This window comes from Euprymna scolopes, chromosome 20, assembly GCF_053919585.1.
Source record: "Euprymna scolopes isolate OS-2025 chromosome 20, ASM5391958v1, whole genome shotgun sequence".
Taxonomy (NCBI): Eukaryota; Metazoa; Mollusca; class Cephalopoda; order Sepiida; family Sepiolidae; genus Euprymna; species Euprymna scolopes.
The window spans coordinates 40,278,798-40,350,886 of record NC_136501.1 but is presented as its reverse complement, the minus strand read 5'-3'; positions in this window follow the sequence as shown (position 1 = coordinate 40,350,886).

Here is a 72,089-nt window from a genome sequence, read left to right as displayed (position 1 = left end):
GTTGCGGAATTCGCAACCTACGACTAACGGTAATCAAATAATCATTGTACTGATAAATCTGCGAGGATAAAACACTAGTGTAATTAAGTATTAAAAATAATTATCGATAATTGTCTACGTGTACTTTTATTACAGAGGATTAATATGCCGTAAAAATTCAGTAGAATATTAACTTAAATCTAATCTATTTTAATCGCCGCGCTAATACAATAGAATCCTAGTTACATGTTCAGGTAAATTGAAGTTATCATCGTTTGTTCTAGTTTGTAATGAATTGTAATAAAATGTTTACTAGAGTATAATTTCATCGGCGTATTTTCAAGCTATTTAATGTTATTCATTAAATTCCAGTAAATATCAGTCGAAAGTTAGATACATATTATAAACTTCTTAATTCTCTTCGTCGCTTAATTTTTGTTGTCTATCTGTCTGTCACGCTTATTATTCATATTTTTACAAATGTTTTTTTGTTATGTGCTATAAATTAGATCAAAAGCAATGGAACAGAATGTTCTGCAAATTCACTAAAAAATCTGTTGGTTTTGTTTTGTTTTTTTGTTTTTTGCAGCATAGAATTTTTTCTTCGTACCACATATACAATGATCGAAAATATATTAGAGATATTTATCGGAACTTCTTAGTGGTCCTAAGAAGTAATTGCAAATGAATATGTTGGTATTATTAGAAAGTAATGTCCAAAGAATAAATTCAAAACCATTATGTTCTCATTTTCGCAATTCTCATTATCAATATCAAGCTCACATCTGACAGAACTCCCTTCTGCCAAAGATTCCAAATAATTAATTCCCAACTGGTACCCCCAGCGCAGAACACTTCTGCCAAAGAGATACCTTCTCTCTCTCTCTCTCTCTCTCTCTCTCGCTCTCTCTCTCACTCTCTCTCTTTCTCTCTCTCCCTATTTCTCTCTCTCCCTATTTCTCTCTCTCTCTGATACATAGGCTATTTATCTTAAAAATCGACTGCATCCCATTTGCATATTTCTTTCAAACCTCGTTACCTCACGTGACCACCAGTCGATAAAGGGCAGGAGCGGACATTTTTTCTTTTTTTTTATCTGTTTACTGAAACGGGCAGCTCGTTATACAAGGTCAGATTTGTACTGCTTTTTAAGCACGGTAAGTAACCTTCCAGTCAGGAGAAATTGTATTACATTCTACATTAATGTTATATTGTTAACTAATTCTTCATTATATGAATAATCTTTTACGATGAGGTGCTTATTAACACCTGATACTCTTGAATACTTGGGGCTAAGCACAAAGTAATTGCACACACTCTTGACTATTGATTGGTTATGTTCTGTTACATACAGTCAAATCTATAGCACATGTATAAACTAACATTCAATTCTGATATTATTGACCCTTTTAGTATTTAATATATCACCCTTTGTTGTTACTTGATCATTCAAACTCTGCCGTGTTTGAATATAGAGTTAAGTGGCAGTTTTAGTCATTTAGAACTGTTTTAAAGCGTCACTGCTCACTCATTTTTTTTACCAAATTTCAAACTATTATATACAGTTTATAGATCACCTTCTCAGCTATGTTGTGAAAAAAGCTTCAATTTTCGTCCAGTAAAACAAAAGTTATGATTATTTAACTGGTGTCAAAAATCGTAAAAATTCGTAAGGAGGTGATCGACGTTTATTACTGGTTTTCATCGCAACCATGTCGCTTCAGCGACTATTTTTGCTACTAATTCACTGCTCTCGCAAAAAGAGAAGTAACAAGTGAAAGACCGAATGAAAACAACGGAAAACAGATAATTGGGGGAGTTTATTGCAAGCCGACTAGTTACGTACATTGTTATTACATATTTGTATGTAATGTGTATGGGGGAAAATAAGACTGAAATTAAACAAAGAATAAGTGAATCATGGATTACAATAGAAAAATTCGAGAATGAAAATTAATATGGTTAAGCTTAAACATGGAAAGGTAAAGGACTTGTTGTTAAAACTGGAAAAGAAAAGGGCAAGATATTCTAGTAACAAATCTAATAAATTTATAACTTAAAATATTGCAGCATTAAGAATGTTTTTTAAAATTCAATTTAACATTATATAGTCAATTCTTAATGCTGCAATATTTTAAGCTGTAAATGTGTTATATTTTTTACGACAATATTTTGTCCTTTTCTTTTCCAGTTTTAACAACTAGTCCTTTTCTTTTCCATGTTTAAGCTTAACCCTATTACATTTCATGGTCGCATTTTTCTATTGTCAATCAGTGTTCAAAATATGAGAACAGTCCTGAGTGTTTTACTTTAATATGAAGTTGAACTTACTGAAAAGAGGTGATGTCATACTTTTAATCATTTTCACCTCAAACTATGCATATTGCCACTTGAAACGTATTGGGCTACTGCTCGGGATTGTGTCTAACAGAGGACTGTGGTGATTGAACATGGCGATATCTGTTTACGTTTTATTTAAACTTCTGCAGATTATAACAGTCAGGAAAGCAGGCAACAGGGATGCATTTCTGAAGTCTAACATAACTAGAAAAGAAACTATTAGATTAAAAGGCTTTTTTAATATTTAGGGATGTCAACAGTGACATGGTGGAATTTTGTTGCTTGTTGGTATTATATATTTAAAGACGCGCAAATATAATTGGTGGGAATGATTATTATCATTCTAAGATGCACTAGATAAATCTGTGCCCGTTTATAATAATCGTTTGCTTATATTATGCGTCTGCAGATTCACTATTCGATGCTATTCAAATCATGTTTGCGTCTTCTTTTTCCTATCTTTTAATGAATGTTGTTCAAGATGAAATATTATTTTAGAATTTGACAGATGATGCAGAAATGTATGTCTTCGCCATAAATTGTCAAATACTAGAATTTTTGCGTATGGAAATTTTTCTCAGAATTTGAGTTTTTATTTTTAAAAAAAACAGACATCGCTATTATTTTGAAATTATTCAGGAAATGACTTTGAATCAATTATTTGTATTATTTTTTTCGTATTTTATATTAGGAATGGAAATGAAGATTATTATATTGTGTCTTGTAAAAAAAGTAATGGATGGTGAATACTAAAAATTATATTATATAAAATTATTTTATACGAATAACTCATACTTTATCAGGACAAAAAGCCACTCGAGCTTTTATGAGTGTTCATTAGATATCGAACAATACTATATTGGAATTAGAAACTGGCGAAAATTGCAAGATTTGATTATTTCTGAGTATAGCAGAATATGCATTGTTGAAAATGAATTTCAAGACTGTTATGTCGTAGTCAGCAAGAAAGTATTTTGTGTTGTTTTGTTCAACAAATTGTAAGTTTTTAACAATTATCACTGGTAATGTACTTTCTGTTTTTTATATACATAGAGAAAAAAAACAAAATTCGTATAGCTGTGGTAGCGAGACACTTGATTTCACCCAAGCGCACAACATAAAAACAAGGATAGAATAGAGAAAAACCAGCACCGTCTCTTCCATGAAACAGAGAATGTATGACAAAAAATTATTTTGCAAAAGTCTAATAATTTGTATTAAACCCTGCTTTTCTCTGGATTGTTTGAAATAAATTGTTATTTTCATTGCGTTTCCTTTAAACTATATAAAATATTTCATGAATTGTAGCTAAGATCCACGGACGACGTTTTATGCATACTTTTCAATACACATATTACACAGCCTGGGCCTTGCTTATTTTTTAGTTTCTAAGCAAATTTCTATTTTCATAGTTAAACCGCTTAGTATAATCACACATTCTCGCAACAGCTTCCGTATTTAGTCGTAGTTTACCAACTTAAAATGACCCGAACAGTGACTATGAAGCGATCAAATAATAGAATATGTTGTTGTTGTTGTTGTTGTTGTTGTTGTTGTTTGAAATAAACAGCTTACTTGTATATAATAGTGTTTATTGGCTGATTTAAATTGAGGAGTAGTAAATATTGGCTTCTAGATAATGTCGGGTAGTCAGTAACGAATAAGCACCTTTCGAAACATTCTTTTTTTCTTGACTGGTGTTTTAGTTGGTCCTTTTTTCACCATACAGCATAATACAAAACTCACCTCTATACTAATATTCAAGCAACACTTAACTGCAGCTTAGATTTCCAAATGTATTATTCAACGTAAGCACACATCCATTGCACTTAGCCAGTATTAATTATGTCACATAATCCTGATAATAAGAATGATTTAAAAGGACCCACTTCGTCTAGAAGTTTCTATATTCATAAATATGTTTTCTTTCTTTAGGATTATGCAATTTTTTTTACTTGCTGCAGATCTAAGCCATTTAAAATGGCAACAACTATAGTAAATTAGTGTTACCTTTCACAGCTGTATTTCGTACCTAACTCCTTTGTGTAATAATTCTTCAATGATATTAGAATATATACATATAAAATGAAGACAAGAAACCAAATAATAATTTACGTTTTACACAGACTTTCAAGGTCATGCATTTGATTGATGATATAATTAATATGTTTCAGCTGAGGATTAAGAAAGCCTGACACAAACTAGAAACTATGAATAGGCTCAAGATTAAGACAAATTAATTCAATCAATATTTCATTACGAAGACAATATTTATAAGGAAACTTAATTTGGATCGAGAAAAAGCAAAATATTGTTTTCTTTAAACCAATGCAATGCCTTCATATAATTCAACTAATACCGACATTTACGATTAGAGCCAATGCGATAATAATAATAATAATAATAATAATAATAATAATAATAATAATAATAATAATAATAATGACGATGCAAACAACTGCATCTTGAACATCGAATCAAATGGCGCAAGCAGAAACCGATCGCAGAACTTGGAAACGGAAATCACAAAATCCTCTGGGACATGACCGTGCAAACATATAAACCAATCAAAACCAGAAGACCGGATGTCATAATAGTTAGCAAGTAGAGAATCGTGACACATCGTAGATTTCGCTGTTCCAACAGACCACAGGGTGAATATCAGAGAGAGAGAGAGAAGCGAAGCAAATACACAGAACTGGCCAAGGAGCTGAAAGGGATATAAAAGATACAGAAAGTCAAGTTAATACCAAAAATAATTATAGCATTAACATCTCAATCAATCAATACCGACAAACTTCGAAAAAAGAATGATGTTTGGAATCAGATAGATTTCTGAGAAGATACAACGATGAAAATAATTTTTTATAAAGCAAAATCATTGAAAGCAGAGACTAATGTGCGTAAGTTACAAACGCTAACCGCTCATATAGAATCTGCAAAAGATGTAAAACAGTGAAAGAGAAGCAACATATGGAATAAAGAAACCTGAAAGTGTGTAATTATATATAACGCCTCTACTATAAATTTTAGTGTCAAAATGAACTAGTAGCAAAACAAGTACTTATGACGGGTCAAGGATTATAGAAAAATCGATGATAGAATCAACTAACCAGGCTTCCACTGGGCAAATGTGAAGAAGACAAGGAACTCAGGGAGGCTTATTGCCACCCAAATATCAATGGATACCATGGTTGCTGTTAGTGGTAAATCAATGGTAAACGTCTTTGCAATAACGAAAATTGATTTGAAAATCTTGTCAAAAGAGGCGGAGAGAACTAATGATCTAGGGAACCGTGTTGTTATAATACTCGAAGGAAAATCATCTGTGATTATGCTGTTTGTGCAAACTCCTATCGAGTATAATAAACAGTAAAAAATGAAAAGAATATGACTATTATTATTATTATTATTATTATTATTATTATTATTATTATTATTATTATTTAAATTATTATTATTATTATTATTTAAATTATTATTATTATTATTATTATTATTTAAATTGTTATTATTATTAATTATTATTATTATTTAAATTATTATTATTATTATTTAAATTATTATTATTAATTATTATTATTATAATTATTATTTAAATTATTATTATTAATATTATTTAAATTATTATTATTAATTATTATTATTATTATTAATATTATTTAAATTATTATTATTAATTATTAATATTATTATTATTATTTAAATTATTATTATTAATTATTATTATTATTATTATTTAAATTATTATTATTATTATTTAAATTATTATTATTAATTATTATTATTATCATTATTATTATTATTATTTAAATTATTATTATAAAATAGTAGAAATCTACTCCTAAAAAGAACAATGAAGCTACTTAAAACTAAATTAGTAAAAACAAAATGGCCGTGAACAACACACTACACACAAGTTTTGATCCTACGTATACGACCTTATGTAAAATAAAAACATATCAAGGAAAATACTTTTGTAAGTATTACAGATTGTGCTATTGCTTAAATAAACTATAAAAACATATATTAAATTACGAAAAGCTGATGATTATGTTGAGAAGTACATTCAAGATGAAAATATAACAATTTTACTAACGAGTAATAAAGAATTGAAAAAAAGAAAATATATACTAATACAAAAGATTAATAAGACTGACAAAAGAACATTATGATGAATAGTGCACAGTACAAATCGGAACGATTATTTTAAAATAAAAAAATATAAAATAATTTGAGGCATGGAAACACTAACTGACAACTTATGTTGGTAGCAATACCGGCCGTCATAATAATTAAGTTAATGGAAAAAGGAAAAAGAAACTGTCAGTATATTTCACAGGCTTAGTCGATCACATGATGAAGATGATATTAAAAAGTTAAATGGAATTTGAAAGATAGTAGAGAAGAATATGGAACATAAATAAAACAACCGTAATTCCAATAATTCTAGAATCACAAGGTACCGTTCTTAAAATGCAAGAAAATAAAGAAGTTCGAATCAAAGGGAAAATTGATATCATACAAAACATGACATTCATATAACCAACTGAAATATTACGAAAAAAATTTATAAGGTCGGAAGTCAACTCGCATATCCGTTTCAAAATAGGTAAGTCTAAATAGAATACAACAGAGTGAACATATAGAAATAATAGAACACAAATCCAAAAGAAACTGAAGCAGCAAAGGTAGATATTTATAGAATTTTTCATAAACTGACATCGTTTCTAAACGTGATGAGACTAAAACATTTTATATAGAGCAGGTAATGGTAAGTAAGATTATAAGTGGATTGAAACATCATGTAGATGAAGCACCAACAAGACATCCCCACAAGCGTATTAGAAATACTGAAATCGCGGACTTGCTTAATGTCACTTAACTTTAAGAGCAATCAATCAGCAGTTAGTAACGATAACAATAGGGAACAGATGTTGCGAGAACGCAACATTATTTGCAGCGTGAGAACTAGGAGTTGCTATAAAATAAACAAATACAACAGAATAACCGCGAATACATGAGATAAAGATGACTGAAACTCATCATCAAACTGTGTCCACCTTCTTCTCCTCAAAAAAAAAATTACGCCGCGGTTAAAGTTACACCAAAATAATCGTAAGAAGTCGAGGAGAATAAAACAAAAACTTAGAAAAATTATAGCTATTACCAGCGCTTTACTAAAAGCGCGCAGAAAAAAAAAACTGTGACCTCAGAGAAACATTTTGCCCCCCAAAACCAAGGAAATACCAATAGCCGTGGTCAACCATACATCAATGGAAAGCGGCTGTAATAATTACGTAAAATCATTTGCAATAGTTATTGGAAGTGCACCAGCACTGGAAATCTGAGGAGACTTCTTCTACTCAGGACTTCAGGAACATCACACGCGATCGCTGGTAATAGCCTGTGTAAGAATTCCGAGTCAGTATTATTATTAGTATATTATTAGTATTATTATTATTTCTATTATTATTATTAGTAGTAGTAGTAGTAGTAGTAGTAGTTTAATTATACTATGCACATAACTGTCATAGATAGATATGGAGATAACAGATAGCGAGATAAATAACCAAAGAAAAAAGAGAAACCATACAATTACACTGTTTTATTATATATCTATATCTATCTATATATATATATATATATATATATATATATATATATATATATATATATATATATATCGTTACTATAAAAGCGTGTGTAGCCAAAATGTTGGTGTGTAAAATCTTACGTCTCATTTGAGTATAAAAAGACAAATACAAAGTCGTATTCTATATTGATTATCATTTAAGCAACAACTCGAAGATTTAAATATCTCTATATTTGTGGTCATCCGTAAGGCAAATCAGTTCGATACTGGCAGACAATAGACCAAACGAGAAACACTCCATCCATTGTTACCCATCTCAAGATCACGGAAGCCCCGAGAGAACAGAGCGGAACAAAACGCGGAAATCTATTTGTGAGTTTCAAGATGTGTTTGTGTGTGTCTAGCTAGTAGAATCTGTAACTCGCAGCTTTATAATTGTATTGTTATTAATGTTATTGGCGCATCCTCGTCTCACTAAAAGCGATTTTGTCCTTCGATCTGACAGTACGACTATGACTTGCGTTAAGAGGCTTTGGTTACTGAACCGGGTTAGTATGCTGAGGTAACAGTGGTTAGTTAATACTAAGCAGATGAAAATGCTAAAATATAACATGTGTAGCTTGATTTTCCAAATTTGATCTTAATAAATACTGGAACCCCCCGGGATACGGTATTAAAAATTAGTAACAAAATACAGTACATTATATAATACACGTGAATATGATAAAATAACATAACAGCATAAGTCGGTGCAAGTACTCTAACCATGGATAAAAAAAGATCGTATTCCTCATTATAACCTGAAAAAAATCCTACGATAACCTTATCTCGGGGTTCTACTGCGTGTATTTTAAATTGTTAAGATTCAACGATTAAACAAAAAACGCAGTTTATGTCTTTAAAATCTATGAAACAACGTGATTTTATTTACTCTAATGCAGGGAACAACCCAAAACCTTAAATATAATTTTTAATTATTTTTTTTCGTATTAAAAATAATATTGGATAGCGTCCAGTCCCAGTAAAAACTGTTAACTGATATGTTTCTTTGATTTTGTCTCTCAGTTTTAATGTCCATGCCGCATAATAACGTTAATGTTTATATCACATAATAACGTCAATGTTTATTGCTACGTTGTGTGTATTAATACGTACTATAACAACATACATGTTGAATAGCTGGGTTTTATATTTTATTTGTATATTCGTGTACGTGTAAATGCGTGTATGTATATACGTCTTATCATTTAGTTGATCGTCTAGTGTGTATATTTTTACATTTATGCACTAGTTCTAACAGGAAACGATTAACGTGGAAGTATCGAAACAGTTGTAGACAGACAGTTATTTTTAACAGATGTAAATAACACAACACATACCTGAATTATTTACGAACATTTATTTTCATGATCTGGTGGCATCTTCAGAGATTACACGTTTTTACATCTTGGCTGCCTGAGATGACGCCGCTCCCTGCCTCATTTTGAGTCGACCGTTCTCTCTGATGTTAAGCCAACGACTGCTTAGAATCTCCCCAAATGTACATATCATTACGTCACGTGTCTCAGACCAACAGCTGATGTAACCCCAATCTAGTTATGTGTTTATGCACACCAAAAATAATGTTTACATCTATTTTCCATTTTCACGTTCTTTTTGCGTTATTATTCTATATGTCAATCATTTTTCCCAATTTCATTGTTTATTTTTCTAATCATAATAATTGATCCAGCGACCGGCCATCGCTCGAATCAATTATTAATAATAACAATAATAATAATAATAATGTTTTGACCCTTGGCCTTGCTTGCCACAGTTAACACAGACACTACACTATGATCACAGCCCGAAGGGTCACAACATTACAGAATATCGAATAATAACGTTAATGTTTACACCCCATAATAACGTAAATTTTTATATCACATAATAACGTTCATGTTTATACCACATAATAACGTAAATTTTTATATCACATAATAACGTTAATGTTTATACCACATAATAACGTAAATTTTTATATCACATAATAACGTTAATGTTTATACCACATAATAACGTAAATTTTTATATCACATAATAACGTTAATGTTTATACCACATAATAACGTAAATTTTTATATCACATAATAACGTTAATGTTTATACCACATAATAACGTTAATGTTTATATCGCATAATAACGTTAATGTTTATACCACATAATAAGATCACTGAACTTAAGGAACGTTGAGTCTGTTAAGTACTAAAATAGGAATTCTGTGTGCTGTATGTTTTCTCTGCTTATCTCGGCATTGTTCCAGTCGTCCTGGACTTTTCTTTTCCATTGTACTCGAGCACTACTGATTCAATTCAGAGTTGTAACGGGGGGAGGGGAGGTGCAACCCTTGATTCATAATTACGTACACAGCTGCCCTTACGGGTGATATCCATTATCTTTCGAGACTAAACGGAGGCAAAATATGTCTCCCTAACGTTTTTGAGATATCATTCATTATTGAGAGTTTGTGTTCTCAGCGTGTCTCTTTGCCCAAAGTGCATTACATCATTTTTGCCCGAAGAAGACCATCTTAATGAACGGCGTGGTTTGTCACGCTTCAGTTTAAAATAGCATTCTTATCGACAAGTATGAATATTTTACAGACCCATTAATTTTAGACACACCAAAGCTTCTAAATAAAACACTTTATTCCACACCTAGTTTTTCACGCTTGCAGTAGGAACAAAATATCCACCGAAAAATTTAGTTTGAAAAGCTTAATTCTTTGTTTGTCACGTATAGCTCAGTAAGGTATCAATTACTGCTTAAAACCCCGAATGAACAATTGTTTAGAAAGAAAAAAATGCTTGAAGAACGATAGCAAGACTTTCGTCCAGTCTCCGAAGTGTACCATTCTCTTATTTTACTGTCACGTACCACCATTTTACCCTTCTGTCTCACTGGCTTTGAATCTCGTCTTCTAAACACGGCTAGTGTCTTCACAAACGTTATTAACATTTACAGACACTCATAAAAGTAAACCTGTGTTGTTTTCGGCTTTCAAATGGCATCTCTAACAGTAAGACATTAGTTTGTCACGATTAAGTTTGGAATACTGCATTCCCCGGATTGAATGTACGTATTTTAATTCAACTGCGTCCAAGCATCTCTGTATTATGCTCTATATTCCATGGTCAGGCTATTATGATTATTTGAAGTAGCATTTTCGCTCGTCTGTCATTATTATGTTTCGATAAAGATAAAAGTTCTTTGTCATACGTAAGTTCAAACGGGTATTACTGTCGTGTAAAACACTTTAGTTGAATAAGAATTTTATGCGCTAAATACGTGGATTTCATGTCCATATTTTATTTCGGATGAATTTAGCAGATCTACGGCATCTACGACAATGGCCGTCGGTTGTTATCTTACGCTTTAGTTTAAAATATAACTTTTTGTCTATTTATACAAAATATTAGTGTACCATATGATCATTTCAGTTTTGCCACGCTTAAGTATGAAATTGGATTTTCGGTTTTCTGTTATACTATAGCAAGGATAGGATTCATGTCGTTTGTCTGTCTTTCATGCTAAAGTTTACTATCTTAATAGACCTGTAACGTTTGTAAAATAACAATTTTACTCACTATTCCACGCCAGATTGAAGTTTAAATATTTTACTATGCGTGTAAAGCATAAGTTTGGAGTACCAGTTCTGCCTCTCTTTCACGTTTGGTTAAATGATTATTTTTCATTCCTATGCCACGGTGAATTAAATCACGATTCCAATCATAGGTTCACTTAGGATTTAGTTTGTCGCTTAAGTGTAAAGTACTTTTTAAATACGACTATGACACATAAGTATTTGAGCCATTTTAGTCTCAATTCCCCGCTAGGTAAAAGTGTCGTTTTGTTCTGGCTCTCGTTCAAATTTAAAGTACATTTTATTATGTATATGATGCATAATGTTGGGGTATGACTTCTGTCTCTCTGCAATGGTTACTTGAAGTACCATTATAGCCTGCTGCTCATGTTTTCACTCGGCTCAAGGAAACATCAGTTATTGCCAATAAGTAGCCACTGCTAATAACTCTAATCTTTGTCTCATCATTGAAATGATGCATCTCTGACCTCTTTTACAATAAATTGACAGAATATATATGCGACTTTGGAACTCCCCCTTTGTTCCTTGTATCTCTTACTGTACTTACTTGCAGAAGTTTTAACGTCATGGGAAGAAACATGACGCTGCTAAACCACAGACGATGCCAGGCAATTCCTTATTTACTTTAGAAAATAAATAAAACATAATAAGAATGAAAATACATAAATTTATTATGCTGCTATAAAATATAAACAGGATACATGCACATTGTAATTAATTCAATAATTCTATATAAAAGTCAAGTACGTCCAAGGATAGAATACTGCTGCCATATCTGGGCAGGAGCTGCTAAAAACAGCCTATCCTGCCTTGACAGAGTATAAAATAGACTTCGTGGCTTAGTAGGGGATGCCCTTTTCTCTATCCTGCAACCTCTCTCCCACAGAAGAGACGTTGCGAGCCTATCCTTGTTTTATCGTTATTTCCATGGCAGTTGCTCGTCTGAACTCATATCTCTGCCCCCTCCTCGCCAATCTTTCACGAAAAACACCCGTCTAGCTGAATCCACTGTGAAAAATTTTCCCCACTCTTTATTTGTGCCTAAATCAAAACGTAGATTCCATGAACAAAGCTTCTTTCTTAGAACTGCACGCCTGTGGAACTCTGTTCCGTCTGCCTGCTTCCCACCTGACTACAACCTGGATGTCTACAAGTCCAACGTTAACAAATTCCTAATGAACCGCCTCCTTAAGTAAACACTTCATTAAATCTCCACACTAACGTACTGTACTTGCAATAACCCTTATCCCTGAGTGGCTTCCGGGCTTGATAAGTGGTGACCACCTTGTATAAAAAAGTTATATATAAGCTAATGCTATTTCTATACTAAGCAGATCTGGAACCCAAAACAGAAAAAAATGGTATTTTTATAGTATAGTCTATGTATTTGCTTGTTAGGTTTGTTCAATCGATTCCATATGTGCTGTTTTCTTATTTTAGAAGAGTAAAATTTTCAAAATCTTTATTTTCTATAGTTTGGTTTAGGTATTTTGTATTAAGATATATTCAATCAATTCCATTCTTTTTTTAAATTTAGAACAGTAAAATAAAAAAAGCATATTTTTTATAGTGGGTCAATATATTTTGTAAGATATGGTCTATCGGTTCCAAATGCGTCTCGTTATATTTTGGAATGGTAAATACACCACATCCTATTTCTTATAGCTTTGGCAGGAATTTACGAAATAAGATTTATTCTATTGATTTCGAATGTTTTGTTATATTTTAGAAGGGTTGAAGCCATTTTGATTATTCAAGTTTAATGAAAGATATGAGTTTCTTCTGAGAATAAATGGACTAAATGATACAAATAGTTTTTTTTTATTTGTTCTTCTGTGTTTACGTTGGTATGCTGAAATATCAACAATTTCGTTCTTTCTTTCACTTCTCTTCATTATTATACTTCAAATGTCTCATTTATATTTTTTACATATTCTTTTTTCATTTAAAGAATTAAAAATCGTAAATCAAACTTTGCCCATTTTTAAACATCATTTAATCATTAAAGTGACCAGAAGAAATTCGCTCCAGACTGTTTTATGGAATATGTTTTTATATTAAACTTACAGGCCGCCCGGCGTTGCCCGGTCGTAAAATACACTTAAATATGATATCTTTATTTATAAAGATTTCATATTTAATATTATAGAGAAAATGCTCTGTAGAGTGTTATATTCTACTCAATATATAGCAGTGAATGCAATCTAAAAAAGAATGTGACTTCCCATCAGCTTGACGTGAAAACAAAATTATTTCTTATCCTTTCAGCCACGTCTATATGCATATATAAAATTTGAAAAAAAACGCAGTTTAACATATAAATGTATATTTGCGCATGCGTACGGCACTTTAAGTCGACTTACGCCTTCTAAATTATATTTTTCAATTTTGACCTCCTGGCCAACTAATTTTATCGAGTAAGGATTTAATCGAACTTGGTCTACAGGTCAGCATCTCTTATATATCAATTTTCAAGTCTGTAAACGCACAATTGACAGGAATTTGGTTGAGACCATTCTCAAACAAAATAGATTTGTTCACTTTTATATATATATATATATATATATATATATATATATATATATATATATATATATATATATACTAGCATGGGTGCCCGGCGTTGCCCGAGTGTTTGGAGGTGTATGCTGAGCAAAAAAAAGAGTATTTTTATTTTTAATTTGACGCCTATTATAATCCCTTAACATTTATTGTTTTGGGCTCATAATCAAGTTAAGTTAGATCCATGATCAAGGATTATATTTCTTCCCCGGACAAAAGCTGTCAATTTTTTTAAAATTCGACCCCTATTATGGTTCCTTAACATTTATAGTTTTGGGCTCAAATCAAGGTATTAAGTTAGATCCATGTCCAAGGAACCTATATCTAAAATTTCAAATGTTCAGACCCAAAATTGTCGGAGGAGTTTCGTAGAGTTCTCAAAGGTCAAATCGTTGAACTTGGACCCCATAACAGCCAAATTTCTGACTGAAAATCAATCACATCGATTTTCCTAAATCTCAGTACTCTGTATATCAAATTTAGGGTCTGTCGACTAAAAATTGACAGAGTTATTGCGTAGAGAAATGTAAACAGACAGATATACAGACACACAGACACGTTCACTTTCATAGATATATAAATATAATAAATTTTCGATTCACTGATTTTATCCTTTAAACATATTTTTTATATTTACTTGTGTTCGTTTATTTAGCTTCGGTTTTCTGTATCCAAGAAACAGGTGTAGGTAGACTTTCTCTACTCCGTCTATATTGTTATGGCAGGTGTTAAAATCTTTATTTCCCTAGCTTTTTCGTGTTTTTGCTTTTTTCCTCTAATGATAATTCGATGAAGAACCGAAAAAGACCCTGGTACATGTGTATTTGCTTTAACATAATATATATCATTCAAAAATCGAAACACTAAACACATAATTAAGTAGTCCCTTTCTGCTTTTTTATTAATGTTAGCTTTAATCAAAATATATGGTTTCAATACACTATACTATCTCTCTCTCTCTCTCTCTCTCTCTATATATATATATATATATATATATATTATGTTTATTATACAAACATTATTGGTTACATATGTTCATACATGTTTCAGTGAGTTCTCAATTGAAAGGGTCTGTCTAGGGCTTTAATATTGCTAGTTTTTTCGGTCTGATGAGGTGACTTCTCTAAATTGAGGTTCCACTGAAACATGTATGCACGTTTGTAACCAACAATTTTTTAGTAATAAATATACTATATACTGGGTATGTCCTTCATCAAGCATCTTATAACCAACACGGGCATTTAAGTGGCTCTAAACATGAGAAATCAAAGTATTCAACCATTGCTTATATATATATATATATATATATATATATATATATATATATATATATATATATATATATATATATGAGGTGTAGTCTTAATGATGTATATTAGCTAATACCCGACAGGTTTATATATTAAGAATATATATTATAGTATATATATATATATATATATATATATATATATATATATATGCTCCAACATTCTTTAGTCGAACACGAATGTAAGAGTTATTTTTATATCTTATGTGTATTTAGAGAAGGTGAATATTTTTTTTTCAAAAAGCAGTGATAAAATATTGGTCGAATAAAAAAGTCAAGACGGGTGTATGCGTTTGTTTTGTTTTTAGATTTTTTGGCAAGGTGTTTCTTGTTAGTTTTGTGTGTATATATTGTTACATACAGTGAGCTGTAAAGCAAGAGAAGCGAATGAAAAGAGATGCAACACTAGAATTATCGGGTGGCGCCTTTATATCAAAGCAAATGATTTTATCCGAATTGGATTTTCTATAGATGTTCAACATTTCTTCTTACACAATGCATATAGGGCTCATGTGAAATAAGTGTAAGTATTTCTGCGTTATTCATGGTGTTGTAAGCAAATAGATTGATAGAAAAATTCAAAGGAAACCAACATGTTTCTTCGATAAGGGGATAGCAGTATGAACATCTGATTGGGGAATTTGTAAAAAGGTCCCAGCATATAGTTTTAAAATTATAAGGGAAACTTGTTTTTCTAGAAGGCGATATTTTATTAGAGATAAGCAAAGTCCTGGCCTTAACATTTGACCTTTACCTTGAAAAATAGTGTGCTCCATCGGTAGATCGGAGACAATCACATTATGTGTGGGCATGATCGATTCAGTGGTGTGGGTTGTAGAAGAGTATATATGCGCATAGGCTATGACTTTAACCTTAACCTTGAAAATGGTGGACACTATTCCTAGGTGGAGGTCCATTGTCATTCTTAGTTTGGAGTTAGGAAAGTGTATATACATTGGCTACGACCTTGACTTTGAAAAAATGTGTGCACTACCCCTTGATGTGGAACCATCATCATGACAGGTTTGGTCATGATCGGTCCAGTAGTTTTGGCTGTAAGATTGTTGTACACACAAACGCACAGATACACGCTACTAATTTATATATATATATACATATATATATATATATATATATATATATATATATATATATATAGAGAGAGAGAGAGAGAGAGAGAGAGAGAGAGATAGGGAGATGTTTTCTCTTTGTAGTTTTGTTTGATTTTTTTTCATGTTAGATAGGCTGAGATACCGAGTCATGCTTTAAAGGAAATTAAATGATTAACATACAATGGAACATATACGTGTTTGCTACATGTTATATTTTTGTTATAACTTTATTTTTTTTTCACATATTTGTCTGATATTTTTTAAATGAATAGCCCCCTTCTTGGAAGCACTATGACTTTATAAGATTCTGGAAGTACCCTTCTCTCCTATTTTGAAATGGAACACCTACATCAAATATGTTGCTAATATCGCTGAAAAAAATACTGGATCATTATATCGCTCTAGTATGTATCTCACTTCAGATACAATACTCTATATGCATAAGAGCCAAGTATGTCCTAAAATGGAACACTGTTGCAACATCTGGGCCAGAACTGTTCGGCATACCCTATCCTTCCTTGATAGATTTGAAAACCGATTTCGAAACCTAATAGATGATTGCTCTTTCTTATCCCTACAACCTATTTCCAATAGAACAGATGTTGTGAGCTTGTCTGCTCTAGAATTATTTGTATGACAAGTTCTTCTGTTTGCTTCAATAACTTGTCCCTCTGGTCACTTTTCACAAAAGCATTCGTCTAGCTGCAACCACTATAAACAATATCACACACTTTTTTATCTGTGCCTAAATCTAAACGCACAACTTCTTTTATAGAACTTCCCGCCTGTAGTACAGTCTGACTTTAGTATGGTAGCCATCAAGTCCAATATAAACAAGTTCTGGTTAAGCTGTCCCCTTGAATAATCAAATTCTAATCAATTTACACCATTAACGACTACAGTACTGCCATTTTATATTCAGTAACTCTTATCCTCGAGTTGCCGTCGGGCCTTTATAAGAGGTAACTCACAAGTAAAAAAGAATAACATTTCGTAAGGTTATTTTAGTTGTATCTGAAAAAAAATTTAAACTATTTTAATCAATGTTCAAAATTACTTTAATTCAGAATTGAATACGTGACACTTGTTTAAAATTTCCATACGAAATTGTGTCTTTTAAAATTTTTGATATCATCGAATTTGAGATAGTATGTGAATGTTATCTCTGACCAGGCGGAGAAACACACACGTGTGTAGAAAATAATGCTACTCATCATCTTGCTCTTTACTGTACATTCTGCAATTCAATGATTAAAAATGGCAAATGCTAAAGTATTATCAAGAGTTATGCGTGATGGAATCCTTGAGCGTCACAAGGAGGACAAGGTTACCGAAAAGTAGAAGTGAATAAATCTACCATTACCAGGAAATATCATCAGACAGTACAAGAAGTTTTATTGCTGAATGCCATCTACCAATGGAATTTAATTTTTGTGGCAAGGATGTTAGAATTTTGGAGAGGTGTTGAATTGCATGGGTAGTTATTAATTTCATTATTCTCGAGAAGTGATTCGAATTTTATTTTTTTTATCGTGATTTCTATTGATTTCGAGTAGAATCAACATGGAGCAACTTTGAGTACTTCATGTGTGGAAATCCGATGTTTTCCGTGAAGCTATGTGTCTTCAAGGCATGTTGCGCTTACCGACTTTGGAAAAAAAAAAGTTTTTTCTGACAGAGCAGTAAACGGAATGTATTCTGTCCAGCGTGAGCGGATCTAGTTGTAATCAACTTCAGGGAGCAAATGAAATGCCCTCTGACATGGCGCAAGGGGCAGAGGGGGCGCTGAAGAGAAGATGAATGAAATATGCATGCAAGTACTTAGGAAAATAGAAGGATACCCACCATAAGGAATGTTAAGAAGTTTTTTTGTTTCCCACAAAATACTAGTAATAAGAGTAGGCTTATGATGAATAGGATAAGGCTTGGGATGGGAAAAAAAAATGTGTGTGCTACCTATCGGAAGAAAAGCTGATCTGTAAAGCCAAGGACGATGATAGTCTGTTTTGAAGAGGCAGATGGACCTCGATTTTATTATTCGGTTGATTGCCGAGAATTTATCGATCACGCGTAGTGTCGACGGGAGGAAAGGATGCTCCTGAAATTCTGATTTAAATTATGAAGAGACCATGGGGTCACAGGGAGTTGTTGACCTTCGAGGGCGCAAGGATTAGCGCCACATGGTATTATTTGTTGATATTATTTTACTTAGTATATGTTATTAATTATTGAATAAAGGTATGACAGTTTTCTTTGCCAGTGGGGTGAGCATATATATCCCATTCTTAGTAAATGTGGGAAGTAGAAAATGTATGCCTTCGCCATAAATTTTGATAAAAAGGGGGGGGGGATGTTACACAATGGATTGAGAGAGAGAGAGAGAGAGAGGTGAGTAAACGTGGAGTGTAGACACGTTTACCAGAACCGATGGTCAGCTGACCAGATTACGTATGAGTTACGTGGTCAGGTTGGCTAGATCTGGAGACTGGATTTGGGCTTTGAAGAAGACGGACGGCTTCCCGTTGTCTCCCCTTCTTCACTGGGGAGGGGGGAGACTAACGCTGACGTGTGTAGAATAAGAACCCACACAGGCCGATTTCACTTCCACCTTCTGTGTCGACATCTGGAATGTGAATAAAAAACTATAAAACCCATTCATCGTCGAGGAGTGATAAATCTTCGTCTAACAGGTACCAGTCTCCCGCTCCAAGAAGAGATGAATTCCAGATGGATCACATCGACGACACATTGAATAAGGTATGTCGAAGAAAATGCACGTAACACACACACACACACACAAAAGCATATGAACAATTAGAGATGAACACACACAACCGCATATGAAACTAGACGATGACACGCATAATCTCCTTTTATGTTATACACCAAACGGCAATTTGGTGCCACTCTATGATAACCCTAGTGATAACTTCAATGAGAACGCTATGTAACATAAAGCCGCTTTCTGGACTACCAGAAACCACTGTAAAAAAAGTAATAAAAATGCAAGAGAGTTGTACGCTCAGTCCGTTAAGTTCAAAGTAGCTGAGCAGTTGCTTGGTTCCGACCAGTTTTGGCAAATACAAACTGGATCCTGAACAGAAGCGTGTGTTCTATTCTAACTATCATAAATGGACCAGGGGTAATCTCGTCAGCATCAGACAAAGCCAAACTCTTTGCCAAGAACTTTACAGCTAATTCTACCCTTTGCGACCAAGGCTGCCAACCTTCAATATTTCCTCGTGTATCAGAAAACACGCTATCTTATATATAAATATATGTGCGTGATGTTGCCAAGCTAATCAAAAACCTTGATTCCAGTAAAGAAACCGGCCCTAGCGGTATTCCAATTATAGTACTCAAAAGACTTCAACCAGAACTAGCGCCCATCCTTACAAAACTGTTTAAGCGTTGTCTTAAGAAGAATTGATTCCCATCACTCTGGAAAATCTCAGAAATATGTCCTTCATTTAAGAATTCAGGCGATCGCTCATCTCCCTCTCAGTACAAGCCAATACATCTCCTGTGCGTCATGAGTAAGTTGCTGCGATCTGTGTTAAATAGAAAAGTAGTCAACCATCTCAGCAGAAATAACCCTCTTAGTGACACGCAATATGGTTTCCGTTCTGCTAGATCTACAGCAGATGTGCTTACAATTATATCTCATAGAATTAGCGAAATCTCTCCACAAAAGCTTCCTTTCTAGGGCAATTGCTCTTGACATATCAAAGGCCTTTGATAGAGTATGGCATAAAGGTTTACTTCACAAGATCTCCAGCTACGGTATAGCTGGAAATGTCTTCTCAATTATTAAATCAATTATCTTGGATAGGTTCATAAGAGTAGTGGTTGATGGGCAGAAATCAAAAGCTCACAGTATTAATGCTGGAGTCCCTCAGGGGTCCATTCTGGGCCCAACTCTCTTCCTGATCTACATTAATGATCTTCCAAATCACATCCTTACATCATTCATAGACATTTATGCTGATGACACTACTATCGATGGTAGCACATCTAAGACCGTAAACTACCAAGTTCTCTCTGATTCTCTCTCTTCTGATCTTGAGCAAGTGGTACAATGGGGAAAGAGGTGGCTTGTTACTTTTAAATCATCTAAAACCAAGCTTTTATCTTTACAGCATCAACGCTCTGATCCCCATTTGGCAGCAATTGGAATGAATGGCTCTCATCTTGGCTTGGCCTTTACTCCTGATCTTAAATGGAACACATACATTAAATCCCTTGCCAAGGCCGCTGGAAAATAGTGGGATCCTTACATCGATCCAGTAGATATCTCACTGCTGATGCAATTCTCTACCTATATAAGAGCCAGGTACGGCCAAAGATGGAATAGTGTTTCCACATTTGGGCAGGAGCTGCTAGAAAGGACTTATCCTGACTTGATGGCGTTCAAAATATACTTCGTAGCCTCGTAGGGGATGTCCTTTTCTCTTCTCTGCAACCTCTTTCTCACAGAAGAGATGTTACGAGTTTGTCTCTGCTTTATCGTTATTTTCATGCAAGTGCTCGGCTGAGCTCCATTCTATAGTCTCCCCCTCCCCAAACTTTTACAAGAAAATCCCGTCTAGCAGAAAACACTATCAATAATTTCCCCCATTCTTTAGCTGTGCCTAAACCTAAACGTAGATTCCATGAGCAAAGCTTCTTTCTTAGAACTGTACGCCTATGGAATTGTCTTCCGTTTTCCTGCTTTCCAGCTGACTACAATATAGTTGTCTTCAAGTCTAACGTAAACAAGTTTGTGGTAGGCCGTTACATATAATTAACAAATTTACCGAATTTCGATCACTAACGATTAGTATATTGTCCAATTTCTACTGTACACTATTTAACACTTATCCTCGAGTTGCCTCTTGGCCTTGATAAGTGGTGATGCCCATGTAAAAGAATAGTAACTTCCTAATTAATCCCTTTCATTTTTACTATTTTACGCATATTTTTGTAACGGAAATTATGTATCTATTTTATTTATATATATATATATATATATATATATATACATATATATGTGTGTGTATGTGTGTATGAGAATTTTCACACCATTCTCTTAAAATGGAACACCAAACTTTTAAGCAAAATTGCGAAAATATAAAAAGATATTAATAATTGCAAACTCCCAAAACAACAGGAGAACGTTTTGATTAAGTGAATACAAGAAAAAACTATACCCAAAAGTCCATTTAAACATTTGAAATATTCACTCACACACACACACACACAATATATATATATATATATATATATATATATATATATATATATATATATATTACGCTTTATTTTTATTGAAAATGGGTATATTATAAGCGCACATAAACGTACGAACGCACATCCGCAGATATACATGTATACATGCGTGCACATATATATGTTCATGCCAAACCTTTGATGCCAGCTTATTTATTAGACATACCTATGTTTTTCGAAACATGTTCCATCAGCTCTTTAAATACTTGCCAGCATACTCAGACAAACCTGTGAAAAAACTGTGTAAACGATATATATATATATATATATATATATATATATATATATATATATATATATATATAGTGGAAATGGTAATTAATAAAAACTGAAGAAAGTGCCCAATACTGTTGTAGAGCAAATATGCGTTTTATTTTTTATTACCGTATCTTTCTGTTAAGTTACATTATTGTTTCAGCTACCCGGCCGTTTTTTTTGGCTGTCTGTAGCTTCCTCAGACTTTTACAGAAATGTTCGTTATTATGGGATGAAACAGTGAAAGAGTGAATGAGGTCATTTACTCTTTCACTCTTTCATCCCATAATAACGAACATTTCTGTAAAAGTCTGAGGAAGCTACAGATAGCAAAAAAAAAACAAAAAAAACGGCCGGGTAGCTGAAACGATAATGTAACTTAACAGAAAGATACGGTAATAAAACAGAAAGATACGATATATATATATCATATCATGTCATATCATATATATATATGTATGTATGTATGTATGCGTATGTATATATATATTAAGTTGGATGTATTAATATATACACCATGATATTTTATACGCATACACATTTACACACAAATATATATAAGTGCACATATGTATAATGTATGTATATATTTATTAGCCGACTCTCGCTGAGCCAAATATTACTATTCTCATCAATCAAAGTTAAAGTAAATCGCAATCCTTTGTTAGAAAAGTCCACGCGTATTGTGTTTCTTTTCATGTAAGTGGCGCACACAAATAACGACTAAATTACAATATTTGCAATCATCTTCATAAAATTCGTCGAAGATTTACATTTTCTCTGTTGGGTATTGCATTGTGCTATTTTTTTGATTCTGTTATTTGCCTACTTCCGGATTCCGTGTCGTTATTACTCTGCCTAATAAGAGAACATATAATATCGACTCCGCTCATCAAGGAAAGCATGTTAGGTAAAATATCAGCTAAAAGTATACGTGCATTCCTTGTTATAGCCACCTGGAGTGTAGAATAAACAATTTATGAGAGTTCATGACGCTATACACCAGCCGGAAATCATTATTAAATTGAATTAGTAAGTTAATATTTAAAATAGTCATTTTTTTTCATGATTAATGTCCCCTTATTGCTGATGTCAGCCATAAACACGTGCAATTCTGGATGTGGATTAGGGTCAAAATAACATGAATACAATTATTTCTACTAATAATGCATGTAATACTAATAATGACCTGATCTCAGACTCACGGAAAATGCAGTGATGCCAATAAATATTAGTTTCACGATTTTAGTCGTCGAAGGTATGAGAATGTACGAAGACAGAAGAGCTCGACTAGAAATATTCGGAGCGCACTGACATTCTTTTGCTAACCTACATTCCGGCTGAATACAACATCGTCGTATTCAAGTCCACTGTAACAAACTTGTTATTAAGCTAGACCCTTAAATAGTCAACTTCTCCTCAATTTCAATCACCGTACACGCGGAAAGACCTTAATTAGTAGTAACTCCTTTTATATAAAAAATCTTCAGAGTTTGCTGGCTGCTATTAACGGGAAATCATAAGTATGTTGCAGTTTTGATTAAATTATTTCAGACGACTTGAAATCAAACGAGATTTGCTATCGCTTAAATTTATAGTAAGAGAAACTGGTTTTTCATCCGCATTGAATCAATTATAACAACTGGTTTTAGAAATCTGAATGAGTAAGACACCATAACATGCGGACGACATCAAATAAAAAAGTGTTGAAATAAAAGATTCGTCAAAGTATCCCGAAAGAGCAATAAAATTTATTAAAAATAAACTATATCTATATATCTATAAAAGTGAAAATGTGTGTGTGGGGGGGGTATCTGTGTACATTTCCCTACCAAATAACTTTGTAACTTTTTGGTATACAGACTCGTGATTTGACATAAGGGGGAGTGAGATTTGGGGACATCTTTTCAATCGGTTTCGGCAAGAATTTTCGCTGTTAAGGGGTCAAAGTTCAACGATTTGACCTTTGAAAACTCTACCAAACTCCTCCGCCAATGTTGGGTCTACACACTTGAAATTTTAGAAATAGGTTACTTGGACATTGATCTAACTTTATAATTTGATTTGACCCCCAAACAATAAATGTTAAGGGGGTCATAATTGGGATCCAAGTTTAAAAAAATTGACCTCTGAGGTCTCTACCTAATTACTCAGTGAATTTTTTTATCTAAACATTTGAAATTTTTTTAAAAGTGTATTCAGATATAGGCCACGCTTTTTAAACGTATTTTTTGCTGAAGATTTGTCTTCTAATGGGTCAAAGTTTAAAAGATTTGATCTTTGCGGTCCCTAGCAAACTATTAAGCCAACTTTGCGTCGAAACGTTTGAAAATTTACATAAAAGGTATTCAGACATGCAGCAGCCTATTGAATCAGTTTGGGGGGCGAGAATTTAGTTTAAAGACAGTTTGTAGACTCTACAAAACTTTATAATTTGATTTGATCCCAAAACTATGAATATTAATGGGTTATAATTTGAGTTAAAGTTTTTAAAAAATTGACCCCTGCGGTTTCTATGAAATTGCACAGCAATTTTTTTATCTAAACATTTGAAATTTTACATAAAGTGTATTCAGACATAGGGCAAGCTTTTTAAACGGTTTTTTTCTGAAAATTTAGCTTCCAAGGGGTCAAAGTTCAAAAGACTTAACCTTTGCGGTCTCTAGCAAACTATTAAGCCAATTTTCGGTCTAAACATTTGAAATTTTATATAATTGGTATTCAGATATGCAGCAAGCATACAAAAGACCCGGGCAAAGCCGGGCTGAACTGTTAGTGCTAAAATATAATAAAATGATTAAATAATTAGGCAGTATCGCTATTGATATTCTCTGGAAAATTCAAAAACCGGACATGGAAAACATCATGTACCGGAACCTGAAAATAGGAGAATTAGTGCCATACATTCGAGTGATCATATTGACGGATTCTTTGTAAATAGAAAAGAAGGGGGAAATGCCGAGTAAGAAAAATGCACTTTCGACGCACACACAAATGGTACAAACAGAAGCAGTATTAGAAGAAATAACAGAGGACAAAACCCAAAATGTACAAACTCATTCGAGAAATTAATTAAATAATAGCACTTTGAAGGAAATACTCTGCCCAATAAAAGAATTCGCCATCGCACAAGAAATACGTGTAATATTATTAATTAAAAGTAGTCCTAGAATACGGAAGTGCATTGATATATCCAAATGCCACCAGCCAATCACTAGTAAAGTGAAATAGAATAATGCTGCGTTAATAAAAATATAAATCTAGATAGAACATTACACGAAATTAAAGTTACTGAAATTGCCAGCGTTATATAAATAAAAAACAAGAATTAGACACGGATTGGTATCAGTATCTGTTAGCGTCACAGAAAATGGCTAGGCACTGTGAGGGAGGATAAAAAATCGAGGATATAAGAACGATCTGGACCCCAAATGGAGAACATATGGAGTTCTAACTTCATTTATTTTCAGTCAAATACAGAGAAAACTAACGTGCCTTAAAAAGGTTGCAGTGATTGAGATGAAGAAGGAACTCGGTTAGACAGCAAAGAGCATAGAACGGCCAAACTGAGAGGAGATGTGGGTGACGACACTTATAAATATTGGAGTCAAAATCAAATCAATAGAAATGAGAGAAAAGATTAGAAAAAGTACTTTAAAAGAACAAGGAAAACAAATAACTGGTAGATGTCTTTGGGAAGATACATTGTCTGAACTAAAGTATTTAAACCAATCACCTGGATCAGAAAACTAACTAATAATTATGCACAATGTACTAAAACTGAAGTGTTACAAACTATAATATAAATCTCGTCTGCCTGTTTAAATAGATGTGTGTATGTGTGCATGTATGTATGTTTGTATGTCTGCCTAAAACTTTCGACAGAGCTGACGGATTCTCAGGAGATCGGAATTGTTTGGAAGCTCGACCCTTCAGACGATAAATATCGAAAAATTGGCTAATACATTAATTTCTTCACCCTCAACTGGGCACGTTTCTACAGGAAGGGGTCGTTTTTTCGAAAGTCATCCCCTCTATTCGATTTACTAGCATTTATTAAAAGATTTGTCACTTTCGGTGTGGTGATAGACGTGCCAGCAAAGACGTTACGTTTCTTTTTTCGCGTTCTTTGCCTCCTTCCCGGTAGGGGACCGAGCCTGCCTGTTTTAAATATTTTTTCTTCTCACCACACATTTTAAAACACCCGGACGACGCCGGGCATTCAGGCTAGTGATTATATAAAATGGAAAAAAGTTAAGTATGGAAAAGGTATATGATATGATAACAAACGTAGACTAGTAAATAACTAAAAAAAGAGAAGGACCAATAATCACTACACAAGAGCTAAATGAACAATATAAAGAGCAATATTACAGGAACCAACTAGTAAAAAAATATGGAAATAGAAACTTTTACTTGGACAATTTATATAAATAGGACATACTTTACGACAAAAACGCTTAAAATGTGTAACGAGATCTCTACAGACAATTGTCCTGAACAACACAACCAGAACAAATAATAATAAATTAAGATTGAAAAACCAAGTCAAACAGAAAATAAAATTCTGTGGACAAAGAAGGCTAACACTAAATGACGTAATAAATTACCAGTTTTAAAAAGATTTCAAAAGAAAATAGACACAGCTGTATGGGAAAGCAACCCAACTTTGAACTATGAAAACGTCTTCAGTTTGGATATACTGACAAATAGTACACACAAATTAGTGCATGGATATAAAGCAAACATGCGTTAGAAGACTGTAGAAAATATAAAACATGTAAGAAGTTACTATGAAATCAATAATTGTAAAAAGTACAGATCCTGGAAAATATTATTAACGATCAAAACAGATTAAATGTTGAGGAATATAGTCAAGTGCGGAAACTGATCCACATACACTACGAATGCAACGAAGTACGATTTAACAACAAATAGAACAAAACAAAAAATATGACACGAGGTCAAAGAAATTGGAACAGTCACAGAGCCAACAATCTTTCGCGATCTGCAAGAAACAAACACTTATCCGATAGTACTTCAAATCTCGACTTGCTGCCTTTACTTATAACGAAACACGGAATCGACAGAGCAAAAACTGGCAAAAACGTTTGTAAAAGAAATACCGTACTTTTGTGGTAATTGCGCCAAGTCCGAGGGTAATTGCATCAACTGAAAAAAGTGGTCTTTATATGTGTGGTTGCCAACAGAGTACTTTTAGTTAGTTGGCGCAATTACCTCGGACTTTGCACGATTACCCCAAAGTACGTTACATATAGGATATTCATCACACAAAAAGTTATTATAAGAATGGAAAAGATATATATATATATATATATATATATATATATATATATATATATATATATATATATATATATATATATATGTACATTAGCTAATATGAATTTTCAATGCAGGTCGTGGTAACATAAAATTTAAAAAACACAGCGGTTTCTAACCCAATCATAAAACTGGTTCCTCGGCCAACTCATAAAACTTGTTTTCTTGTGATGTTAAAACCATGAAAGACGATGTAAAATACATTAGACACAAAGAGATATGAGATCGCAGGAAATGATGACGTCACTGGTGTCGAATTGACAAAGAAACAAGAGTTTAAAATCAGGCAGAAACGAAATGCATTTTTCCCATAATTAAATTTTGGGGGTAAATCCAGCATGTTAGGTTACAGCGTGCTAATTTACTTTTAAAAAATCGATGAGATTTTCTATCAATTCCTGAGTTTAAAATCTTGATTTTTTATCTCTGCTTGACTATGATTGAAGCGTTGTCTTTTCGCTATAGTAACCTGTGTTGTTACCGGCTGATCGATTGCAACATCATTGCAACAACAATAAACAAGGAAAATTAATATTTTTTCATCTTGAAATGTAGAACTAATTCATATAATGACCTATTTTTTTGTATAAAATAGATCTCAATATATTTATACGTCCAGGATAATTTGTATTTCTAGTAAAATCACTTTGTTCTTTCAAGTATGAACAGACGTGAAAAAATCAACCTCTTTATTTGCTATTTCGCATTGTCTACGTATTACACAATATTATAAAGTGATCTGTTTTCATGGACTTCTGACTGATTTTAAATTCTTACTTCCTTTGATAAAACATTATTGATTAATTTCCAATCGAAACTTCGGTTTTTGAAAGGACTGCAAATATATATTATTTGTTTTGTGATATTGAGATTGTTTTTTAAGTTGGGAGTAAAGATTTAGTTTTTATTTTTATCACATCCGTTTCATATAACATCAGCTTTCAGTAGATCACGGAAATCTTGCTGGTCTTTTATTTTCTGTTGGAAGTTTTAATACATTTTCATAAAATGAATTCTAGTTCTACTTTTGTTTTTGTAGTCGAACCGATTGAAAGGGTAGCAATATTTTTCCGAGATTTAGGGTTTAATTTTGATGTTCTGTAGGATAGTTTAATGTAATAATAATATGAAAATACATGAATTCTAATAATAATAATAATAATAATAATAATAATAATAATAATAATAATAATAATAATAATCTGATGTGAGTCTCCGAAGATGCTGATGATATCAATAAGTCGTTCTTTAATTTCCGTATATTGTTCTTCGGTAATTTGGTCTTTCAACTTCTGTTGTAATCCGTCTAGTTCCCTGTTGTGTTTCAGAATGGCTTTTTGGGGCGATAATAATTTGCCTTTTGATTAAATAAATTTGGAATCCATGTATTTTCCTATCATATTGCGCCGCAGGGTAATATAATTTGTAATTGTGTGTATTTACACATTTTCTTTCTAAACAAACATTACAAGAGACAGAAAGCGTCTTACAGTTCTAAATATTTTAGACTCTTGTTTATAATACTTTATATTGATCGGACTATTGTTATTCGTGCAATGTTTCGGTCAATGTAGCCTTCGATCCTCGTCAGACATGCCGATCGTTATCTTGAAAAACAATTCGAATGCAAATGAGTTATTTCTTCGCTGTGGTTTCGTATGTGTGAAAAAGAAAATGATCACAGATCAACACTGAAAACTTACATACTATACATAAAACGCCTATCCGAAAAAGTTAAAAACATAAGCAGTTTATATGACATCACAACAGCTTTCAAGAATGATTCGATTCTCAAAAAACACTTAGTACGAGTAAATCACCCAATCGATCGTCTCATGGCAAAAAAACTGCGTATACGAGATTTCCTGAAAACGTGAAAGACTATACAAAAGTGGAACCAGTCGCCTCCTAAGGGTAAGGCTAAAAGAATACCGTAAAACCGTGACACGGGGTAGGTTGAAAATCAGGACTAATTCATCACATATTGAAAGAAAAAGGAATACACTTCCCTTGGTGGACCAAGGTGAAAATAATTGACAAGGAGCCAAAATGTAGAGTAAGACGAAACGAGGAAGCAGCACATATGCTACGTAAAATGACTCAGCAGACCACGCAAAAGTATTAGTAAAATATGAGAACCTCTAATTGTAGTTGATTAATTCTTGGAAATTATGAAGTAATATTCTTATTTATTTCAATGTTATATTCATTTTGTTTCTTTAAGTGAAATTGCTCGTCCCTAATCTGGCCTTTGTTCACTGGGTACATTCGCCATGTTGTACTGTTCTCTTGTAGTTTGTAGGTCCGTTTTGGTCCTATAATTACTGGGATGGTTGAAATCTTTATAAAATTCCAGGTTCTTATTATTTTTCATTTATCGCTGCTTAGCCAATTCAGTTTTTTCCCGGTTAATGGATATAGAGCAATGAACAAATTCGTGTGGATGTAGACTTAAGCGTTATTATTGTTCTTCTTTAAAGGAATAGTTTCTTTGTACATCATAATCAAACCTTGCAATTACATTTTATGATTTATTTGCATTTTACCTGAGAATATACTTCTCTTTTGTATGTGTATATTTTATTAGTGTTTGATTCTCTGTGTTGAGTATACGGTTTTTAGTGGATGAGAGCCTATTTTTACCTGTTTTTTTTTTATATTAAATCCTATGCATGGTGATGTTTGATAGAAATGCGTGTATGTCTAAAAAAAAGTCGATGTGTATGTTAATTGATAAGATAGCGGATAAAACTAGACTTATTTGTGGCCTTTATTTCTAGGTTTATTCAAAGTTCTAATCTTAATAGTAAACCCCAACAAAAAAAGTATGTTTGGAGTCCTGATAGGCGGATCGTGAAACACTCCAATACTTCCCGGCAACTCCTGCAGCTGCGCTGGTTTCGAACGTATTGGTTTGCCTTTCCGTCGGACTTTGTCTTCAACGCCGAGAGGGGGACCCTGATTACTGAGCAAACCTAGGTCTTCTTATCATCCGCCCAGGCCTGCATCCAGAGAGTTAATTCCAGCTTCGAACTGTATAGCGACAACAAGTGCTGCGGTGCACTAGCTGACGTCGATTGGCATTGTTTTATTAGACAAAGATTTGACATCATAGTGCTTCCTACATTTCAAAATTTTTGTTTAACAATTACTAAATAATGATTTTTACATATATGTGTTTATTGGGGTCAAAGATTAGCTTGTTACTGTAGTAAGGTTGTGTCATTTATTTGTGTGTTGTTAAGTGCGCACGTCAACGGTTGTTATAGAGTACGGATTTAAATTTGTTAAGGCACATTCACAGGAAACATGAGTTGGAAAAATTACATTGCGAGCATTGCCAGGACCGCTGCGAAAAAGGTAGGTTATCTCTACCGTGCTAGAAAGCTACTAACGCCCGAAAGTATCCTGTACCTCTATAAGGTCACCATTCGCCCATGTATGGAGTATTGTTGTCATATTTGGGCTAGTGCATCTGCTACTAGTCTCTCACTCGTAGACAAGGTTCAAAAGAGAGTCGCCAACCTAATAAGTCCTGAACTGTAATCTAAGCTTCAGCCTCTGCCTCATTGACGAAATGTTGCATCCCTCTGCCTGTTTTATAAGTACTTTAACGGTGAATGCTCCGATGAACTGCAAGCACTTGTACCCCCTCTATGTAAATACCCCCGACAAACCCGACAAGCAGTAAAATTCCACGCCTTCACAGTAAAGATCCCTAGATGTAACAGAGCCTTCTACGCCAGTAGTTTCTTCCCCAGAACCGCTAGACTTTGGAATTCCCTTTAGGGTTCGTGCTTCCCCAACTGTACTGACATGTAGAAGTTCAAGTGTAACGTGAACCGACATATTGCTGCCCAACTCCCTACATAGTACCCCTGTAGTTTATGTCCCTGATAGTAGCCCCTACATCAAAGTGGCAATGTGCCTTGTTTGGGGTGAAAATGTAATAAAAAAAGGCGGAATATGAAACGGCCTATCACATCTTGATGAACATGACACGACGATCTCTCAAATGTGTGTCAAATATGAACTCTAAAGGAGAGATCACTGTGAATACTGTTATAACGTGAAGTTATGAGTGGACGCGCTCTTACTACAACGTTGAATTCACGAAGGGATTAGGCATATAATTAGTCATCTAGTTATAGAACTTTTTCTGCATATCACTGCTCCTCGTTGTAGCTAAACAGACACGTGCTTAAGGCTGAGACTGAAACCTGGGCATTGTTTTTCCATTAGATATTACAGTAGCATCTTCAAAATAATTTGTGTGGGAATTTATGTTACTCGTCCAGTATTTATGCGGCCATTCTCATCGTCAGTTATGGGCACTGTATTCCAGTATAAAACAGATTTTTTTACAAAAAGCTTATCACTTAAAAAAAAAACAGATTACACTCGAGGATAAGGTTAATGTGTCTACACCTATCATTTGAAACAGTAGCATGGTAATCGTAAGTTGTGGAAATTTTGTATAATAATATTATTAGGTTATTGCAAAACAATATCGTTTTCTCACATATGTCAATTTCATATATATGATTTCTGAATGAATTCATTGATATATATAGCCATGTTATATATCATTTTAGTGCGCGTTTTTTGCTCTACCGAAACGTGTGATTTGTTACCGTGCTCGATCTCTTCATTCATTTTTGCAGGCTTTTTGACAGCACGGAGAAAATTAAAATATGCACGATTTTCTTGTTCCAGTTGAAACTAGACCGAAAAGCTGCCGAGACAGCTTGTGATATCAATTCCCCTCTATGACAACGCTCGCCCGCATGTTGCTCAACTAACCCTGCAGAAGCTGAAGGAATTGGACTACGAAACTCTGCCTCATCCGCTATATTCACCGGAGCCTTTGTCCACAGATTATTACTTTTTTAAGCATCTCGACAACTTTCTGTGCTAAAAATGCTTCAAAAGCCCAGCTGATGCCGAATCGACCTTCAATAACTTCATTGCTTTTAGAATTCCGGATTCTTAGGCTAATGGAATAAATAAAGTTGTTTCTTGTTGGCAAAAATGTGTCGATTCTTATGGTTCTTATTTCGATTAATAAAGTTTATTATGAAATAAGTTAAGATCTTTTGAAATTGAACGCCAAAAACAAAAAGACATAATTTTTGCACCAACCTAATATCCAAGAGGACGGTTCAATAACTTGTTTATGTTGTTTTTTTATTGTTTTTTTTTGTATGTTAGTTTTGCTTTCGTTTTCCCTAAAATGATTGTTCGAATCATAATGAAGTGGAGAATTAAGTGTACTCATACGAAACCTATCCAGAGCAGTCAACGTTTGATATGTTATGGACTAAACGCATAGGACGAAGCTATAGGGTATGTGGAAAAAAAACGATAGCATACTGAGTGCATTGAAAATTTTAGCGAGTAAACGATCTGGAGGTTTCCTCTCACTTTTGTGATATCGTATTGTGTGGCGCAATATCACCACAGCATTCGTTCTCTCATTCTGCGTACATAAGCCGTTAGCTGTTTTAAAAAGAAACAGCAAAAAGCAACTTACTCAGCAAGCTTTTTCTCTCCCGATTTCATACACTATTACGTTTGTTTATTTCTCAAAGCACGTAGATACGAAAGATTTGTGACTCGCGAGCAGAAAATATATGAAAAGCGACATGAAGCTGTATAATATTTTGTGCAAACATTTCAGAGGTGTCACCAGCAGTTGCAGAAACGCTGCGAGAAATGTGTGATGTCCCAGTGTGACTACATGCCACAGGGTTAGATACATTTAGAACACACCTCATATATTCCTGGAATGTGTGTTTTATTTCGGTTTTTCTTCCACTCGAAGATGAATATCTTGCCGTCTCATTTTTTGTGAACGTCTATATGATTTATTTTCAGCAAATCTTTCGAGTAAATGTAAACTCAAACACTTGTACGTACATGGGAAAACCGTCTGATATCGCTGCGATGTGGATAACATATACTACACTTTAATCGTAGATAAACATCTGGGAGCATGAAAGATAATATTTTACTAAGTATACATTTTTAATGAATGAAAAACAAATGCCGATTTTATTGTAATAATAGCAGGGACTTTGATGTTGCTCAGAATTGAATAATAATCTACGAAGTTTTCACACTCAAATGTTACTTTTTTTTGTTATTGAAATTCGTGAAATCGTCCATTTTTTTATCAAATCCGTTGGTTGCCTACTTTAGTTGGGGACACGTCTCACATGCCTTCCCGCAGTAACTTAGTTCACAATACATTGTAGTATACGTTGCACTGTAAAGAACCTGTTACTTTTATTAAAAAAAAATATGTTTCATATATAATGACTTAAATTAAAGTTTAAAATGTAAAAGTCAAGTCTCATGCTTCAGTGGTGCTCTAAACAGAAACATTCATTTGGAGCGTGCCCCTGTCATATCAAAGAATCTAGCGTTGAATGTTTTATATGTTATTTTGTGGCTTTGGTGGGAATAAAACTTCTCAGATGAACTTGTGATGCAAGGCTGTGTTAGGTGTTCACTTCGTCAAAATGGTTCGTTCCTTCTTTCCTCAGATTGTTTAGATTATCCATTAGCCAGACTTATCGAAGATATTCCAATACAAAACCTCTCTAAGAACATTGCCTGGCATATAAAGTACTTTTGTGAGAAATTACATAAAAATCGGACCAGCCGTTTCGGAATCCATATGGAACGAACTCATACACAGATAAAAACAGACAGTGTCCATTTCATATAGTAGTGATCATTTAATAAATGGAGAATCATGGTATGTCGTCTAAGAATTACTTCATGCGTTTAAATACGTTGGTTGGATCCTAATAGATACTTCTTAGTTATATAATCGTTTTATTGCAAATGCGTAGAATACTATACATTCTTTAATCATAACACTGCGACGACTAGAATGATGTAGCGTCACGAAGGAAGAGACACATAACTAACTCAAAAAATAATGTTATTGCACGCGGTACTACGGCTGCCACAACCAGTTAGAAATAAATGCATCCCTTCAATACAATTTGCAAAGTAAAACAACATTTTCGCATATAAATAGATAAAATAACAAAACGCTTGATCGTTTTTAATTTTTACGAATAATTTCTATTGGCTGAAATTAAAAGTTGTCGTTTGTGTTTGTATTAATCAGCAGCCACGTTTTAGTCAATGAAAATATTCGCTTAACAAGAAAACTCAACAAAACTTTTCTAAAAAAAGAACAATGTTTTAAAAAGGTTTTGCTATTATCAACATTTTATAAAATAAAGAAATTACTTCGATAACCGTATCATTCCTAAGAAAAAAATAAGAGAAGACCAAAACTAAGTGCTGATTTAATTGTACTTTATTTGAGTATATATATATATATATATATATGTGTGTGTGTGTGTGTGTGTGCGCGCGCGCGTGTGTTTGTTATTCATATGGTTTTGTTTAGAGATAAGTTTTGAATAAATTCAGTTATTTACACGACAGTGCATTTTTACCTAAATGCGATTTGGAAATAATTTTCTCTTTTACTAATTTGGTACCCCCAAATTGGGAGCGGCATATATATATATATATATATATATATATATATATATATATATTAAAATATAGTTAACCACTTACGCGTGTTTCGTTGTCTACGACTCATCAGAGTGACTAGAGTCAACCACTGTGATGAGTCGTAGACGACGACACCCGAATCAGAGCATAATTATATTTTAAACAATATATATATATATATATATATATATATATATATATATATATATATATAATTGATTATGCGCAAGGATTTGACTTGGCTAAGAGTTTCTTTTTCTTTCGATGGCATTAAAATGTAAGTGCTATAGTTGGAGCTATTATTTAAAATCATTTTTACGAATCATTAAGTCAATCAAAGAACAAACGTAAATCTCAGGCTTCCGTCTTTAAGACAAAATGAAGAATATCGTCGATACAACCCGTAACGGTACTAAACACTTCAGTAGACATGACCCTGTACGATCCTGAACAATTCTGTCGAGACGATCTCGAACGGTCCCAAACAATTCTGTCGACACGATACACGATCCCGAACAATTGCATTCGCCAGGAGTCGATATCAAACAATCAAACAATTCTGTCGACACAACCTGATACGATACGAACAATTGCGTCAGTACACGATCTCTACACGATTTCGAAAAACTCCGTCGACACGACCCGACATAATGAAAACAATTTTCGCAATTTGACCTAATACTATTAGGTAAATCTCGGCTGTTACATTCTGAACGACTCTGGCGCTGTCTAATTCTAGCCGTTAGACGATCTAATTGTCGCCATATGCTTGCCCGATATAAACATTAACACAATTATTGAGCGCTTCAGCGAATGCCTATCACATTCTTCCATTATCTCGAGATCACACTGTTATGGGGAGGCAAAGTACGAATGAACTCAAAATCCGGGCCGACAAAAACGTAACCCGGGAATTGTGATGACCTGGTACTATGACGCAAATTGTTTTAGGGATTACCAGGTCGAAAGTCCATAAAAGTGAGATGGTAAAGAAAAACAAGGCAAAGAGACGAGGAGTCAAGAATGAGACACAGATGACGAGGAACTGCGTGTCACGTTCACAGCAACACCTCTTCCACCACCTCCACCGCCATATTGTGTATATATGAATGTTTGTTAAATAAACCAAGTTTGTTTATAACAAATTGTCTCGTTATTCATTGATAAATGAACAGCGGTCATTCCAATCACTAGACGATTTACAACAAACATATATGTATAAATGTCAAACACACTATCTCAGTCTATCTATCGAGATATTCAAAAATCTCTTATAGTTAAATTACAGGTGGTGCTAATGTAGTAGAATGTACTCAGTCTCTAGATGAAACACTAAGACTCTTCCCTAAATGAACAACAACAACAATACAGACTATACATCTTCATACAACCCAGTATATAACAACGCAAATAGCCATGTAGGGCAGGTTGCTAGAGCCTGGTACTTCGTTCTAAGCCAACGGTCTCAGGAACTTTCGCAGTAAAGTTTTCGTCTGTCGTATCATTGAACTTCTGCTGCCCTACATATTTACGTGGATCACTCTCTAAGGAGCTTTCTGCATGTGATAGTTCGTATGGGAGCAACAAGTTCGTCATTTGACGAGGCAATCATTTCGGCATACTGAACGCGCATATTTTATATAGCGTGATATTCCACTAAATGAGGGTGTGTGTGAACTATTGATTTTTGTCACTAAACTCCACGCAAAACTGCGTCGTACATGTTCCCGAACAATTCTTCATCCAAACAGCATCTACTTTATTATACAGACAAACAACTTCATTTTGGGGCACCAACACTTGATCGATAACCTTAACAAGGATCCTATAGGTCCACAGATACAGTCGTAGCTGTCTCGTCCTCCGTGGGCGTAACGTTGGGCCAGTACACTGACCCTAAGATCGTGCACCGTGTTTGTGCATCAATGCACCTAATCATAACACAATTTCCAACTACTTAATGATACTAGTAGAGACTTACCATTGTAACCGCTTCCAGATGGCAAAACGGCTCGGGCAACGGTCTATCTACTCAAGAATAGCCAAGTGCCGAAATGTGTTATATCCATCGCAACTCGCCTCCAAATTAACGTGACATCAAGCTTCTGTGTATTAGGGATATATATGGCATTGCATTCTTGCAATTCTTAAGTACTGTCTCCACCTAAGCTTCAGTCATTCCTAGATTTATTATCTTTACAAACTGCAGCGCCCTCTTCACACTAGGATATCCGGTACTCGTGTAAGTTGATGAACTCGGTTATTGTGAGACTTAACGAGCCTCGCCTCAATTATCGATGAATATTCCGAAGCCAACGTGAGGAGGTTAAAGCTAATTAATATTTCTGAAGCTAATTTGATGCGCATCATCGTCTGGACAAGGCGCCAATTAACCAGTTATATACACATGCAAAGTTTGTTCGTAAATGAATTGCTTTAGCTTTCCATTTATTATTTAAGGTTGACACCTCACTGCACAAAATCAAACTCAGCTAAGTTTATATGCTTGTCTTTATGCACCGCTCGGAGCTAGCTTGCGTCCTCCGCCATGGAAATATTGCTTATTCACAACGACACCGGTCACTAAGGAACAAACATCTACCCATTCTGTAACTTTTTGTCCATAGATACACAACAGATTTTACGAGATCATCATGGGCCTCTGTCGAACAAATGTCTAATTATCCGTGCTAGAAGAGGGTATTGAACTTGATCACACTATCCAGTTGTCAAAGTGCTCCTCTGTCGTTTCACAAACGCCGTTGCGATACGTAACCAGCCAGACACCAGTAAATAAATTGGGCATTTCCTTGACACTGAAATTACAATTTAATGAGTATCGGGTATTACTGGAAGTTAACTTCCACGCCGCCATAGCCGTTTCCCTTGCCCTTTCTTGGACACATAATCCCAACTCATGTGATCGTAGTCTCAGCTGTTCTGGGAGTTTGACAGCTACACATCTGTCTCACGATTCGGTAGACAATCACTTGCCTTATGATTGAGCCCATCACATTTACAACACCGAGGTGGGGTATATCTCCGTAGATGTGTATTGGGCTCAAAAAGACAATGAAAAAGTAGATTGGTAGAATCATTATTGAGTGAGGGAGTTGGGGAAATTAATAAATAGCTACAATGGTCGTGTATACATGGTATTATATAGGTAGATTCGTATATATATCGAGTGAGAAGGAAAATAGAACCCTCCCCGAATATTTTTGTGCCTAATAATTTACTGATTTCGATATTTATATTAATTTACTAGTATTTATTTGATAGATATATATATGTTACGATATTTGGTGTTTTGAAGTTTTAACCCATTTATAGAAATATGCATGTGCAGGTACTTGTAGATGAATAGTCACATTTATTCGCTTTAAAGATATTAAGATTTTACTTGTGGTCTGAATACTCTGCTAGGTCAATCGAAAGTCTCTCTGTGCAAATTCTTCAAAGCTGTGTCTGGGTCCTTATTATTCACGCTAATAAGTAAACACAAAGATACCTTTATGTAGCTCTTTATGAATTTCATTATGCATGCTTCATGTGGAAATAAAAATAGAAAGAAATCGAGAGATAAGTAAAATTTTTACTTTTGCTTGCTTTTGAAACATCATAAATTAGAAACATCATAAATTAGAAACATCATAAATTAGAAACATCATAAATTAGAAATAGAAACACCATAAATTAGAAAAATCATAAATTAAATTTAAACATCATCAATTATATCTGCATTCTATTAAACCCTTTTCCGAAGTAACTTATTCAAAACTTCATTTCCAAAACCTCCAAGCAAGCTATGAGATAACGTGTTTTTGCTTTTATTTAGGAAACACATATCCAGGTTCACATTTTAAGCTCTTGATATCTGAGCCGGATTGGCTGTCTGAAGTCCTCAGTAATGTAAGATGTGTCTAATGACTCAATTGAAATAACGTGTTCACACTATAATGCACATGTATTTTATACAAGTAATAACACATCTGCTACTGCCAGTTTTTACATGTTTTCTTATTCACCAATTTTGCACCTTTTTAATTCATTCTTAAATTAGATAATATCACTAGACATATCATACACTAAAGTGGCTCCAAATATTTGAAACAGTTTTACTGATTTTTTTTTTAGATGATGTTAATCATTTATACTAATTGTATTATTTTAACTATTCTTCCTATCTTCATTATTCTTACAATGTTTCGGACAAATGGCGTAACGGATATGGTACTATATAAAATCCAGGTCTAAGTGATACTTTATTAACATTCAGTGTGGGCGATATTCAGGATATGATTAGGGATTACTTAAGACTTTTGGTACTCTTGCATAATTTGACCCGAATTCTCGTGAATTCTCGTCAAGCATGGATCGGGCGAGACCGGCAATCATCGGTGTCAGCCGAGCGTTGTTCAAATGTTGAAACGCTTACTCTACGTTTTATTTTATTTATTTAATTTTTTTCTGTTATGTTTTTAGTAATTTTTAAGGTGATATTAAGGGGGCGAGGATGTTTTTTTTTATTTTCTGATTAGTTACTTATTTATTATTATTATTTTTTTTTTAATTTAATTTTGATTAGCCAAAGAAAAAGCGCTATCTAAATGGAAGCAGATGAAATTAGAATTGGAAGAAAGCGACTAAGCCAATAAAAAAAAAAAGAAAAGCTGACAAACGAATATATTTTCAAACTTGCGAAACAGAAAAATGATAGGTAAGAAAATAAATCTATACATTGTAGAAAAAGAAATGAAAACATCGATGCAGACCATGAGGTGCAACATTGCAACAATTGTAAACACAAATCGTGCGTACAGGGTGGTTTCTCCTGGAGATGTGCAAATGGGCAGTGCCACCAAAAGAACTTGACTGCACAACAAGTCTTGAAAATAAAAAACAAGAAAAAAATACGGTTACAAAAAACAAAAGAAAGCAAAACAAACAAAAAAAGACTTTTGCTTACACCTAACAATTATATGGTTAAAAAAAATTTTCTTGGAGAAAAAAAACAAACTTTATGTTGATAAATATTTTGAAAAAAAAATAAATTAAATAAATCTATAAATATAAAAGCGAAAATGTATGTATGTATGTATGTATGTATGTATGTATGTATGTGTGTTCGCTTTTTCTGTGTGTCTACAAAAGGCTTCTTTCAGAGAAGCGGTCGGTCGGTTCACAACTTTTTAAAACTTTTTATATCACATATAAATCGTAATAACTCACAGTTAAAAACGAAGCTCGCCTGTCTATTTAATTTGCTCGAATTCGGGAAGATAAATATTCAACATTTGTCGCTCGCCGCATGTGGGTTAGTCTTTTTCCTATAACATCTTGGGGGGGAGAGCATCAGCAGTAAATACTATCCCGCAGTCAAGCTTGACTTCATTAACTCATTAAAACGGGCACCTGCTAAATCCAAGTAATTAAATAAATTCAAACGTGTTTCCGTTAGCATGTCGCGGTGGGGCAATGGTTAACGTCGCAGGGTTTTTTTTTTTGGGGGGGGGGGGTTCACGCTTTAATTTACGACTTTGCCTCAACGGTTCGGGTTCGATCCTCATACTTACTTTTTATAACCCCCACCCCCAGAGTTTCCACACACACCTCCAAACACCCGGGCAACGCCGGGTACCCCTCGCTAGTAAAATACTAAAATGAAATAAACATATTTTCATTTTTCAAGGTACGTTTTTTTTGTTATTTTTTATTATTTGCATTTGTATTTTTCCGGGTTTTTTTTCATTAGTCTGTGCCTGTTAGGACGCTCGGCTGACACCGATAATTTCGGGTCTCGCCCGATTCATGCTTGACGGGAATTCACAAGAATTCGGGTCAAATTATGCAAGAGTACCAGACTTTTACCTGTTAGTGGCTGACGTTGATTAAATAACAGGGTCCCGTTCGAGATTCTCGGCAGGATTCCAAATTGGACAAACACATTAACGAGTACAGCAGGCTACGGCCGAAGAACTTCGAATGTTATATCGGCCGAACGAGTTGAGTATAATATTTAAGATAAGAAATCTAGTCGAAATAATGTTCATAATACAAATATGACAATTTAAATATTTTATACTTTTATTTCCTTATAATAATATTATTAATAACAGTATTAGACACACGCGCGTGCGCATATATATGTTTGTGTGTGTGTTACAGAAGATCAGAAAAACATTCGTATTCTCGGTTTCAAATCAAACACAAAATCTCTGGTCATTTATGCTGGACTATCGTCAGCCTGTGTTCTCATGCTTGTCTCAATAGAAATGGTGTCCTGCACACTTATATATATATATATATATATATATATATATATATATTCTACTAAACTAGTACATTGTTTTAACATATCTTTAGCAGAAGTACGTTGAACTTAGGTAGAGGGCTAGTGTATAAGGCACAGTTTGTACTCCGGCTTTCTTACAGTTTTCTGAGAAGTATTTATGCAGGGAAATGCAGGGAATGCGGAATACTTGCTTCACCACGAACTTCTCGTCTTGCAGATACCCTATCAGGGCTAGAATTAGTAGGAGGCTAGATAAATTCTAGAAACGTATACATTGAACGTATACAAAATATGTGCATGTATAAAACTAAGTGAAAAGTTTTCTGGTCTTATCGAACGTGGCGCCCCTATTTCCGTGTGCGTGCCATAAGATGTAGAACTATGCATTTGCGCTTGTATGGAGGAAATGGAAAACACGGAAAAAAGATGGGCGCGGTGTTCTGGGCTAAGTTAAACTTCAGCAACACGAAATGTCTAGGGTCATTCAGTTTGCACAATCTCCTAAGAAATACGATACTGACTGAAGTGGCAGCACTGATTCTCATGATTCATATTTCCTCAACAAAAACTTCACACAAAATTATTGTTATAAAGCGTGTGTTTGCAATTAAATTATACACGCGCGAATTAGTTCATGTAATTGTTATTTGGCCCTATTTGTTAGGCTCGGTTTGTGTATATATTTCATAATTCATATATACCTATACAGTTGAGTTTTTTCTCGCTCTGACATTGATATTAAAAGCTTAATTTTGTATATTATAATTATTAAAACGAATTAAATATACTCAGTCATAGATATGCGAGCGACTACATGAAGGTTTACTAATTTGCATATTCTTTTGAAAAACTAGTAGTTTAGTTTCTTATTAGATATTTGATTTCATATAACTATTACGCTGAATTCTATTCATACATGTATATTTATATTTTGCATAATAGCGTAGGATTTAAGACGGAAATGTTCTAGTACATAATACACATACATATATATATATATATATATATATATATATATATATATATATATATATATATAAACCTAACTTTGTCGCTGTGTGTGCAAAAAGTCTATACCAATCTCCTCTCTGAATATTTGATGTTTCCAGATATGTAATATGATATATAAACACTTTCTGTTTGATTTTAGCCGGTAAAAATTACTGCTAATGGGTAAAATTGTATACAAAACAGTTGACCTTGACAATGTGAATCTGAAAAAAGAATATACATCTTTCGGTAGTTCAGACGATAACAAGCCTGAAAGGATATATAACGACTAAGACTAGAGCGTTAAACATTCTGGTTTCGATTTTAGTCGTGTTTTATAACTTTTAAATCCATTAATAATTATTGGATAATTGGCCTTTTAATAAGAAATCTTCATGAATTAAAATATATATGCGCGTCTTTTACGACTGGGCAACACCGGGCGGTCTTGGTCCTGGGTATGACCTTAAACTATATCCGATGGTAAGGCCCCAGCTTGCATGCTTTGGGAATGGGAAGCCATCCCTTAATCGCCATTGCTCCCAGGTCCACTCTGACCCAGAGTGGTAGTACCTGTTAGGATCCAATCTATGGGTTAAATAGAAACCGACTTGAAAAAAAAAACAAATATATTCCATTAAAAAAATATCTTCAAAATCACTGAATTCGGTATTAAATAACCTGAAAATGTTGATATGCCATAAAACAAAAACAACCAACTAACCGGACGATCTGCTAGTATGTATATATGTATATATATATATATATATATATATATATATATATATATATATGTGTGTGTGTGTGTGTGTGTATGTGTATATATATATATGTGTGTGTGTGTGCGCGCGTGTGTGTGTGTGTGTGTGTAATGTCGCTGAAAATACATTTTAAATGGTAAGGTAAATTTATCTAAATTGTGCGAGATGTCCGTTTCCTAAATCACATATTTTGGTTCACATCAGACTGTAATTATTTCCTGAATTGTACCATATCTTATTATCTCATACTCTATGTTATTCTGTGATTTAAAATTGAAAAGGTTTCTTAAAAATTTTTGAAACACCCAAGATCTGCCAGTGGCGATCTAATTACACATGATTATGTTTTTAAAATATTCTTATAAACTTTTATTTTTGAATATATTGGTTTGCATATCGTTTTAGCTTTTATGGCTTTTCTCCAACACTTCTCTCTTTTATGCCCATAATATCGTCCCCGTGTAAAATATTGTTCCAATGCTAAACTGAAGATTATGAGTTAAATGAATTTCTATTAAACTAAAAAAAAAATACTTATATATTATTAATTGCTGCTAAAGGCAGAGGTATATGTACAGAATAGGTGAATCTAGCGAGATTATATATATATATATATATATATATATATATATATATATATATATATAGAGAGAGAGAGAGAGAGAGAGAGAGAGAGACGGAGAGAGAGAAAGAGAGAGAAATAAGGAACAAACTAGGTTGTGGGAGTTGGCAACTATAAATATCTTTTAGTATTTTCACATTATTTACTTAAAAGTTTTCTGTTGAATTTTTACACACACACATACACACACACACACACACACACATATATATATATATATATATATATATATATATATATATGTATATATATATATGTACATATATATATATATACAAGGGATAGGACGATACTAATGATAATGTTAATGATTTCGATACAATTATCGATACCGATACCATTCTAAATTCCCAATAAAAATTTATATTATTTAATTATTTTTTAATATTTAATTATTTTTGTGTATGCGGGGATGGGGGGGGGAGGGCATTAACGCAAAACCCATTAACGCAAAAAATATATAGATATATTTTCGCCAATTTTTTATTACATTTTTGGGTGTATCCTATAGATTTGAGTTTTACTGATAATTTAAAATCATATACTATTATATCATTATATATTACGGTTCTGTTGAAAATTATATTTTTAACAAAAAAAAAGTAAAATGAAAACAAATTTTAAATATATCGTTATGGACATCGGAAATAGGTTTGGATCTGCTGAAAGGTTGTATTCAACTCAAATCTGAATAAGTTGTCACGCGATCAGTGTGTATTTACATTTGAATTGGAGCAAACACATCGTTGCTTTTGTAAATTATATATGAAAACATTGAACATCCGAATAATGCTGTATTTATTTTATTAAATGGAAAATAAAAATTAGTTTTATTTAATTTTCCGAGACTTTGTATGGGATTTGCTCTGATCAAAGAAGATTTTATAATATGTGTTTTGTTTACTCGTGAAATTAATAGCACTATCAAAATGAGGAAAGAAGCACATATTATAAAAATGTTATTATTGGGGAGGAATTCCACCGAATGTCTAAGAAAATTTAATAAAAAATTTTTTTTTATTTTGATTTAAAAAGAAAAAATTAGAACTCCTCGGTTTTCTAATGTATTTATATAATACTTTCTAATAATAATAATAAAAATAATAATAATAATAATAATAATAATAATAATAATAATAATAATAATAATAATAATAATAATAATCATAATAATAGTAATAGTTATAATAATAATAATAATAATAATAATAATAATAATAATATCGAGCCGACTAAACGTTACATTAAATAAAAACGTGTGTATTACTAAACACAGATACGAAAAACTTGTCGAAAATTAAATATATAACAAATAAATGTTATCACAGGCAAGATAAGTTACTTTTCTACCTAACTGGATAAGATTTTAGTGTTTTTATTTAATGTAAAATGTTTAACCTGTTCGAAAACATGCTGTGTTTATCGGTATATTTTCAAAATACAAATGGTGGCAGACTGTGTTGAAGACGTTAAGTTTGGGAAAATGAGTTAAAATAAAAAATATACAAAATACTGTTAGGAGCTCACTTATATATGTTATCGTGACATAGGCTGACATATATTCGGTGTTTATTAACAGTATTTTGTATAGTATTTTTTAGTTTTAAGTCATTTTACCAAACTTAACACGTTTAACTCCGAGTCTACCGCCATTTGTCATTTGCAAATATAGCGGAAAACGCTGTGTTTTTCGAGCCGAATAAACATTTTGCATTAAATAAAAACACTAAAAAAACATCCAGTTTTGTAGAAAAGTAATTTACCTTGCCTTTGATAATATTTGTTACACATTTGTTTTTTGACAACTTTTACGAATCTATGTGTACAGTAATATATATATATATATATATATATATATATATATATATATATATATATATATATATATATATATATATATATACCCAATAAAAACACTACAAATTATCCAGTTAGGTAGGAAACTAACTTATCTTGCCTTTGAAAACATTTACTTGTTATATATTTGTTTTTGTTGACAACTTTTTCAAATCTTTGTGCAAGTACAAACCCGAAGGGGGTATTTTTTCTGTCTATTTTTATATTATAAAAAATATATAAAACATTTTATATTTTCGTATCACGCTATTTAAAAATTGTTTTTCCAAGTTAAATTTAAATTTAATTTTTTTTTGTATTTTTTTACGTTAGGCCCAGCTCCACAATTTTCTTTAAAATGTCTACTTTTAAAAGTGTTCGACCATTCTGAATAAGACAATTACATTTAAATTTTGCAGAGGTAAGTAGTTTTAAATGAATATGCAGAATTCTGCAGAGGTAAGTAGTTTTAAATGAATATGCACTATAATTGACTGGCGGTCATGAATAACGCCCTAACTTCTCCATATTAAGAACGGCTTTCGAAATAAACACCCCTAACCTCCCCATGTAAAAAACGGCTTTTAGAATAAATACCGCCATTCTCCCCATATAAAGAACGGCTTTCGGAATAAATACACCCAACCTACCTATGTTCAAATTTGTGGCGGTGGATCTAATGTGAACATTTACCTTTTGTTTTTTTTTTAATAAATTGTTAATTAAAAGCACAGAATAGTTACAAAACACCATCTCCCCCCATGGTAAGAATGGCTGAAAAAATAACGACTTTCTTGGTAAAAACTTTTCTGTATTTCCTCTGACAATTTCTTTAATAAAGAAAAGCATTCATATTTTCTCATATAAAAACAACTTCTGTAAAAAAAAAATAAAGTGTACTTTCAATTTTTTTAAATAAGTTTTCTTGAAAAAAAAATTAACCTACCAATTTATGGTAAAAAAAATGCGCGGTAACACTGCTTCCTTGTTCCTGCATCTCCACAAGAATTCTATATTTAACTTCATTTTTCATTATTTCTTTTCGAGAAGAAAACCAACATTTTATTTATATTGTTTAACGTTTTTATTTTTAAATTATAAAATAAAACACATTTAAAGATTTTAAAACTTCATCTTGCAGTATTTCCCTTTTTTTATTTGTAAACAACGTGGTGAATCTTAATTAAATTTTAATCACAGGATCACATTTTCAATAATCACGTAAAATATAAACAAGTTTCTATTTACACCGGTGTTGACCCGACGTGTCCTTTTTTTTTTTAAACAGGATTCGAGGCTATTCGTGCAACTAAAGGGCAAACTATCGGAAGTAAAAACCGAGCAGTCACGCAGAATCGACTTAAGAAAAATATTTTTATTTTAATTAAGTTTATAATTTTCAATATTAATTCAATTTAATAACATAAAAACATTCCTCAACTCTAAGGATAGATTGTCTGAAAATTTCAATTAAATTGGTAATGTAGAAATATCGTTTTATTGAAAACTAACGAACCAAGAAAGATTTATATATATATATACATATATATATATATTATTATTATTATTATTATTATTATTATTATTATTATTATTATTATTATTATTATTATAAATATATTATTTATTTTATGTTATATACATTAAAGTCTAAATTATTCCCTCAATCTAAGAGATTCTGATTTTACCAAGAACTTACACTATTTATCTCATCAAGGATTGAGAGTGTAACCAATTCCTACAGCCGCACTAATTCTCAGCTTCCTGATTCTTACGCGCCACTTCCATTTCGCTGTTTCCGCGAACAGGATTCTTTAGGTCTTATCGATTTGTCTCATTGTCTTAAAATATTCACCAATTCCAATCGACAATGCTCGTATTACCGTGCTGTATTGATGAGAATCGATTTTCTACTTGGAAAGGTTAAAATAGAAAAAGAAAATCCTAAGAAGATTGACTCGCATTTGCCGGCGATGAAAAAAGAGGATTAACAATAAAAAAAATATTAATGAAAATTTAAACGCCATTTTTTTCTTCTTTCAGATTAGTTTCGTTGACTTCCAAGAAAAATTTGAGCTTTCCCGGCGAACAAGGCTGTCAGAAGAAACTTTCAACTCGTCAAAATAGGTCATACAATTTTTCAAATGACGATTAACGGTTTATGATCGAATGATATTTTACTCGCGCAGAAAATAAAAAAAACTGAAATGAATTTTCATAACTAACATCATAGAAAAATTGTTTTAACAATCGAAGAATTTTTTTCTTCTTTTAAGCTACACTGGCGCATTACCTCGTCTACGCAGGGTAAAATTAGTGCAACAGGAATATCACACGTATTTAATTGATATGTATTACGTTGTCTAGAAAGTGTATGCCGAATTTTAAAGGAAATAAAAAGTAAAAATGTAGTTAAGTATAAATCAACAATAATAGAAACCATTTTGCTGCACAACTTTTCTCCATCAATCCCCCACGCATTTATTACTGTTATCTCCGTATTAGAAAAGGTTCACAGAAAGACGCCAATATAATAGGTCCCGAACAAGCTTCAACCCATATCCCAATTTTAACATTGCTGTTGTATTTTTGTGCTTGTTTTATAAGAAATGTAAATAGAACGTTCTTTATAGCGTCATTTTATAACCGGAGCCCTCTCTACTTACCCGACATGCAGCAAAATCTAATTCCTTTCATTGTAGGTCCCTAAAGACCAGAAAGCCTTTTACTTAATAGCCTCTGCCTTCGTACTGCAAGACTTTAAATTTTCTGTCCTGTTTCCCTATACGCTCATTGTCTTAATGTGCATACGTTAAAGCTCTCTCAATCGTTCTCCAAAGACATAGTCCAAAATAATAGACTCCTCACGTCCAAGTGACAATATGTGTTGGTTGGGAGTGAATCAAAGTAAACGCAAATCTTGACTTCAACTTGAAAATTCTATTTTCCCGGAATAGTGGTTTTATCAAAAACTGATGGAATAGTGGGTTTATCAAAAACTGATGGAATAGTGGTTTTATCGAAAACTGATGATTTTAAGTGTTTTCATGTGATGCAAACTATTTAAGTAAAGAAAACACAAATGCTAATCTGAAGTTGACAGATATGATGAATAAAGAGGATGGCAAACCCATACGTCAGCAATTTCAGTCTATCCCGAAAGTAAAATGGTGTCATGTATTATTTGTTTATGCCTATAGTGGGTGATATTTTTATTGTTTTCTTTAATTCCATCACTTGAAACAGTATTTTTTCTTCGTCCATGGTGGTATTACTCGGCAGAAGGTCATAATACACAATTCCTTTTGAATCCCAATAAACACAAAGCATAATATTCTTAGATGTATGTTTAGGATAACTAAGAGTAGTTCATCACGCTTTATCCAGGATCGTTTGCTCGCATTGCAGTAATTTATATTTTCTTAGTTGCTACTAACAGTAAAAAAATCCTAATTTATATTTATTATGCATTTATTAAAAATGTCTTCTAAAATGAGAAAAAAAATTATTTAATAATTTATTTGAAATTAACTTTTTAAATATATTTTTCAAATATTTTGATCAATATATACTGTAAATTATTTTTTTGGATAATTAACTTCTATGAAAATGGAAATTTCAATGAATTAATGTTTATTTCTATTTTTATTACAAAAAAATGGTAGCATTTTCTAGTAATTTTAGAAATGTCCATTCAAAAACTGAAATTCAATTTCATACACGGACGTGTTTTTGATGCTCTACTTAAAAATATAATTTTGAGCCTTTATTTGTTAAATTTTAACTCCTTAACTAACGAAAATAAATTACCAGAAAGTAACGCGAGCCTCTATACTTAATTTACAAGAAAATTAACAGTAGATAGATTTGATTTTTTTTTTCAAATATTTTTAATATAATAATTGTTTAAGGACATACCCAATAACGTCTATTTGGAAAAAATAACGTTTCTGAAGGAGAGATAAATCATGACAGTAATCCACAAGCTTCGAAAAGATCACATAAAAAATGTATGGTATCTCCAAAATTATAAAAAATCATTTGAAATCAAAAAATATAAATTAGAATAAAGAGAGAAATGTTTCATCCGATGCAAGTAGGCGCAAATGAAACGTGAACCGATTCCGCGGAATCTTTCACATTTTTTATCGTGGCTTGCAATACTTGATGCTTCACTAAGGCTGTCAAGGGTATTTTTATCGTGACGCCATCACTAAAGGAGTTGCCTACCATGGCTTAAGAGAGGTACATCTACCCTCGAGAAAAGGATAGATCGCGCCAGTTTCCCAACCTGGTATTTTTACCTAGCGGTACATACAGTGCATCGGTTTACCAAAAGGTCACCCATCTGGTACTTGCCAGGATCAACGTTGCTTAATTCCAGTGATCTGGCATGAACCGGTGTGTTAACGTTATTGTGTCGGATGTTAGAACAAGGTCACTTTTAATTATTATTGTAACTTTTTTTTAATTTACAAAACCGAAAACATTGAACAATATAGAAAATGTTAAACTTGATTTTTAACAGAGCCAAATTATAAGAATATTTCAACTTAAAAAAAATAAAACTCTCACACAATAATGAACCCGCTTAACAACTTTAGTTTTTTTATATAAAATTAAAAAAATTGTTTCATTAATTAAGATTTAAAGAACGTTTTCTTCTCAATTTAAATATTTTCATGGAAATTTGTTTTATTAATTAAATAAATATTTATTTTCCAGATATATCTTAACCTTTTTAATTATTATTTTTTATGGTATGGTTTTAATTTATGAAAAATATTTTCCTACATCAGGAAATAATTAATATAATATTATCTCTCATTAGTTAAGTCTGATTAAATTCTTTATATTAAAAGTGAAATAGGGATGTGTTTTCTTTTCCCAATCACGTGGAAATGTGCCATAGACCATCCTCTATGACTACGCAGTTTCTATAACTACTGTTGTGTTTAATAGTGGATTTTATCCTGCGTAAGTCTTTCTTCGAATTCCCGTCGCCACTGTTGTGTCTGCACAAATAATTAACAAGAACACGGAAAGTAAAGGTATAACAATAATATATTAGGCAGAAAAGTTATATACATATTTACATGTCTTCAGATATACTTCAGTTGGAGATATTCCGGCAAGTGGCGTGTTGCATGTCTTACTGGAAGCAACAAAGGTGGCTTGCCTATTTGGCGGTCGTTGTAGAACTCTCCCGGTATTGGTGATTGATACCTTTACATATCTCACTCACCCACCTATGTTAATTAGTGGGCGTCTCCACAACAACTACATACTTAGAAAATCGAGCTATCATAGCATGAAATAGTGATATGGAAAAAAAGAACCTTAGTAGAAAGTGTCCCAATGCTGAAAGGGAAATGATAACAAAATAATAAGATCTTATATTCAACATAAAAATAAACTGGAATCTTAAGAAAAACTCCATTGTTCCAATTATTATTCCAGTAATTATGGGAGCAACTTGTCTAACGAAAAGTATTTTTTAAAACTGCGTGGCAAATATATTCTGTGAACGAGGTTCAAGGGAGATAAAAGAATTGCTCTTAAAGACATGCTAAGAATCATAAAAAGATCTTTGTTAGAATGTTTAAGATAATAACTGAAGGTCTTGCATCTCCAGCTAAAACAAAGAAAAAATTGAATAAAATTATATGCAGAATTGAAGGAAAAAATACAGACTACATACATACAAATACAGATTAAAGTATCGCTCCATTAGCCCCCCCTTTCTTCGCCAAAATATTTTAGTCCACATTAAACCAAGCTCTTGTCCATCATCTTACAGATCCGAAACTTCTGAGCTACCCACAATATGGATTTAGGCAAGTCCGTTCCACAGCAGATATCCTAACTGTAATCTCTGAACGTATATACCATACACTGGAGAAAGCAGGGAAGGTTAGAGCAGTAGTCATGGATATATCTACCTCAGGAGTCGAATCTTTGGACCTTTATTATTCCTAAATATCGTCCCTGAAAAAAATTGTCGCTGAGATGGGTATATTTGCTGATAACACCATACTATATAATAGGAGGCACGAGAATAAAACGAATAAACATATCTACGTCAATGACAGAAACACTAGAATCTGTAGTGGGATGTGGACAAAAATGAATGGTCACATTTAATACTGCCAAGACTCAGGTGATTTTCTTCAATAATTATTAGAAACCTTCTCAACTACAAATAGCTCTGGCTAAAAATGCATTACCTCAAATACTTCTTTCAAACTCCTCGGCTTAACATTCACAGGGAACATGAGTTGGAAGAGATACATTGAGAGCATTGCCAAGGCTGCTGAAAAAATGTAGGCTCTCTCTACCCTGCTAGAAAATTCCTTACGCCTGAAAGTATCCTATACCTCTATAAGGCCACTATTCTCCCATGTATGGAGTATTGCTGTCACAGTTGGGCTGGTACGTCTGCTACTAGTCACTCACTCCTGGATAGGGTTCAAAAGAAAGTCACCAACTTGATAGTTCCTGAACTGTCATCTAAGCTTCAATCTCTTTCCCATCGACCAAATGTTGCATCCGTCTGCTTGTTTTACAAGAATTTTCATGGTAGATGCTTCGAAGAATTACAAGCCATTTTACCCCCTCGACGTAAATACGCCCGTCAAACGAGAAAGCAGCAACCATCCCTACACATTAGAGATTCTTATATGCAAGAAAGTATTTTCCAGAACTGCTAGACTTCAGGGTCTCTGCTTCTCCGACTTTACTAAAATACAGAAATGCAAGAGTGATGTGAACAGACATCTTACTGCTAAACTCCCTACATATTATCCCTTCAACTTATCTCTCTTACGTTAGTACCTACATCAAAGTGGAACTGTGCCTTGTTTGCGCAAAAATGTAATAAAAACATAAATGAATAAATAAAACAAAGCTTGTTGTATTGATGCCCAAAACTGATTTATTTCTTACGCTTTTAATTTTGAAAAATGAGGAAAAAAATGAAAATATTAAGTACAATGAGGTTATCTCTTTATCAGTTTATGTTTATCTTTTTAGTTTTAAACACAATACGGAAAAATAAACCTCTTATAACGTATAAAAAAAAATCAAATGTTTTGCTCTGAATTAATTTTCAGTAATTAATTAACATATACTCCACATACCAAATCACTATCACTAAAATGGAAAATAAAATAAGTGCAGCAAGAGAACGACTATTATGAAGGCGTCAGCAGCTACGAACTGAAGAAAGGCATAATATCAGATTTCCAAGAAGAAACATGATGAGAAAACAAATAAATAACTGGATTGAACAAGATAGACAATTTCTTTTGGAAAATAAAAGAGCAAGAGGGGAAGAATGAAGAAATAACATGATTGAAGAAGGTGGACAACTTATCTAGAAAATAAAACAAACAACGGGAAAGAAGAAACGATAAGAATGAAGTAGAAAGACCAATCATTTCGTATTATTTTATTATATGGCTTATTTAGTAAAGCATTTAGATTTCAAGGAGAAGCATTGAATTGTTGCTTAAGAGGAAACGTTTCTCTTTCTCCCTTAGAAGATTATCTTCCTCAACTCCGATGCTTACTCAAGAGCAATGACCAAGAAACACTTAATTTCAAAAGAAATACACACAATTACAACTCATCATTTAAATTTTCATAATGTGGAGCACATATAGTCCCCCCTCCCGAAAAAGGTACCAATTATTTCGCTTACAAGGTCAATCCTGTACTTATTCCAGTACCCTGCACCCAAGTGATCAAGAAGACAAAAATATGGAAAAATTTACATCTTAGACATATATAAAGCAACTCAACTCAAGTTTAATTTCCTAGAAAATAATAAATCTATTCAAAGTGTATTTGAAACCATAACTTCAGTTATGGAGAATAATCCTTATTCTTAAGCCTACAAAAATATGAGGAAGTGCCTGCTATGGGGGAAAATGTACAGCCAAAGAGAATTTCAATGCATTTCCGGGTGCTATATCTTGTCCGGATATATTTGGTCCCGATATAAGAATATTTAATAATCAAATAAATAACGAAATAGCTGCAGTATTTGTTGGTGAGGATGGTCCTCCGCCTGCTAACAGAAATATTATTTTTTACCCACATTGTCAAGCAAAAACAATAAATTGCTTATCTCTCTTGCTTATTGGACCCCATGATATATTCCACATTATTTCCAAATGGTGAACAAGGCTGCCACCTAAGCATGCAACATAACCCAGAAAAGCATACAAGAGTTCGCAATAAAGTGACAATACAACAGTAATACAGTTATAGCTTTGCAATTAGAGATAAATAAATAGTATTATTCATAGATCTGACAAACTATACTAACAATATGAAGTTGATGCGTATGAGGAGGTTGAGGGTTGCAGAGTAAACTTCATTAGAAGCCATAAAATCAACTAAGAGCTGCTCGATATTCTGACTTAATGAATCATTTGGCAAGGAATGAGGGTGGTGATCCTGGTGTACCAGTTATTCTACCATGTTAATTTTCAGGAGGTCCTATGAATCTCAAACAACTTTATCAAGATGTAATTGTTGTTTCTGTTAATACAGAAAACCAGAGCTACTCCTTACATGCCCATATAAACCAAGATGTCATGAAATAGTAAAGAACTTAGGGCTATCGGAACTTCCACAAAATCGACCTGACTTAATAGCAAGTGTGTAGTATTCACATCTAGTTGAACATTTTAAATGCATAAAAGACAGACATTGGAATTCTATTACATATGTTTGCAATTGAATTTCAAAAAAGATGGCTACCACACTGCTACATGATCATGATGCTGAGAGATCAGGTTAAGCTCAGAACAGTTCAACAAACTAATGCAATTGTGTCAGCAGAAATACATAGATCTCGAGATCCAGAACTTCGTGATTTAGTCTTTAATGCTACATGGTCCAACCTCATTGTAATTGTTTGATTATATGATGAGAAGTATCTCATTGATGCGTGTTTTAAAAATGTTCAACTACCGTAGAATGTCCACGGATTCTGCTTATTCTAATTAATTTCAATCTAACTAACCTTGATTTTACAGGACTTTGCTATTTTCTACTCTGAACCTTTTTTATCAACAAACAACAATTCTAATTCCAATCTAAAATTGTGGATCTTATCTACGAGAAGACTTTTTAATTCATTACGTTTTAATATTAAATTTAATTTTTTGTCTGTCTTTCTTGCTACCATATGCATTATTTTTATATTCTGACGGTCGGTATCGGATATTGAGATACAATACCTTAAAACACAAGATTATTACATTTGGTGCCATTTACGTTTACAATAACTAATATCGTATTTGTATCCTTCTTGTGATCTGTAATATGATTATGAGCTGCATCGGTTGTGCAGTAGAGAGAAAACAAAGCAGTCTTGTATCGTATTGTACTCCTCTACATATTTGCAGACTTTAGTCAGTTTTGTTAACCTTCGCCCGTTATAGCAACTTTTGAGATATTCATGTTAGTAAGAGGATGATAGATGTTTTTAACTGTCTCGTCCACAGCTGTAGTGGAAAACGTGTGAAAAATTACTATTCTCAATACTATTTTTACACATTCGTATCTAATCCTGTTACGATAGAACTTTTTTTTTAATTTCCATTGTGGCATCTGCTTAGGTTTCTTTTGTTATTTTATAATTGAGTCCTATTGCTTGAGCACCAACGACCTTTTTTTTAAATCAAATTTCTTGATAGCGAATGATCGCAGATGTCTGCATCCGCTGCTTTTATTCACATTATTCGCTTCAATAGAAATTCTTTGCAGACGAAACTTTTACCTAAACCGTTATAATCAACAACTACTGATTCTGGTTTAATTCGCTACTTACTTAACGACATGCTTCAATGAACACACGTCAATACGATTTCAGAAAGAAGCTGTATTAATTAAGCGGAGAAAACTGGATGAGTGTAGTGTTTTATTTATTTCACATGTAGAAAGTCTGTTCGACGTTTGAACAATTTGTAATCATTTTTAACAGAATTCATTCGGAGAACTTCATCTTTATCTTATTGCTGTATTAGAATGGTGGGTCGTTTATTGTGTCAGTAATTCAGACGAATTAGCAGATATTATATGTGAGAATAATGGAGTGGCTTGTCATTTTTAATTCGTTTTCTATTTTTTCAAGTGCTCTTCAAATTTACTCGAGCTAAAGTTACATACTCTTGCGGAAAATTCAGACAAGTCTAAAATATAAATATTGTGTCTGCCTCCCTGTCAGTTTTTTTTTCTGTCTCCTTTCTTTCTACTCTCTTTCTCTCTTTCCAGGGATAAAATTTAAAAACATACGAATATACCAAGACCAAATAGTTTTTCTTGTATTAAGTTACAACTGAGAATCCAATCCTTCCTTGTATTAGTCTCTGTAATAACAAGTTGACGCATAAATGCTTGATAGATATTTTATTTTATAAAAGGGGAGATTTATTTTATTTATATCATTTAACTCTTTGCTAAGAGTTAAAACACAGATTCCTGTGTGAGTTTAGCACCCAGTGCACTACAATAAGCGCAATTTCGCCAGCAGTGAATGTCTGAGCAGTTGCATTGGTATTCCCAATTAAAGGTGCATCAGGCTATTAACAATAAGCTAAACCTCTTCCTATAGAATTTCTACAGCTTAGGTAGGTAGATCTCCTAAATCGGAAAAGATCCATACCTCGGCCCAACAGCAAAAATGTAACTTTACTTTATTTATAACGTAAAAATATAAAATAACAATAACTATAAATACAATAACCATAAACACACCAACTATAAAAAAACTAACTATAAATACACCAAGCCTCTATAAAGAAAAAGAAAACGACAACAACAACAATTGTTCCTGAAGACGCTCGGATGTACTGATAGAAAACACTTTAGAAAGATATGGCTGAACAACAACGTTTTGGCGCCATGACATACAAAAAGCCAGCCGAAAAAAAAGACCGCTCGGCGAATTGAAAAGATACCAAACAAAATCAGAAAAAAAGAACTCTGTCATGTTCAATCAGACGTGATTGAATAATAACTTGCTGCCAATATATATATATATATATGTGTGTGTGTGTGTGTGTGTGTGTGTGTGTGTGTGTAATAAATTTATACATGCTCCGTTTACTCATGAAGCACTTTTTGGTAGACACATATTGTTTCATTGGATGTACTTCTAGGAACCTAAACTCTACTGCCATAATATATATATATATATATATATGTGTGTGTGTGTGTGTGTGTGTGTGTGTGTGTGTGTGTGTGTGTGTGTGTGTGCTTGTTAGGTTGTGTGCGAAATGTATCAACTACTAAAAAGATCTTCTGTTTTGTCTGATTTTGTACACAGACGTGTAACTTGATATATAGAACATTTGCCCTCGGGAACACTTTCGATTTGAAGTTATGGTTCCAAAGACACTTTGAATAGCCTGTAAAAATAGTTGTTAAGGGGTCAAAATTAAAAACAGCGTAGACCTTGGCATGTGCAAATCGATTAACTTTAGGGCATGCATAAATATACATTTTTTACTTAAAGTCGCTTACGTTTTTGCCTTTTGTGTCCGCTAAATAACTAGGATGGCTGGAGCGCATAATGTTTTGGTTTCAATTCAATCTGATAGTCCTTGTCATTTTTTTTAAACTTTTGAAATCATTGCTATATATATTTGTTACGATATAATAATCGATAAAGAATTTGCTCTATAATAATAAATACGAAATATGCACCTATTAAAATGTAATATTTAAACGTATTTTACAATCGAGCAATGCTTTATATAAAATAAATATCCGTAGAAATAATTCATTAGATACTATGTTTTCAGTTTTAAGCATTTTATAGATCGCCAGATTAAATGAATTCATTTTTTAAGTTTGCATATATAGTTATACCTCAATGTATAACTAGGTAAAAAGCTATATAAAATATATGAACAATCATATTTCAATTTAATAAACAGTCACCGGTATTTGTAAAGTTTAATCAATATATTAAAAAATGAAAATATCGAAAAACCGTTATATTGTACGAATCCGTTATGGAACGAAGTTCTCCGAACAAAAAAAAAGTCCACTTAATTTTATCAAGTATTTTTTTGGGTTTTTTTTTTTTTTACAGCGAAACGACAATTTGTTATGATATCGAGCAAAAGGTTCGATTTTTAGGAAGAAAAGCTAGTAATAAAGATGGGGAGGGGGTATCTGCGCTTTACATAGAACTATCTTCCCGTGGAGTGTTAAAATTTTCATTATGGCTTACTTCAACGCGTTCTCATAAAAACGTGTTTTTCCGCTGTAAAAAAAATCTACTCAATAAAATTAACTGAGATTCTTTTCCGGAGATCTTCAGTCCAAACCAAATACTTACAATATAATATTATTTCGACATTTTCATTTTTAATCTTGAATTTACTCTACAAGTACCCAACCACCAAATATATGTAGTTTCTATCTTTCTTTATTCCTACCGCTAATACGGATTCACGTGACACCAATTGAATAATAAAATCATCCTTCAAATTTGAGATCGTATTCTTTGCTTTTAAATTTTATCGATTTCAATTCCAGAGACTGGAACACGACCGTCACAGAGAAACAGCGATCGGGTAACAACTAAAAACCTCAGAGATAATCTTAGAAAGCGTATTCCCAGTCAAGACGCAGTTCTATGATCGAACATTGGGTTACAAGTATGATTTAATTGTTCTATATTACATTGATTTAAATTCGATAATAAATATACATTTATTTGACACTGGTATTCAGAGTGTGAACATTTCATTGGAAAGAATGCAATTCAAATTCATCTGACGCTGAAACCTTAGGATAGTGTGGGATATTCAATTAGTTATAATTAGTCATAAGTACGTTATGTTTTCGAAAGTAATAACGGGCATCGTGATATCCATTGGTAAAATGTAATCTGTTCTAAATATGGCGTACACGTAAGCTGGTCGTATAAATATAACTTAACATTATGTATGCCTTGTTAAAGCCTAATTAATGAATAAAAATTTGAAGATAATAATAAAATAACACTAAAATTTTTCTATTTTCACTAACTAATGATTGTGTGAAGATTTATAAACCCGTGTCGTCGTCCTGAATTCAGATAAAAATACAAAGATAATAAACTATAATTCTATTGTGATCTAAATAGAAAAAGGAATTTTGAACGCGTCACTGTCTTATCAAAAATCTTACAGTTGATTTTATACGCCGGACCTAGATGCTTGCGTGCTTAAAACTTCTTAAATGCACTAGAACATTAATGTTTAAAAATGTATTTAAAAAGAAATACATTACTGTAGACAATTTATGACGAGCCAAACGCGATCACGTTTAATGCACAAATGACACTGCGCCTTTGCGATGGTACAGAAAATCCGGTATGCTCTGATTTGCAAGAGTCTGCGCCATCCCGCGGAGATAAAAGACGTTGGTTTTGTTTGTGTGGGCGGCATTCTTTCATTTGCTTTGGTCAGTGAAAGAGATTTCGTGTTGTTCGTTTCAGAAAAAGGTTGAAGAATGGAAAAGACTCAGTATCGCGAACTGAGGTCAGGAGGAAAGGGACAGTAAGAAGAAAGAACTTAAAATAGAACATTCTGCCTCAATTACATATGCAGGTAACTTGCAACGGCGAAGGAAGAAAAGGGGAAAAGTAGAGACATAATTGGATAGCCAAAACCTCTCACGTTTCGTGTAGTGATCTTGTTGGGGACAGCAGCAAGTTTGAAGTTTCGCCAACCAATGGAAAAAGAGAACGTTTTCTTGTTGCAAGTCATATGTTTGACATCCGTTTGAATTCACCTATACCCCTTATGTGACAATAGGACTTTTCCAATCAAATGCAGCCCACATTATCTAACAAAGGTTGTAGATTCAGAATTAGATGATCCTAAATTGGTTGATACGCCATAAAATATGATAATGCCCATTTTCCTCCATTGGTGTCGAGACGATGCTGAGTAAAAGGTTACAGCGTTTTGATTTTGTCTATGGAGAGATTAACTTTTTACAGTAATTTTAATTCCATATGACAGTTATGATCTTGATTTATATTGTAACGACATTACGACCGCTGATCTTATTGTTGATGAGAGACTTTTATTCACTAAATCTTAAAGCAACAATGAAAGTTTTCAAAATGGCTGCCACATTATGTTCATTAGATTATCGTCCACTGAAGAATTAATCTTCTACCTCCTCCTTCCTACGCTAATGGAATGGGGGCGGTCATCACACATGTTTAGAAAACCTGGCTGAAATTCAAAAGTTTCTTCTGCGTAGTGTTATGTGTAGTTTGTCTGTCCGAATTTCAATAGTTTATCTGTGTAGTTTTCCAGAAATTTGTTAGCTTCGTTTTTCTCCCCCTCACTCTCTCTCTCTCTCTCACTTTTTCTCTCTTTGTCCCTTTGTTCTTCTGCCTCCCTTTTTGCCTGTCCACTGATGTAATTAAGACCGAAACCCTATGAGAAAAATAAAACATTTTTTCTTGATTATCTAATGTTTGTTGTAATTTTGTTTTTATGTTTATTAAAATTATATCGTATTTACGCTATATGTCTATAAGTAGGACTGAGACAACAGCTTATTCTATTCATTGTTTTTACTCTTGAGTGTGTATCCGTTAATATCTTATACGTTTTTGTATAGACTAATGTGGTTCTCGGTTGATTTAGTGTGCCTTACTGTGTAGGATATATACTTTAGAGTCAAACAAATGAAAGGAATATTCTGTTGTCACAGCCCTATTCATAAGCAACAAAAACCATGATTATTTTTTTCTTTTTAGCATTTCATTATGTTTAATTATAGATAGTGAGGAAATAAAAATTAAAAATGATAATATATTATCCAGAATAAGAAGACACAGAACACATTTATTCCAGTATAACGCATTTTAATGTATTGTATGTTCAATATCATATTGCTTCGGTCTTTGCATATATGTATTTTTAAGTACTATCATTTTATTGTTCTAAATAAAATCTGACAATATTACTGTAAAAACAATACGCTTAGAACAATTATTCAGGTAGAATTGCATTGCTTTCTCTATTTTTTATAGAGAGCCTTTGGTCTATGTGAGTGATATTTGTTTATATAATTGAACGTCGATACTCTATACGATAACATATCAAACTCATGGTAATTCTTCACCCTCTCTTATTGTCTTTCTCTCTATCTTTCTCATATCTGTATCACTACCGTCACTTTCTTTGTTTCTTGTTCTTTTTATTTTCGACAATTTCTATACGTTCATAATTTTTTTTTCGTTTTCAGTACTTTTGTCTTGAATTTTCATTTTCATGTATATACTCGCAAGATCACCCGACATTTTTCGGGACCGTATAAGACAATAGGAAAAATTGTGAACATGTCTGTTATTCTTAGGATAGAGGAATTTTTGATGTCTGTGTATAATTTGCCATCTTGAGCAAAGTAATATTCTACCTACCCTAGGACGGGTATTACCCAACATATATATGGAATAATTGTACCTTGATTGAACAGGAAATTTACAGCACGCATGTGGCAAAAAATTCCTTACCTAGGGCGGGATATTTACAACACATATTTCAGATTATTTAAATAAGTTTATGTTGTGCTAAATTTTCGATAGGTAAGAGTGTGTTTTTTTTTACATCAGAATGCTATAGTGAAGAAGCACCGGATTTTTATATAAATGTTATACTACTCGAATATATTACATGATTTTCGATTTTAATAACATGTACGTCACAGATAAGAATGTCTTTGTTTTTTTCGTATGGGTACTTCACTGTATAAGTACCTTATTTCCTGGGTAGGATACTGTAGAAGTACCATTTTTCTAACTTAAAAATGAAAGAACTCGATACTTTTAAGGAATTTTCTGTTGTGCTAAATGTTCTGTGCTCGTAGAGTAAGAATTTGTTCGTTATTTCTTCTATTGCTACAGTGGAGAAGCATCCTATTTCTCATTTAAAAGTCCTGCTATTCAATTATATAACGTGATTTTCCGTTTTAATGACTTTTATGCACGTTACAGGTAAGATTTGATTTGTTTTTCATATGAGTACTGTACTACACAAGTACCTAATTTTGGGGTAGGATAATGTACAAGTACCTTATTTTTAATATATAGATGAAACTACTCCATGATTTTACATAATTTTCTGTTGTGTGAACTTTTCCGTATGTCATTGGCGAGAGTTTGTTTTTATAATAGAATGCTATAATAAAAAACACCTTATTTCCTATATAAATGTCATACTACTCGAATATATTATATAATTTTCGGTTTGGATTACTTTTATGTACGCCATGGAAAAGATTTCCTTTGTTTGGGTAATATAGTGTACAAGTACCTTATTTCTCGGGTAGGATACTGTACAAGTACCTTTTTTTTAATGTAAAAATGAAAAAAACTCGATACGTCCATGTAATTTTCTGTTGTGTTACATTTCTGTACGCTAGGGGTAAGAATTTGTTTGTTTTGTTATTTGGGTGCTATAGTGAAGAAGCACCTTTTTTCTCATATGTAAGTCATACTACTCGAATATTAAACGTGATTTCCGGTCTTAATAACTTTCATGTATGTAAGAGGTAAGATTTTCTTCGTTTTTTCATGAGTACTATACTACACAAGTACCTTATAACTTTGATAGAATTTCTTGTACACATAAATACATTAAAAACTGATCATTGTATGTGATTTTTGGAATATGACTATACAAATATACAAACATATATAATACATTAAATTTTTAATGATCAGTTAATTAGTATAGGAGTGAATCCAATACATACAAATATATAAGTATATACGTATAGTAATCATTCATAATGATCGGTTAATTAGTTTAGGAGTGAATCCAATCGGTTAATTAGTTTAGGGGTGAATATATAAACATATACGCATATTTAAAATTCATAATGATCTGTCAATTAGTTTAGGAGTGAATCCATTACATAGAAATATATAAACATAATCAATATTCTTAATGATCGGTTAATTAGTTTATGAGTGTATCCAATACAAATGCCATTACTTGATCTATTTACGTGATTTTTGGAATGTAACAAAAAAGCTGATATATATATAATACTAAAACTGTCGTTCTTGGTTGTTTGCATTTGCTTGCGCAATATCCTCCTCCTACTACTACTATGCCTCCTCTTCTTGCTACTACTATTACTTCTCTTTACAACTACTACTACGCCTCCTCTTCCTCCTCTTACTACTACTACTACGCCTCCTCTTTCTTATCCTACTATTACTACTACTGGTTGACATGTATTTTCCCTACTACTACTCTAAACAAAAGACTCATAGAAATCTATCTATATTCTTTTTTTTCATTTTAATATACTTTCATAGAAATGTTTCTGTTTCGTCACAAAAAAAAATATTTTCTTTACGCCACAAGTGTCATGCTCATACATTAATTCCATAGCTAATATAACATATTGATCCCTTAGGGGACGTTTTGCAACTAGTCTATATTGCAACTATACTGTCACAATTTTCTCACAAATAAATCATCTTTGACCTGTTGACAACGTATTTGTTTTACTGTGTACGTTTTTGGCGGCTTAATTTTTTTTTTTTGCGTTTTAAATTATCCAAATAAACAATTTTTAATACTTTCTGCATTTTTTTACATCGTTCATTTCCGTATTACGTTTAACTTATTTTAACGCAACTTATAATTCAATGGCTGTAAGTTTTTTTGTGTTTTTTTTTCAAAAATAAACAATAATAAACAGAATGACTCATAGGAATCTATCTATATTCTTTTTTTCATTTTAATATACTTTCATAGAAATGTTTCTGTTATGTCACAAAAATTTTTTTTTTTCTTTACGTCACAAGTGTCATGCTCATACATTAATTCCATAGCTAATATAACATACTGGCCCCTTAGGGGATGTTTTGCAACTATTCTATATTACAACTATACTGTCGCAATTTTCTCACAAATAAATCAACTTTGACCTGTTGACAACGTATTTTTTTACTGTGTACGTTTTCAGCGGCCTAATTGTTTTGTTTTTTTTTCGTTTTAAATTATCCAAATAAACAATTGTTAATACTTTCTGCATTTTTTTTTACATCGTTCATTTCCGTATTACGTTTAAGTTATTTTAAAGCAATTTTCTTACAAATAAATCTACTATTTTACAATCTATTGTTTTACTGTGTACGTTTTCAGCGACCCAATTTTTTTTTTCCACGTTTAAATTAATAGATATTTCAAAATTTGAATTGTACTTTAAGTATTATGGTATCTGTTCAGTGCACATTTACCTATAAGTATGGCAAACCACTTATAATTCAATGGCTGTAAGTTTGTTTTCTTTCAAGAATAAACAATTATAAACAAAACGACTCATAGAAATCTATCTATATCCTTTTTTCATTTTAATATACTTTCATAGAAATGTTTCTGTTATGTCACAAAAAACTATTTTCTTTACGTCACAAGTGTTACGCTCATACATGAATTCCATAGCTAATATAACATACTGACCCAATGGGTCACGGGTCGTCTAGTAACATTTTAAAATCAAGACTATCGGAATTTAAAAAAGAAAAAAAAAGGAACTGACGCAGATCGAAACCGCAACACATGTGCTAGTAATCGGCCACATTACCCGTTGGACCAAAGGGACAACAGCTTCAGTAGCGTTGTGAAAGATCTTCATGGATATATTTCTCTTTTACTCGATGTACGCATGCGCAAAATGACGCCATTGTGCTACGCCTGTGAAGATGTTATTGCTTTCAAGTTTTAACCCTTTTTGGAATCCCTTGCCAATTATTTTTATCAATTTAATGCCCCTAATAAGATTCTGCAAAAAAATTCAAATCGTTTGAGCTATTGCTCGCCGTCCGACGATTATCCGTCTAGGAGGAGATACAATTTGAAAAACGGACACATACACACATAGTGAGTTTTATATATTAGATTACTAGCAAGAAGACTCAACATTGCTCGGACTTGAATTAGGATCAACGAATATTCCGTAATTTTATTGTCATCGACATCGGTGAAATTGACCATCTTTTAATTAAATCGATTGAATTGTCCATTCTAATCGGGATTCCTTCCACCAGGGCATACCGAAAAGCTTCACATGCCTGCCCGCAGTGATTTAGTTCAGAGTATACTGTAGTCTACATTGCACTGTAGAGAACCTACTGTTGATTTTTAATATTTTTTTTTAATGACGTCAATTTATGTTTAAAATGCAAACGTCAAGTATCATGCTTCAACTGTGCTCTAATAAATAGAACTTAATTCTGAACGCGCCATTATCTTATCAAAGAGCATACTATTAGTTTTATACACCGAGCCTTTCTGCTTGTGCGTTTATTAAAACTCCTAAAGTTCACTTGTGATAGGCTGTGACTTTGTGTTTACTTTGGTGCAAATCGGACTGTTTCTTCATTAAGCGATTGTCAATTTTTGATACTTATAAGGGATAAATAAAATACATGTGTGTGAAATTCTCCCAAAATAAGCCAAGCGGTTTCGGAGTCGATGGAGATCGAATTCGCACACACACCGAAATACACAAAATGTTTATATATATATATATATATATATATATATATATATATATATATATATGTATATATATATATATATAAGGAATGAAATTATTACGCAAAGAAAAGGCTTCTACCATTTAACCCCTAGCATAGGGAAAATAATAATCAAAGAACAAAATATCAAAACAGATCCTGGCTAAACCGTTTTTCCTTAAATATTTCAACAAAATGAATAAGTTTACAGAAGAAAAAAAAGATGTACATATTTATTTTAACGCATTTTTAAAAGTGTATATTTTGACATCGAACAACCCAACCTTCCCATACACACACATATGTTTGTCCTTCCCGACATGGGTAGGATTCAAAAACTGTCTTTTTCGCACGATCTATGACTTTTTCTTTTCTTACATTGTTATTTTAATTATCCTGAAGATGTCCTCTGAAATAAGGACGAAACGTTGATTTTTTTTTAATAATTTCATTCGGTTTTTCTATTTTTCTCAAAACATATATATATATATATATATATATATATATATATATATATATATATATAAAAGTGAACGTGTCTGTCTCTGTCTGTCTGTCTGTCTGTGTGTCTGTGTGTCTGTCTGTCTGTGTACATTTCCCAACGTAATAACTCTGTCGATTTTTAGTTTATAGACTCGAAATTTAAAATACCGGGTACTGAGATTTGGGAAAATCGATGTGACGGGTGTTAGCCAGAAATTTGGCTGTTAAGGGGTCAAATTTAAACGATTTGACCTTTAAGAACTCTACCAAACTCCTCCGACAATTTTGGGTCTAGACACTTGAAATTTTAGATATAGGTTCCTTGAACATGGATCTAACTTAATAAAGTGATTTGAGCCCGAAACAATAAATTTTAAGGGGTCATAATAGGGGTCAAAGTTTTAAAAAATTAACCATTTTTTTTTTGCTTTTTTTGCACAGCATACACCTCTAAACACCCGAGCAACGCCGGGCACCCCTGCTAGTGTATATATATATATATATATATATATATATATATATATATATATATATGAGTAAAGATGTTTATTTTACTTGTTGTTTCTCTTTCTGTGCCTGAGTTTGTTTGTTTTTTTCGATTTTAAATTATCTCATTCTCGCATTTCTTCATTATCTCATATTATAGCCTTCTTTTTCATGTTACCGTTTATTACGTTGTATCTGATTTTATTTTACGACGACAAGTTCAAATCTTGCATGTGATAATGTAGTAAAAAGTACTGAAACAGAAATGTGGCGACACTTTTCGTGAGAGAGAAACACGATAATTGGGCATCAATCTACTGCGACAACAATAATTGTATACAACAGAAAATTGAGATCACACTACAAGGAGGTTATGTTATGTTCTACAATATTTGCAAATACGTGCCTCAAGAGAAATTATCCGGTGATCAGTGTTAAAGATGAATACTGAATAATAGTAATGAATTACACACATATATATGCACAAGTGGATAAAATATACAACACATAATAAACTGAGAAGACGTGAAGACGGGGTGTGAATAAAATAAACGAAGGAAAATAAATTGAACACGGAAATAAATTATTAAAAACGTGAGCTTTACCGAAGAAAAGTTTGATATGAGTTATTCCTGAGTTATTTTCTATTGTCTCTCTCACACACACACGTACACAACCCCCCTATATATATATATATATATATATATATATATATATATATATATATATATATATATATATATATTCAAAATGGCGTAATAGAAACATTAAGTATTTACAGCTTCTCTTCAAATTTTCGGATTTTACTCATGTCAAAACGGACTTTATTTCCTTTTGATGGATTGATTGTTGCTAATTACTCTGATGAGTTAGGGGCAAAATAAATGCACTAATTCATATAATAATTAAGTGATTTATTTTGTGCTACGAAACAGATACTGTCAAGAATTTAAAATGTCACTGAATTGAAGGAATAAATTATAAGACGATCAATATCATGGACTTTGGAATATAGACTAACAAGGTACATTGCCACTTTGGTGTAGGGAGCTACTATCAGGGATATAAGCTACTGGGGTATTATGTAGGGAGTTGGGCAGTAAGATGTCGGGTCACGTTACACTTGAACTTCTGCATGTCAGTACAGTTGGGGAAGCAGGGAGCCAGAATGGTATTCCAAAGTCTAGCGGTTCTGCGGAAGAAACTACTAGAGTAGAAAGATCTCCTACATATAGGGATCTCATCTGTGTAGGAGTGAGACTTAGCTGCTTGTAGTGTTTGTCGGGGGTATTTAAGTCGTGGGGGCAAAATTGCTTGCAGTTTGTCATAGTATTCACCATTAAAATACATGTAGAGCAGGCAGAGGGATGCAACATTTCGTCGGTGGGACAGAGGCTGAAGCTTAGAGTACAGTTCAGGACCTATCAGGTTGGAGACTCTCTTTTGGACCTTGGCTAGGAGCGAGAGACTAGTAGATGGACGAATGGTAGCCTTATAGAGGTACAGAATACTTTTGGGGCGTTAGTAGCTTTCTAGCACGGTAGAGAGGGCCTGCCTTCTTCGCAGAAGCCTTGACAATGCTCTCAATGTATCTGTTCCAACTCATGTTTCCTGTGAACATTAGGCCGAGGAGTTTAAAAGAGTTACTTTCAGATAATTAATATTTGGTCATTGCTATTGGTGATAGAGAAGGTTTCTTGTAATTATTGAAGGAAACAAGTTCTGTCTTGGCAGCATTAAATGTGACCATCCATTTTTGTCTCCATTCCACTACAGATTGGAGGTCATCCTCTAGTTTTTTTTTGTCATTTCCTTAGATATGTGTTCATTTGTTTTCCTATCGAGCCTGTTATATAACGTGGTGTCATCAGCATATATACCCATCTCAGAGGCAATTTTGTCGGGAAGGTCATTTATGAATATTAGGAATAATAAAATTCCGAGGATAGACCCCTAAGGCACTCACGCATTTATATCGTATTGTTTAGATGTACGACCGTTGAGGACAACCTGGATTTTTCTCTTATATAAGAAGGATTTAATTATGTTTAGTATTCGTCCAGTGATACCGTATGACCTGATCTTCCTGAAAAGACCTTCATGCCATACCCTTCAAAAGCCTTAGGTATATCTAGAGCTACAGCTCTACCCTTCCTGCTTTGTCTAGTGACTGGTATATACGTTCAGAGATTACAGTTAGGATATCTGCTGTGGAACGGGCTAGCCTAAATCTATATTGAGAACTAAATCTATATTGTCGGTCGGTCAGAAGTTTCGCATCTCTAAGATGATGGACTAGAGCTTGGTTAATTATGGACTCAAATATTTTTGCGAAAAGTGGGAGGAGGCTAATGGGACGATAATTTAATGGATCAGTTCTTTCGCTAGAATTCTGGAAAACTGGTACCACAGAAGCAGTTTTCACGTAGTCCGGAAAGCAAGATTCGTTAAAGCATTTGTTGTAAAGTTTGGAGAGAACTGGAGCTACTTCGGCGGAGCATTTTTTTAATAGCATAGCCGGGATGAGATCAGGTCCACGTGCTTTTGAAGTGTCAAGATTTTTTATGATAGCATGTACCATTAGATGGGGTGGTTTTCAGAGCGTCTAGCGTGGCGTCTGTCCTCAAAGAAAAGTCAGAGAGGGAGTGGTTAGCGGGTTCCAGCGTGGAGTTAGAGGCAAACCGACTGGTAAGCATGTTAGCCTTCTCGGTTGCTGAGCAAACAACATGATTGTTGGTTAATGGGGGAATTGTTGATTGCCCATTATTTACAACACTTTAACAATAAAACATTATGGAAACAATTTCCCTTATATGGAAAAGAAAACATGCGAAAATAGTTTACCTATATCTTATCCTTGCAAAATATTATATATATATATATATATATATATATATATATATATATATATATATATAGTATGTTTATTATACAAACAAAAACAGATTATTTATATACCAGCTTCGTCCTGAATTGTGCACTTTTTAAGAATCATATGTTTTTTAATGAGTTTACATCAAGGAAACCAATCATACAACTATTACACACACACCCACACACACACACACATATATATATATATATATATATATATATATATATATATATATATATATCATACAATACAAAACTGCGAGCATGAAAAGAAATCTGGTTAAGCTTAAACATGGAAAAGGAAAGGACTAGTTGTTAAAACTGGAAAAGAAAAGGGCAAGATATTCTAGTAAAAAATATATTAAATTTATAACTTAAAATAATGCGGCATTAAGAATTGATTATATCTCTATATAAATAAAATGAACTCATTTTTTCCCGTCTGATTTTGACATTAATAGGATAAAAAATCAAGATATTTCATGCAAATATAATATGCACAAACGGCAGAACAATATCTGAGGTGTGTTATAGGCTTATTATTTCTCAAATTCCTCGATAATCTTAGATTTCTATACTTTTTCTGCTGAGAAATCACGGCCAAAATCGGTTAAGATCAATGGAAGTGGTAAAATATTTTCTCTCTAATAAATTCCTCCTCACCCTGCCACCGCTTAACACCGTTTGGGGATCGTTCACAAGGAACAGTTGAGAAGAGAACACCGGTTTGGCTTCGTAGTTCTTTCATGTGAAGTTATTTAAAATCACTAAACTAAGCTGCAGTGCTCTGTTGCGTAGTGGTTAGCGTGCTGGACAATTCACATTATATTTTCACGTTCGCGCCGACCTACCGTAGTCGGTTTTCTTTTTTTTTTCCTAAACAACTGGAATGGACTTTTCTTGGGGGCCGAACTGTTAACGTTGCAGATGTTTGTTTTTTTTCACACTTTATTTTCCTACTTTTACTCATGACTCCGGGTTTGATCCTTCCTACTTACCTACCATAACATTTTTAACCCCCCCGTCCCGGAAACAAACACTCGGGCAACGCCGGGTACCCCCGCTAGTTATTTAATAAATTGAATTTTAAGAAAATTCTTAATGCTGTAATATTTTAAGTTATAAATTATATATATTTTTACTTGAATATCTTGTCCTTTTCTTTTCCAGTTTTAAAAACTAGTCCATTACTTTTCCATGTTTAAGCTTAACCATATTACTTTTCAGGCTCGCATTTTTCTATTGTAATCCATGATTTTTACATGCTTTCAGTTGTTCTTTGTTTAACATCAGTTATTTTTTGCCCCCATAAACACATATGAAATAACAATGTACAGCACCCGTCTGCTTTCAATAAACTATCCCAAATTATCTCCCTTTCATGCTGTCATTCTTTCTATTTCACTTGTTATGAATATATATATGCTTTCAATTTGTTTTTACATAAGCAGTAATGTGTTACTATAGAGTCATGAGCATGTTTCTGTCCTCTAGTATTAAGAAATTAGAGACCTCTTCAGGGAACTACGCTTATATTAAAACGAAATCAGTAGATTACTGATTTTGTTTTCAACATAAACGTAGTTGCCTGAATGAGTGTAAAAACAACTTGAAAGTATACTCTGCTCTACATCGGTATTGATCACTTTTGTATTAAGCTCGTCATATTTCACTGGTTAACTAACCTCTGGAAAATAGCAAACTCGAATTATATATATATATATATATATATATATATATATATATATATATATATATATATAATTTAAACAAGGTAGTGTTAGAATATATGGTTAAATGACAGTTTTTGTCGTTTAAAGCTTTACCGCTCTCCTATGTTTCGACGAAATTTGAAACAATTATTACAGTTCATAGATCACTTTCTCGGATATATTGTGAAAAAAAATCAATTTTCATTCAGGAAAACAAAAGATATGATGAATTTTCTTGCGTTCAAAATCGGAAAAATATGTTAGGAGGTAAAAGACTCTTTTAATGACTAGTTTCCCTAGCAACCACGCGGCTTCATCAACTACTGTTGTTACTATTTCACTGCTGTCGCTAGAAGAGAAGTAACCAGGCAAACGAAGAGAATGAAAGCATGAAACGGAGATTCTTGGGGAATTTTTTGAAACCAGACGAGTGTCGTACTTTGTTATTACATATGTCTTTATGGGGGCAAATGTAAGACTTAAATTAAACAAAGAACAAGTTAATTTTTTCGAAGCCCGGAAAAATCATGGATTACAAAAAAAATGCGAGCATCAACAGTAATATCGTAAAGCTTAAACATAGAAAAGTAAAGGACTAGTTGTTAAAACTGAAAAAGAAAGGACAATATATTCTAGTACAAAATATATATAATTTATAACTTAAAATGTTGTAGCATTAAGTTTTTTTTTAATTTTATATGTAACATTATATAATCAATTCTTAATGCTGCAATATTTAAAGTTATAAATTACTTATATTTTTTACTAGAAAAACGTGTCTTTTCTTTCCCAGTTTTAATAACTAGTCCTTTACTTGTAACCATATTACTTTTCGTGGTCTCATTTTTCTATTGTAATATATATGCCAGCAGATATGTGCAGGCTCCTTCAGTCTTGGACAGACTATGGATACCCACGAAGGGTTGCTTGCGCGTGAACTTTTTGTGGCAGGAGGTGCGCAATCTCCAACAACACCTCTCCTGGGACGACATTGTTAAATACCAGTGGCAAGTGAAATACAGGACGACTGGAAACAAATGCCGAGATAAGCGGAGAGCACATACAGCTCCTAGAATTCCCAAATGGTAACCATTCTTGTACTAACCAGGCTTAACGTTGCTTAAATTCGGTAATCTGACGAGAACCGGTGTGTCAACGCGATTATGCCGTATATCAGCAGATATGTATATATAATAAAATATATATTCATAAATAATCGTAATGCATCAATTATTCATGGTGTTGTCCCTTTATATATATATATATATATATATATATATATATATATATATATATATAGTGACTGCAAAAAGAAAGTCCGCACTTGTAATTTTTTCAAAAACTGTATATTTAAACTAAATTTAATGTAACTGTTTAAACAACCTATACCTCATTTGATTCGCCGTTTATTCCTCTATAATTTTACCTCTTTATATTTGATATTTGATTGAAATATTCTAGTGTTCCCGTCAATTTAAAATAATAGCTTCAAATTTAGGAGACAAAA